General features: G+C 44.6%; 1 protein-coding gene and 1 pseudogene across 1 annotated transcript; both read left to right on the top strand.

The window, feature by feature from the left end:
• Window positions 1-8530: 8530 nt before the first annotated feature.
• Window positions 8531-40158, top strand: LOC139701376 (KN motif and ankyrin repeat domain-containing protein 4-like). Its single transcript, XM_071618605.1, is given in 14 exon segments — window positions 8531-8546; window positions 15076-15540; window positions 15543-15663; window positions 15665-16374; window positions 16377-16979; window positions 18238-18349; window positions 21322-21536; window positions 23234-23322; window positions 25584-25629; window positions 25632-25802; window positions 30802-30944; window positions 36973-37173; window positions 40055-40133; window positions 40136-40158. Coding segments are annotated over 14 exon segments (2994 nt in total).
• A 785-nt stretch (window positions 40159-40943) lies between these two features.
• On the top strand, window positions 40944-49297 carry LOC114082607 (nanos homolog 1-like; annotated as a pseudogene).
• Window positions 49298-72089: the final 22792 nt, after the last annotated feature.

A 72089-nucleotide genomic window follows, 5' to 3' on the forward strand; every position in this document is an offset into this window, starting at 1 on the left:
TCTACCTGGAGTTGAGTCAGATCCCTGAGGTTAAGGGCTCAGTGCCAAAGGCCTACAATCTGTGGGCTTCTTTGGTGTCTGATTTTTATTTTATTTTCCTATTAATTCATTTTTACTGGTACAGTGAGTTGAGTGGTGGCCTTTAAAAAGATGTGTCCACATCTTATTTCACATTCACTGTGAATGTGATCTCATTTGAAAAAGGGTCTTTGCAGATATAATAAAGGATCTCAGAATGAATGACCCTAGATTATCCAGATGAAGTTAAGTCCAATGACAAATTCATATAAAAGACTTTCAGAGGAGAGACACTTGGAGGCCACCTGAGGATAGAAGCAGAATTGGAATGAAGCACCCACAATGCAGGGGAAAGCTGTAGCCAGAAGCTAGTGGAGACAAAGACCTAGAACTATGAGAGTAAGTTGTATGGTCTTAAGCCACACAGTGTGTGGTAATTTGACATGGCTGTTCAAGAAAACTCATAAAATGGTATTGATGAAAGTGTTGGTCAGCCACACATATTGAGGGGAAGCATTTTTTTTCTTTACATATGTGGTAGTAGCAATTGAAAGGGGTGCTTCACGAATGAACTAAGTTCCCAGTCCATTTTATTTTTAATTTTGAGATGGGTTGTTGCTAAGTTGCCCAGGCTGTCCTGAAATGTGCAATTCTTCTGCCTCAGACTCCCAGGTTGCTAGGATTACAGGTTTGTACAATTATGCATGGCAGCATTTGTTCTTTATTATTTATTTATTTATTTCATGTAAAAGGAATTGAACCCATGAACACTTAATCATATCTCCGGCCCTCTTTTTTTTTGTTGTTGGTGGTGGTGCTGGGGATTGAACCCAGGGCCTTGTGCATGCAAGGTAAGTATTCTACCAACTGTTATATCCCCAGCCCCACATCCCCATCCCTTTTCATTTTTTATTTTGAGACAGGGTCTCCCTAAGTTGCTCAGGGGCTTGCTAAATTGCTGAGATTGATGATTGACTTTGAATTTGTGATCCTCCTGCCTCAGCCTCCCATGTGCTGAGAGTACAGGCATGAGCCATGGTAACTGGCTAGCATTTGTTCTAAATACAATATAAGAAGCTGTTCTCACACCCTCCTGCTAGACTGTGTGACTCATTTTCCCCTCCTCTAGGAATTTCCCGTGTGGTGTCTTCTGCCTCCTTGATGTCTCCATGCCCAGTATCTGCATGTTCCCATGTTGCTCAGGATTCTCTAGTCTTTTGAACATAGGTTCCAAAATACCTTGAAAAGTAGTCAAGTTTTAAAAGGTCATCTCCAGTGGGCATGCTGTCCCAGAAGGTCAACAGATGGCGCAGTTGAGCCCATAGCTGCTACCCCAGAGAAAGTCATGAACTGCACTAGAAAAAAGCAAAAGTGGAAAAACAAAAACCCAAAACAATTTTCCCCCTCCCCCCACCAAAATGAAAAAAAACCAACTCACCTATTTGAAGAAGTAATAAATAAATAAATAAATAAACAAACCCAGCCTGGTGACGTAGTGCACATCTGTAATACCAGAGGCTCAGGACTCTGAGGACCAAGGATCATGAGTTCAAGGTCAACCTCAACAATTTAGGGAGGACCTCAGCAACTCTGTCTCTAAATAAAATATTAAAAAGGACTGGAGATGTAGCTCAGTGGTCAAGCGCCTCTGAGTTCTATCCCCAGTACCAAACAAACAAAAAAAAACCACAATAAATTATGAACCACACTTGGTGGTAAATGCCTGTAATCCCAGCAACTCCAGAGGCTTAGGCAAGAGGATCACCACTGGAGGCCAGTCTCAACAACTGAGTGAGACCCTAAGCAATTTGGCAACATCCTGTCTCAATTTTTTTTTTTTTTAAAAGGGCTGGAGATATGCTTCATGGGTTAAGTACCTCTTGTTCAGTCAATCCCTGGTACCACAAATTAAATAAAGAAATAAATCCCCCCAAGAGTAGAAGAAAGAATGCAATAGTGTTATAGCTCAGAAGTTAATGATTAAGAAACTATGAAAATTTAATTTGTAAATATAAAATCTGCATCACTGAACAAGATGGGGATTGGTAACTAGCCTAAGAAAGAAAGGGGGAAGAAGAAAAAGGAGAGAGCAAAAACACAAAATTAGAAATAATAAAGGGAAAATTTCTCCATATGTAGAGTTAATATAAATAGACTTGAGACTGTTATGCATTATTTTAATAAATTTGAAAGCCCACGCATGCATGATCTTCTATAAACACATGTATTAATAAAATTAGTATAGAAAAAAATATAAAGCCTAAAGAATATGAAAGAAAATGTTAAAATTCTCCTCAAAAACCCTAGTCTGATGTAATTTTACAGGCAACTCTTTAAATAGTCGAAGAGTAGATATTTTGCTGCATGTTAAACTATTCCAAACAATACAGCAATAAAGGAACTATCTGAATGCATTTTACAAAATCAACATGTCACTCCTCTGGGAACCTAATAAAGACAACTACAGACCAATTTTACTTGTAATTAGATATGAAAACATTTTAAAGTAAAAAAAAAAAAAAGCTCAGTGTGGGGGAACTCACATCTGCCCTGCACACACACAGCTGCCTTCCTACCTCGGGCTCCCCCAGGCTCACTTCAGTGTGTCCTCTCTTCCTCTTCTATCTAAGGACTCTAATCATATCACTCATGACCTGATCTAAACCTAATTACCTCCCAAACCCAGCCTCCAAATATGTCAATATTAGAGCTTCAACACATGAATTTTGAGTAAACACATTCTGTTCACAACAACATATTATTAAATAACAAAATATTTTAAATTATAAATTATCCTTATAAATTCCAAAAGGCCATCTCTGGTGAGTGTGATACCCTTGAAGATCAACAGGTGGTGCAGGCTAGCCCACAGGAAATAATTCTCTAAATCCAAGGCAGGATGAATTTAATGCTAAAGTGCAGCATTTCTGATAATATCAGGTGTAAGATAATGCCTGACATTACAAATATTATTGAACATTGTTCTAGAAATTCTTCCAAGGCACTCTCGGACAGGACTGAATGAAAATTATAATTAGTAGGTGGCTGCAAAACTGTCCTTACTAGCCAGGTGTGGCAGCACAGGCCTGCATCCCAGAGACTGGACACTCAGAAGGATGGCAAGTTTGAGGCCAGCTATCGAATACTTAGTGAGATCCTGCCTCAAAATAAAAAGAACTGGAGATGTCAGTTCAGTGGTAGAGCACCCCTGAGGTTAACCCCCAAGAACAGGAAACCAACCAAACAAATCAAACCCTCTGTCATTACTTACAGACTATATAATCTTAAAACAGAAATAGCTTAATGCACTAGAAAAGAAGGAGATATTGTTTTGGGTTTTTTTTTTTTTTTTTTTTTTAATCGTTCTCCTTTTTCTTCTTGCTTGGTTTGGAAGATTGTACTTCCCTGTACTACAAAAGTTGATTGAGAAACCTCTCCAGCAAGAATTACAACATACTTAAGAAGTCTGTGGGAGGCCATCCTTGCAGGTGATTTGAGTTACCTCCCTGGCTGGGTGACAGGAGCTTAGATACAGCTGTGTTAAAAGCCTTCCCCACCCTTTCCCAGGTCCAAGGGCTTGTCCATGCAGAGGCGTGCCTGGCCACTGACCTGAAGACACAATCATCATCCTTGACCTTGGGATGCTGCCCCCCCCTTAACCTTCATTGGATGGGAATTTCTCTGGAATTTTTTTGTTCCCCAATAAAAGCTCACTCCCTGGTGTGCTCTCCTTCTCTCACTAGTCTCTTCTGTAAACCTCACCACTGCATTAGGTGGCTGGAGGCGGGAGCTAGGAGAAGCCATCTCGGAGCTGATATTAAAGGTAATGAGAGTCTGTCTCCTTAATTTAAAACTCACTAGCAATTTCTTATGAACCAAACCTTCTTTCATGAAGCCCGCGCTGGTCGCGTGGCAGAGAAGTCCATTGCCATTTGACCACAATCTATGTACCAAAAGAGGGAACCTATGCCTGGAAAAGAAATCTATTAGTGCAACCTGAAAAATATATTGAAATATATTTAAGATATTCAGATAAACAAAGGAACGCAGAAGGAAGAGGTGACTCTGCCAGCATGTCCTGGGCCAATGAGGCACACAACTTTAGCCACATACTGTGGTTGGGGGTCCCCTCCATAGCTCCAACACCCACCTACTCAATGTGACATCCCCTTTGGGATCCTTGGGTGTCAAGGCACCATAACCCACTCCTACAGCATTCCCTGAATATGAATTTCTAATAGCAGGGGTGGTGCAGGCCTCAATCCATTCCATTTGTTGAGGCAGATCCCATTCCTCCTTGTCCCTTTAGGCTGTTCTGCCACTTCATCCAGAGCTCAGTAAAGCAAGGTGTGTGGGAAAAGGTAGTGACAATGACAGATACAGAAAACATCTTCTTATTTCCTTCCTCAAGTGGCTCAGGGCCACTCCCATGGTATCCTGCTTTTCGCTTTCTTTTTTCTTTTTCTTTTAATATTTTTTTAGTTGTAGATGGACATGATACATTTCTTTCTTATATATTCATTTTTATGTGGTGCTGAGGAATGAACCCACTCTGCCACTGAGCCACAATCCCAGCCCTCCTTTTTTTTCTTTTTAAAAATTTCATCATTTTGGTGGTACTGGGGATTGAACCCAGTGGGCCTATACCACTGAACTATATCCCCATCCCATTTTTATTTTTTTATTTTGACACACATCTCTCTAAGTTGCTTAGGGCCTCTCTAATTTGCTGAGGCTGGCCTCTAACTTGCTATCTTCCTGCCTCAGCCTCCTGCATCTCTGGGATTACACAGATGCACCACTGTTCCCAGCACTTGTGTATTTCTTGTTAAATCCAACTCAGGGTCATCCCTTATATTTTGTACATGAATACAAACATCACTCAGTATGGAATGATTTGCACACATGATGAGCTAAGCTCTCTCCAAAACACCTTATATATTTAGTTTTTTTTTTTTTTTCCATGTGGGATGTAGAGAAATCAGATTGGGAATACAGGAAAGAGTTTGGACTTTCCAATTTCAAAGATCTACTTTTTTAATTGCTTGTCAAGAAAATTGAAAAAGCTCCATCCAGTATACTGCTGTCCCTAAGAGACTGTCAATCTTCCAGCCTCATCAGTATGACTCTACAATGTAGCTAATTTTTTTTTTGGCGGGGAGGGGGGGAAGTACCAGGAATTGAACTCAGGGGTACTCAGCCACTGAGCCACATCCCCAGCCCTATTTTGTATTTATTTAATGAGAGGGTCTCACTGAGTTGCTTAGAGCCTCACTTTTGCTGAGGCTGGCTTTGAACTCACGATACTCCAGTCTCAGCCTCAGAGCCACTGTGATTACAGATGTGCGCTGCCATGCCTGGCCAATGTAGCTGATTTTAAAGAGAATGAAAAGGGCTGTTTTATCTTAAACTTGGGGCCCAGAGACAACTTCCTGGTGGAGGCTACAGCTGAGAAGTGTAAAGAATTCCTAGATGAGGATGGGAAGAAGGGCTTTGCAAATGTGGGACCCAAGGAGAATCAGGTAGAGAGAAGGGCCCAGTTCACTCAGAACTGCTAGTCCAGATGGGTCAGGGGGGGATATGGAATGAAAGATGGGAGAAATTGCTTAGTGTCTTTAGAAATCTCTCTTGCCTTGCAGCACAAACCTGCAATGCCAACTACTCGGCGGAGGTTGAGGCAGGGAGATTGCAAGTCAGAACCCAGCCTGGGCAATTCAGGGAGACCTTGTCCCCAAATACAAAGGGCTGGAGATGTAGCTCAGGGCTAGAGTGCCCCTGGCTCCACTCCTTGTCTGGACTTAATTTTGAAACTTGCTTTAACTGTCTCTTGAACATATACACCTTTTAAAATTCAAATTTCCTGAATTAGAACACAAATTCTAGAATAACAGAGTATGACATTTGCTTTTCTTTCCAGAAGAGTCTATTCTTAGTCTGGAGAGACCTACTGTAGGGCAGCCATACCCAAATTTGGAATTAGATTACAAACAGATTACAATTAAAACTCACTAGTCTTCTGCCCCTGGTGCACCTGGGATGTGCTCTGAACACAGAGGCCTCCACTTTTTTTAAATTTTTTTTATATTGGGGGGTTGAACCCAGAGAGGCATAACCACTGAGCCATATCCCCAGCCCTTTTTAAAATATTTCATTTAGAAATAGGGTCTCACTGAGTTACTTAGGGCCTCACTAAACTGCTGAGGCTGGCTTTGAACTCACAATCCTCCTGCCTCAGCCTCTTAGCTGCTGGGACTACAGGCATGCACCACTGCACCCAACCCAGAGGCCTCCACTTATAAGGCTCTAGGCCTGGGGATAGAGTGTAGGAATAAAGAAGAGGATTTGTTGAGCAGACCCCAACCCCCTTCATCTTAAGGGACCTAGCACATTTTGCTGGGGGACTTAGGAGTTTTGCATCAGGTAATTGCATGTTAATTTCTCAACAATTTGCTAGCAAAGCTCAAAATGTTTCAATAGATTGCGTCCACATGTTCTCAGGGACAAGTGAATTGTGTTTCAACTTGGAGAGGTGGAGAAAGGAGCTTACTGTCAGCACCATCTAGGTCATTATCTCCCCACTGCCAATACCAACAGCTTCTGTTGACACTGGGGGGAAGGAAGGTTTCTATTGGTTTTAAGAGAGAAATCCTTACCATTCTCTGATGTCAAAAAAGTATTCAAAATTCAAAAGTGCCTGTTCTGCAGTGGTTAGGAATAATCACCCTGTGAGCAGCTACTAAATTCCAGCAAAGACAGCATCATGGATAAGATTATATTAATGCTTTTGATTTCATTCCCTCATAGCTTCCTTTGTGGTTCAGTGTTGAGTCTGTCTGTTTTACAGTTGTTTTATAAGAGTTTTAATTCCGAGGAGTGTAAATTTCCATCAAGGTTGGTAAACACTGGAGGATCGCATCAGCAGCTAGTAATCCCATCAGCAGGTCTGAGGGGTATAGATCAGTGGTAGAGTATCTACCTGCATGTATGAGGCCTGGATCTAATCCCCAGCACTGAGGCGGGGAGGGGGAGAGGGAGAGGGAGAGGGGGAGGGAGGGGGAGAGGGAGAGAGGGAGAGAGGGGGAGATAGATAGATAGATAGATAGGTATAGAGAGATCTCCACTATTCAGAAACAAAATATGTATCCCAAAGGCATGTCCTAGTGACCCATCTCCTACAGCCACACCCCACCTGCCTGCCTCCAGTTACCATGGTTAATCCCCATTAGGGGATTGATTCACTGATTGGGTTAAGGCTTTCCTAACCCAACCATTTTTCTGCTGAACCTTCTTGCGTTGTCTCACACATGAGCTTTTGGGGGACCCTCACATCCAAACTATAACAGCATTTCTCTCTTACTTGACAGGTCTGATATTTTTCTTCTCTGGTTACTTATTGGTTCCCTGTTTTCCACCCTCTTCATGGATCTCTCTTCCTCTCAGTTCTGCCAGCCTTTCCCTCATCAGTAGTCCACCTTTCTGGTCCGGATGTCATCGTTAAGCAATTTGGAATTCCTAAAACAGCCTTGCTTTCACTGCTGTGGTATCACAGAAAATTCATTATTTGATGTGTGTGGAGTTATAATCATAAAAAGCCAATTTCCTGGGTGATTTATTGTAATGGGGGCAGGGTTGAGGTTGTTTACCATTTTAAGAGACAGTCCTGGGAATGGATTAAAACTTCTGGGAGAATTTATGGCCAAACCTCAAGGGACACTAATTCAGCCAGGCGATGTTCTACTTGGATAAATACTGATATCTTCTGACCACCTGGATTGAACTTCCTCTCTTCTGCCGACAGTAAGAAATCACCCATAAGTTTCAGCCCCTTGTCAGTACTTACAATTATCTCATCTTTGTCTTGTATTTGATTGGGGTGTTGCAGGTCATCGATGGGTATTCTTATTCTAACCTTTTCACAAAATGCATTGGAAGTCTCTTACCAGGTTATGGGTAGGTAAATGTCAGCTGTTGATTTTATGGAATGAGCACTGTGCTGGTTGTGAGAAGTCTTGGGTCTGGTTCCAGCTCCTTCATTAATAGCCTGAGAGACCTTGGACAGACCTTTTTCTCCTCAGCCTCAGTTTCCTTATCTCTCAAACTAGGGGGTTGGACCAAGTGCTCCTTCACTGTCAACCATCGCTCACAATCCACAAAACACACCAGAACTGGGCTCTACGAATGTGCTCAGTCTCTTTCTTTCCTTCCTCAGGGGTCTGTGAACTCTGGGAGAAAGGCAGAGATGGGTGTTACTTTCTTTGATGCTGTGTTTCCTCAACTCTTTTATTTTTATTTTTATTTGTTTAGTTGTTGATAAATCTTTATTTATTTATACGTGGTGCTCAGAATCTAACCCAGTGCCTCACACATGCCAGGCATGTGCTCTACCACTGAACCACAGCCACAGCCCCTTCTCAACTCTTAATTTTGAAGGAACTCTCCACCCTCTACCCTTCTTTCTTTCAGACTGAGTGAATGAAGAGTGCCTGAGAGGCGGAGAGTCGCATTCCCTAAGATGGAAAAGACAGATGGTAGGCAGGGGGTTTTCTATTCCCTTGTTTAAAGGGACACTTGGGTTGGAATGGGATAGTTACCATAAATCCTGCAAACAGCCTATGGGAGGCCTGTAGGAGACGTTCCCTAACAGGCAGTGTAGGGAAGCCCAAATCATGTATTTCAGGTGTGAACTACAGAAGAATAGAGAATGAAAATGAAATCATAAAATACAAAATATTGGACCTGTGTAATTTTCAGAGCATCTTCTCATCTCATCCAAGCATCAGGAAGGGAGCAGTATACCCTCCTTCATTACCTTTGTTTTATAGATGAGGAATTTGAAGTCAAGAGGCACGTGGCAAAAGTGTCTCCATTCACAGCTTTGTGACTCTACAAGTCATTTAATGTCTCTGAGCCTCAGTCCCCTTGTAGGTGAGGTAGCTTTGCCACTTAGTAAACCACTAAAATTTTTGTGATTTAAAGCCAGTTATTGTTGCCACTTAGTAAACCACTAAAATTTTTGTGATTTAAAGCCAGTTATTGTCAAAAGATTCTTTGGGTTGGCAGGCTTGTTATCCTGATCTGAGCTGCCTAGGCCCATTCACATGGTCCTCTGGGTGGCTTGGCTGGGTTGGACAGTTTGGAATGGCCTCATTCACATGTCTGATGGTTAAACATGTCACCTGGGCTGTCAGTGATGGTTGGTGTTGGCCGGATTGCTCAACTGTTGCTCATCATCCAGGAAGCTAGCTGGGGCCCATTCACACATGGTGGCAGAAGTGTTCAAACACAACCAGAAGAGACAGATCTCAATGTACAACCAATGCTCATCTCTGCATATGCCTCATTTGCCACTGCCCTCCTGGCCAATGCCAGCCACAGGCCCACCCTGTGGTCAGGGTAGTTGTTGGGTAGTACCAAGGCTGGGGTAATATTGTGGCTGTTTCTGCAAACTGTCTACCATACCCCCTAGATAAACAGGTATGAATACTATTTCCTAGGATTGGTAAAGAACTGAATGTGCTAATGCATGTAAAGTTGTTGAATAACAACTATCAAGCACAGTGGATGTCTCCATAAATATTTCCCTCTTCCCCTCCCAAGAAACTTGCTGAAGGTCATAGTCTAGACCCTGATCTTCTGACTTCGGATGAAATTCTTTTTCCAGATCACCCGGTGTTAGAAATAGGAGAGCCTGTAATCCCCGTTGCATCACATGGCCCTTTTTGGCCCAGGACTTAGGGAGCAGACATCAGCTGCAGCCCTGCCTGTTGCCTTTTTCCAGATGCATTGCCATATATTTCAAGGGCCTACCTATCTCCCCAGAGAGCTGTCTTTGCGGTGCATCACTGGAAGTGGTCCCAGAGAGCACCAGCTAACACCTTAGTGCCTGGGGGCCTGTCATCCTGCCACCTGGCCTCATTGTTCCCTGCTCAGCATCCTCAGCATCACCATCTCCACAGGATTACCCACAGCAGCTCCCAAGAGGCACCCCTCCCTGCATGCACAGCATCTCAGAGTAAAGGCCAAGCAGGAAAGCCTCCCTGGCTGCCTTGGCCTTTTGAAGAGGCTGACTTAATTCCCGTTCTTTCTGGCTTTATTTTTAGCCATTTTTCTCTCCTGTTTCTGTTTTTCCCATTTCCTCCAGACACTGATTACAGACTTTTGAATGTTTCTTTCTCACTTTCAGTGCCTCTAATTGGTTTAGTCACCTGCTGAACTTTCTTTTGTCCCTCCAGATGATTCTGTGGTACTCCCTCCTTACCTTGTCCCTTCCCAGCCCTCTTCCTCCCATCTGTGTGTGACTCTGAGGCTGATGGCTGTGTTTTAGGTCCTTCCAAGGCATCTACTCCTTGGCTTTGCTTTCAGAAAAAGACAGTTCCTGATAGCTTCGAGCCTCCTGTATCTTACTTTTTTAATTTTCCCCAAACTCATTTTTCCTTTTTCTCCAGAATTATTTTCTTGGGCTCTCATTCCCTCCTGAGGCTGTAGTCCTCACAGAGTTAGGGAGAGAATCTTTAGCAAATCCTCTCCCACCTATTCAGAGCCAAGCCCCCCGCCATCCCTGCCACTCCACCACATTTAGGATGCTCATTGATTACCTACTCTGTGCCATGAGCCTTAATATTGCGACAATTCTAAGAATTATTATCTCCTCTTTATATATGGATAAATTGAGGCATAGAGAAATGAAATACTTTGCCTAGAGTCTCACAGGTAGGAGATGACAGCCAGAATTCAAATCCAGCCAGCCTAGCTATGCTTGGCTTATCTGATCCAATTGTCATTTTGATTACAGACAGTTCTCCTAATTAATTCTTGTCCTGGCCCCATGCCTGGAATTGTGAGCTCCTGCATACCTGTCACCAGGTAGAATTAACAGGAGTGGAGCATGTGGTGAGGCTGGGTCTCCCTGCCTATCAGCTCAAGCTCCATCATGGAGGTCCAACATTCTGCCTGCACTGGGAAAAAGAAAAGGGCTGAAGAGTGGCACATGGCAGACAGGGCAGCGTGATGGATCACGAGTGAGACTGTGTGTGTGCGTGCATGCACACGCACATGCATGCACACGCATGCATGCACATGAGGATGGGTTTAAGAAAGTGCCTATTAACCCTCTCATCCATGATAACTGCTTACTCTCTGACTCCTTTGGTTCCCCTTGCCTCCCTGTGGAAGATTCTGCCTCTGAACCTGCTGTTTCTTACTTGATGTTATTATTGCATTTGTGTTCTGAACCTGCTCCCAGAGGCCTCTGGGAAAATCAGTGCAGAGGCAATAAAGGTAAATAATGCAGACTCTCCTTTAGGAGAGGTCTTTGCTTTCTGGGTCATAAATCTGCTTTCCACTTAACTTGAGACAAATGTCTCCTCTCTGATTTGTCCTGTCCTTGTACTCCAGGAGGCTTCTGAGTGAACCAAAGGACTTAAGAATATAGCTGAGTGTAATTGGAAACATTGCTCTCATTTACTGAAGCAGCCAGCCTGCTGCTTTGGGGTGGAAGGGAGATGTAGTTGGTATAAGAAAAACTATGTGGGTGAATGGGAAGTGATAGGGAGTTTTTGGGGAATGCTAGAAGAGTGTTTGCTCCTTATCTATCTGGAGGCCAGTCACCTGCTACAAAAGTTCTAAAACCCAATAGGAACCTTGGTGTAGATCAGCAGCAACGCAATCCTGTTCCCTACCGTGCTGTGCTTGTGACATAGTTGCCCACAGGCCTGTGGCTCTGCTCAGTAATGATGGCTGGCAGGCTCTGTTGTGTCCATGTTCACGAGTTCAGTCTTCATATGTCTAGTTGGCTTTGTCTCATTTTTTGGAGGCAACTATACTTCCCTAAGCACAGAGAGCCACCTGGCCCACATGTGGCATTAGCCAGAAGAAGCAGCTATCACGCAGGCACATGGGAAGAGCTCAGTCCTAATATATCACCATCCTCATGGAAAATCAAGCCCCAGTGTGCCCCAGGTAGCACCATCATTTGCACATTTTTTCATCTTGTCCCTTTCCCTCCATTACCTTTAGTTTCTTTGATCTTGACCACATCAGCAGTCTCCCAGCTGGTCCTTAGTTTTATCCTTCTTCCAGTTCTCTGAGAGGGCTGGGGGTGTCACTCACGGGCAGAGTATTTTCCTAGCATGCACAAGGTCATAGGTTCAACTCCTAGCAGCACAGAATAATAATAATAACAGTCCTCTGCAAGATGCTCCTTTTGAAATCACACTTGACTTAGTCTCCTCCTTGTTTAATCTTTCTTGGGATGCTGGGGAATGAATCCTAGGCCTCATGCATGCTGAGCTCACACTCTACTACTGAGCTAAGTCCAGCCTCCCACTCCCTTGTTTAAAACCCTTAGTGACTCCTGTTACCTAGAGAATAAGATCAAAACTTATTGGCATGTATGTAGGTTGCTCTATGACCTGGTGCTTTCTTCCCTTTCCAATTTACTTTTTCTGCTCTTTGTTCTTCTCTTCCACACTTTAGGTTCTGGCCATATGAGCTGCATTTACAGAGCCCTGGCACACAATGCAATTCCATGTCTCATGTCTTTGCACATTCTGGTGTCTATCTAGAATATCTGTCCTGGCTATCTATTGGAGGATAACAACCACCCCCCCGCCACCTGAAACTTGGTGGTTTACCACCATAATTTAATATTGATGCAGATTCAACTGAGTCCTCCTCACTTGGGGCCCTTCCTGTAGTTGAAGTTGGATGACAGCTAGTGAATTTTATTTATGTGTGTTTATTTATTTAGCAGTACTGGGGACTGAACCCAGTCACACTTTATCACTGATATTTAGCCTCATCCCTCTTTACACTTTTATTTTGAGATGGGGTCTTGCTGAGTTGCTGAGGTTTGAACTTCCAGTCCTCCTGCCTCAGCCTCCTGAGTCACTGAGATTACAAGCCTGTGTCATCTGTGCCCAGCTGAGTTGGTGACTGTTTTTCTCCTGCCTAACCCTGGGGCGAGGATGGCTGGAATCATTGAGGGCTGGGGAGACATCACTCTTCCTTTCTCTGCAGGACCCTTCTCCCTCTGTGGGCTTCCTCACCAGACAGCAGCCTAAGGGAAGTTGGACTTACATGGCAGCCAACTTCCCACCAACTGGGCATCCTAAGAGACCCAGCATAGAATTCTCTCAGCATCATTTCTGCCATATTTTTTTGGTCAAAGCAGTCCCAGATCAGCCCAGATCCAAAGGCATGGAGAAACAGACTCCACCTCTCAATGTGGAATTTGCTTGCTTGTCTAAAGAGGGTAGGAATTGATGGTACCATCTGGAGATAACTGGTGTAATATCTTTCACCCTCCTATTCTCCTGATAAATTCCTGTTTGTTCATTTAACACCCAGTCCTATGTCACTTTTGTGATTTCTACTCTCTCTTACCAAGGCAAAATTAGCTTCCATGTTTAAGAAAATTGTTTTTAGAGAAACTGGAAAAATAAGTCAGAGAAGACTGTACCTTGAGCCTGATTTGGACCCCTTACCCTGCTGTACTGCATGTGTGGCAGTACTCCTACTGGATCACATCAATCCTTGGAGGGCAGGGCAGCTATACCTGACTCATCTTCATGCTCTTGAGACCTAGCTTAGCAACTGACCCATGGGAGCTGAATAAATTGTGGCTGAGGGAAGTGAACTGAATTACTGCTGCTTTGTTGCTATGCTGTTTTTCCACCCAGGGGCCCCCTCCCCTTAGAGCCAAGGAATCGGTCACAAAGAACTTGTAGACCCAGAATATGAAACAGTGAATCACAGGAGTTGATTTCCATCCTGGAGCCTCAGTTCTCAATATTTTTGTCTTCCACAAAGATAATCACTACTGAGCAGGTATCAGGTGTTTATTATGTGCTAGGCATTGCGCCAGGCACCTAATATTCATTATTAATTAATTAGGTCTCATAATAATGCTATATTACCTATTATTTATCCCACTTTACAGATGATGAGATGCAGCAAGGCTAGGAGCAGAGAAATAGATGGAGCTCCAGAATCTGTATTCTGAACTTCTTTTGAGCTCAGCATTTTCAGAATATGCTCAGCAGAATGTCAGAGGTATTACATGAGGAATGCTGAAAGAACCCGGTCTTCTTCTGACCAGAAGAGGATGCCTGGAGAGAAGTCCCTAGGGACTCCAACAGTTGAAGGACTGACTTGTTCTTAGAGGCCTCTGTGGGGGCCAGTAGGGCGATGCTGCAAGGAGCCCAATGGCACCTTGGTGTAAAGTTCCCCATAGCATCCCCCATAGTTCAGGGTGCCTTAAAAGCCACAGGATCCACAGGGTCCATATCTCTTGGAGAATATTGGCCTGTGTCCCTTTTGACATTTGTTGGCCTTTCTCCCTCCCTGCCTTTTTTCCAACCTATGAAAAATGTATTCCCTTACAGGGCATGGTGTTTGAAAGTGGAATTCAGCTACGCATGATCACTTGTTAAGCACTAAGCAGTTTTCAGGGGGAAAGAGCATTAGCTATGCAGGCTCACTTGTTCCAGTTCTCTCTGATCTTCTTGTAACTGGAGGCTCAGGCATGGGAGGAAGCTTCAATAATGTAGAGGGCGCAACTCCTTGATACCTCCAGTGTAGCAAGATTTACTAGTTCCCATTTGAGTAATGCAAGTTTCTTTTTTATGCTGAGTAAATTGTATATCTCATCTTTCAAAACCTTCCATATCCATAATTGCCAATTAGTCCCCCTGATGTGCCAGTTCCTGGCCACTTCATTTCAATGGTTACATGACTCCAACTGGGAAAAAAAGTATGAGATAATGTCATTTCGCTGGTCTGCAGGCAGATTCCACACCAGCATCTGAGATGACATACTGCAAATTAAAAATCATTCCCTCTACCTGTTCCCTTGCAGGCACTGGCTAAATACACATTGCTTTAATAAGATGGTTTCCCAGTACAGCCAAAAGGACTGAGCTTCTCAGCACAATTTAGAGGTTAGAACATTTGGGAGAAATCTCACGTGACATTGTCAAGTTGAAATCACAGATATTAATTTTCATCACCCTTTAAATTTTGTTAACTCCTCCTCCTCCTCTTCCTCCTCCCTCTCAGCTAAAGACCAGATCTCTCCGGGTAATGAAGAGAAAGACCCTCCAAGGAGCCACCCGTACTCTGTGGAGACCCCATATGACTTTCACTTGGACCTGGACTTCCTCAAGTATGTAGATGACATTGAGAAAGGGAACACCATCAAAAGGATTCCTATCCACAGAAGAGCCAAGCAGGCCAAGTTTAGCACGTTGCCCCGCAATTTCAGCCTTCCTGACAGTGGGGTTCGCCCCCATGTTACTATCCCCCAGCAAAACTGGTCTCCCGCAGTGCCAAGGAAGGTGTCACTCAGGACCCAGGAGCAAACCCAGTCACTGCTGCTAGGTGATCCTCCTCACGCCTCAGCCAGCGGGAGCCAGGTGAGCTATCATAGGAAGGCCCTATTGGTGGAGGCCTCCAGGCAGCTGGAGGCTGTTGCTCCAGAGGAAGCCCAGATCACTTCTGGGAGTGGAGGGCCCCAGCTTTTGAGAGCTCCAGCATGCCAGCCACGCTGCCCCAAAACAGGGCCTCGGAGGAGCCAAACCTAAGCGCAGGTCTTCCAGCACCTCCTGCCTTCCCTCCTCTGCAGGGGGACGGCAGCGTCTGGAATGGCAGGATTTGCAGGTGGAAGGATTTGCAGGTTTTCACAGCTCCAGCCCTCTAGCAACCACCCATCTGACAGCGATTTGGGAGACCTGGTGGCAGGGCTCCCAGAGTTAGTCCAGGAGGGGGCTGAGCCTGCAGTGGGGGAAGTGAAGGCTCCAAATCACATGTTTCTCCCAGGGCCTCCTCCCGCATTCCAAAATGCACTCCTAGAGGGTGCGGAAGGCGAACCCCAAACCAGAGAAGCAGGGGGGGTTCTCACACCTGGCTCCTCAACACCCAGCCCCCCACCTCTGCCATCTCCCATCCCTGAGAATGAGCTCCCTCTGGAGGAAGTCGAGCTCAACATCAGTGAGATCCCACCCCCGCCGCCCATAGAGTTGGATGTGAGAAGCATCGGCATCCGGGTAACTGAGGAAAGCCTGGGCCTTGCCCTGGTGGACCCCAACAGCATCTCCACCCTGAAGGAGCAGGTCTCAGCCCTTGAGGGTGAATTGTCTGGCAGAACCAAGGAACTGACCCAGGTCCGAGCTGCCCTTCAGCAGCAGGAAGAGGAAATCAAGACGCGGGAGGGGAGGATTCAAGAGCTGGAGTGCACTGTAGCCCAATTGGAAGAAAAGCTTAGCCAAGAGACGTCCAGAGATGCCCAGGGCCAGGCTGATGCCATGGTGAACACTGACCCTCCCCGTGGGCTCTTCCCAGGGGAGTCATGTGACAAGAGCATGGGGTCAACCTTCTGAGCATCACAGACTCTGAAAGCTGGGGGGCTGGGGGAGAGGAGAATGGCTTCCTATGGGGGCAAAATGGTCACACTCGAGTGGGTCAGAGACTGACAGAGCCTGTGCTACCGTCCCAGCTCTCACTGCCACAGGGACCTCAGAAGGTCCTTGCCTCCCCTTTACATTGCTGCCTCCCCACTGAACTCAGGATTGAAGAAGCAGGCTCTGAGCATGAGGGAGGCCTGCAGGCAGGAGGCGAGAGCCTGGCCAGGGCAGCACAAGGTTCTTCACGGAGCAGTGACAGAGAGGCTGCCCCAGGGGTCAGGGAGGAGCTCCCAGGGAAGGAGCACCCGGGAAGGCCACTAAGCTCTCCAACAGATGCCACCATTGGGCAATATGTGAAAAAGATCCAGGAGCTCCTGCAGGAGCAGTGGAGCTGCCTGGAGCATGGGTACCCGGAGCTGGCCAGCGCCATCAAGCAGCCTGCCTCCAAGCTCAGCAGCATCCAGAGCCAGCTGCTCAGCTCCCTCAACCAGCTGCTGTCTGCCTTCTCAGCCCAGGCTCCCCCACAGGAGCCTGCAGCCCCACCCTCCTCCCCTCCAACCAGTAAATACTGGTGCCCAAGGCAGGGAACCTTTTCTCCTTTATATGACAAATCCAAGGGAAAGGGGGTTTTGGTTACATGAGTAGATTTCTAAAAAGATTTTAGCACCTCCAGGAGCCTAGTGGAATAAAAACTGACCTGTGTAAGCATGGGGGCCGCACCTCTACTCTCCTTGTGTAGGTGTAAGGCTGACTGCAGGGCCACCACATATAGCTGTACAGATAGTGTCAGCCACAAAGATGCCAGCCAGGGAGGGCAAATAACAGCTGAAATCCAGCCCACGCTCCCTTTGCCAAACCATGTGCCTGCAGCACTGGGTCTACCCAGAGGGGGCACTGTTCTCATTTCATTGCACAAAGGCAAAGTCTTGGCCAAGGGTGGTCCTGCCCTGGGTGCTCCCCTCAGGCTCCCTGCTGGTTTCCTGGGCTTCAGCATTCCTGCTGGAACAGGAAAATCGCTTTCTGGCCCTCCCACATCAGAGGTTTTCTCTAGCCTGGTTTTGGATGAGCATTATATAGAGATTGGGAATTGTTCACTGAGTATTTTCTGTGTGCATGCATGGGAGCAGGGGCTCACATGGGCCAGAGCAGCTCTTCCTCTTCTGACCGATCTCACACTGTTGAGGAGAGTGGAGCCATTACCATGCTTGGCTCAGTGGGCAGCATGCAAGTCTGCTTCCTGCCACAGGTCACAGGTTGGCTGCCTTCTCATTTCGGTGCTAGTTCCCATCTTGTCCCTTGGGAAATGCCTCCCATACTACTGAGCACAGCATGAGGTTGTGCTCTTGCTCACCTGTCTCCAGTGTCATCACTACCCCCACATCACAAGTGTCAACGTGCACATGAACTAGAAAGGACTTCTGAGGTGCCCTTGAGCGGAGAAGGGTGCTGGCCCATGAGTCCACAGACCTAAGTTCTATTCCTGCTCTGCCATTCCCCAAGGAAGCCTGAGTCTCAGATTTCCTAGCCATAAGATAGGGACAACAACCACATGTGCCCATGTGGTTCCCTGCGAGAATGTTCCAGTCTCTCTAATCATCCATATAGAGAGGGGCATCATTAACAGGAACCATTCTATTGACAGTCACCAGAAAGAATAAAACCATTTTATTGAAAAAGTCCCCAAAACATTTGATTTGAATTATCTGGTTTCTGTCCCTATCCACCTTTTCACACACCTGCAACCTGTATCCCCTTAAAGGAAAAGCCCTGCTTTTGCTACTCCAAGATCTTTCTAACCTGTGATGTTGTATCTACCTAGAGAGCTCCCCGCCGACCAGCCTTAAATCCATAATGAAAAAGAAAGACTATGGCTTCCGTGCAGGAGGTAATGGGACCAAAAAGAACCTTCAGTTTGTTGGGGTTAACGGTGGGTAAGCATCGCTTGTGAAGCTCCGACTGCCTTCCCTGCTACCTCTCCTGCTGTTGTCCTCGGTGCTCTCTTTTCTAGGGGGAAGCATCTGGTTTTTGTTCTTCTGCAAGGGAATTAATCTCCAAGGTCCTTTAAAACTCCATGTCGGGTTTGCACATGTTTGGCTCTTTGCCAGATGTGCTGGTTTGTTGGAACCTCTGCTTTTAATATACTTGGCTTTGGTCTCCCCCAGGGCCAGGACTCTGGGTGGTTTCTGGGAGTTTGGGAGAACATGGACCCTTTGAGGAAGGTCTTTAACCCGAACCATGACACTGAAACTAGTACAATTGTATGTGTTTAAAATGTTTCTCCTTTAATTACTGCAAACCAAACCCAAGTTTTGGGCAATGAAAGGAAACAACCAGTCTATTGATAAAGAACATGAACCAAGCCTTCTGTAGTCTAGGGACTTAAACATTGGATTTAGAATACAGTCATGCAGCTGGGCACAGTGGCACATGCCTCTAATCCCAACAACTCATGAGGCTAAGGCATGAGGATTGCAAGTTTGAGGCCAGCCTCAGCTTCTTAGTGAGACCCTGTCTTAAAAGAAAAGATGTTTTTAAAAGACCTGGGATGTAGCTCAGTGTTAAAACGCCCTGGGGTTCATTTCCCAGTGCCAAAAGGAAAGAAAGAAAATTACAGTCACATGTCACCTAACAACCAGGGATACCTCTAAGAAATGCAGCATTAGGCAATTTTTGTCACTATGGGACACCACAAAGTACTTACAAAAGTCAAAACATCTATGATGTCACTAAGCACATGACTGTATTTTCTAAATCGCTCATTCAGCATTTATTAAATGCCAACGATATGCTAGGTGGTGGGTATTAAAAAAAAAAGTCAAATAGATCAAGGTCCCTACCTTTAGCTCTCAGATACGTCAAGAAACAAGGGAGAAATGCTGACGTGCCAAGACCAGTTGTATTAGTCAAGGAAACACAGGATGCTGTGGAAGCCCAAGGAGGCGTCTAGCCCAGCAGGCGGTGTGTCCGGGAGACTGCCCAGAAAAAGTGGGGATCCTGCAAACTTAAGTCACACAAAACACTAGTCGCGAATGGGGGTGGCATCATTGTTGTAGTTTCTGTGAAGGAAACGTCAGAAATGATGAAGCAGGTTGTCAGGTGGGCTGCTGCTCTCACTTCCTCTGGTGTGTGACCCTCTGGTCCATGAAGAACCATGTTTTGTGCTTTCACCAGTTCACATGCAAAGGAGGAGGATCAGCCTGATCTCCAAGCCTAATGCAGGTCACGCTGCTGCCCAGCTTAAATGCCCTTCACAGTCCCCCTCTGTGCCCAAACCTGGAGGAACTAGATCATGGTTCAGCCTTCTCGTTCACCTCAGCTCCTGCCTCACCTCCCTCCAACATGCTGAGCTCAGGCCCATCTCAAGGCCCTGGCATTTGCTTCCCCTGCTTAGACTGAGCCCCTCCTGGGGTGCGGGAGCATAAATAATCCTGATCCCCATCCTGAAGACTCAGGTTTAATTAGTCTGGGAGACAGTCCACCTACTGGGAATGCTAACCCCCACCCCAAGTGTTCTAATGTGCAGCTGAGGTTAAGAACCCATGTCCTAATTGAAGCAGCTCTTCCTCCCATCACTAGCCCATGGCCCTTTTTAACTTTGTGCATTATTCTTATCACTTTCTGAATATAATATTTGTTGCATGTCTGTATCTGCCTCTCCCTACTAGCATATAAGCTCCCCTAAGGCAGGGGCTTTGATATAAGCACTTAGAACACTACCTAGCACATAGTAGGTGCTCAATAAATTTCTTCCAGGTAAAAATTTTATTTGAATTTGTTTTTGTTGTGTTTTGTTTCCTTTGTGGTGCTGGGGATCAAAACCCTGGGGCCTTGCACATCCTAAGCAAGTGCTCTACCACAGAGTGACACTTCTAGCCCTAGGTGAAGTTTTTATGGAAGCAATTCTAAGATGTACTCAGCTTGGTAAACATAGTATGCCCCCCATTTCTTTATCACAAAAGAAAACGGTTATTCCAAACACAATGGAGAAGAAATATCTGAGAATTAAGCAAAATAGAATGCAGGCATACCAGGGAGCCTGCTGGGTTTGCAGATCCAGTGAGCACAGAGTTCTTATGTAGAAGCCACTGATGGAAAAAGGACCTTAGGGGGTTCAGCAGCAAGCATAGTCACTGATTCCTGTGGCTCTGTGGAGTATCCTCAAAACCCAGATCTTAATACCAGCATTCTCCATTGGGATCTCCTGTTGAATATTGGCAGGGGAATCGGTAAATCGTCCAGTACTTTGCCCCTGGTCTCTGGCAATAGGATCATTTATAGCTGAATGTAAGATTCACTGTCAGGAGCAAAGCCACAAGTCAAGTACCTGAGACCACACTTTTGCTGCTCCAAGTTGTAGTTCTAACAGGCTTCAGGTGAGAAAAGCAGGTGCGTGTTTGAGTATCTGAGTCCTGCTGGGAGCAGGTGCAGAGGAGCTCACCCCTTACCAGTCTCACCCTGGGCTGGGGAGGAGAGAGCTGCAGGAGGTCTGCCCTCCACCCAGAGATGTGAAGACTTGTCAGGCTATTCAGGGAACTCAGGGTGGAGGTGGGGATGCTAACCTTTACTTGGGCTCCTCTCTGGACCTAACATTAGGATTCCAGAAGCAAATGGCTCTGTGAGAACCTTGGATTGACTGTCTAAATCATCAAATCATCAGCCAATTCAGGGATAGGGTGTTGGTGTGTTTGCTGCAAAGAGCACAATTTAGCTTTTCTTCACAAATGGCATCCATCACCAGAGCCTATTTCTCTGACTGTAGGGTTCCTGGGAGCCTCCTCATCCTGGCCTGCAGGATGTGCTTAGTAAACTGGGGAGTGTGACCTGAGACCTGCCTTGTTCTCCTTGGTGTTGACATAGCCCTGGGCAGGTAGGACAGGACGAGTGACCTCTTCTCCTTCTCCAGCTATGAGACCACTTCCAGCGAGGAGACCAGTGGTGAGGACAGCTCTCCAGAGGACTTGTCTGACAGTGAGGCTGAGAAGAAATGTGGTGGCCCAGACCACAGGCGGGGCCAAGATGCCACCAGCTGTGAGGCTGGCCAGGATGTCCCTGAGGGCACTGACAGCACAGGCCAGGAAAGCGGGTTTGGGGAAGAAGCCCCCCATCCCAAGGCTGAGAGGTGAGTCAGATGGGTGCAGAGGGGGCCGCCATTCCTCTGGTGAGGGGCGAGGGCATGCGCTCACCCTTCCATCCGGTCATTGGGTCATTTGTCGATCCACCCGTTGGGCAGAGTTTGTTGAGTTTTCTTCCAGGCTGGGCTCTGGGCAGTGGTTGAACTAAACAGACATGACTCCTGGAATATTCTGTCATAGGTAGAGCTCTGCGGATAAAGCCAACATTCACCTAGCACTGGAAATGTGATGGATGGACAAGTATTATTTTATATAAGCCTTTTCACGATCCTGCAAGGCAGCCGTCACTATGATCCCCACTTTACAGGTGTGGAGATGGAGGCTGAGGGAGGGAAGTGATTCTGCTAGCAGAGCAGTTTGGACCTGCTGGTTCTGACCCATACACTTCTCTGCCTCTCTTGTTGGCCAGGTGACACCACCCTGTAAAGTGATGGGAGGCACGTGATGTGATGGGGGGGGAGAGAGAGAGAGAGAGAGAGAGAGAGAGAGAGAGAGAGAGAGAGAGAGAGAGAGAAGGAAGGTGGGGGAGAAGGAGAAAGGAGAGGGGGAGTCTTTCTTTTCCTGACTTGGAAAAGAAAGTGATCAGAGGCCATGCCTTTGGAGCTGACCACACCTTGATTCAAGAACTGCCTCTGCCATGGTATTCTTTGGCAAGGTCCTTAAGCTGGGGTCACTTCCCTTTCCTTATCTGAAAAAATGTGGATAATAGTGACCTCTTAGATTTGATCTGAGAATCGTGTGAGAAAAAGCACTTACGTGCCTCACACAGTTCCTGCCATGGAATGGGCTCCCGATGAGAGTAGCAATAGCTGAGTCAGGACCACCATTATCAGCATCATCGTCACCTGCAGCCTGCTGCTGGGGGAATGCTGAGCAGTAACAGAGGCTGGTTAGTGAGCAGGTGCACAGGGTGCTCTGTGTGGCAGCCTGATGAGACTGTGCCGAGCAAGCAGGCATGGTGGCGCACACCTGCAATCCCAGCTGTTTGGTAGGCTGAGGCAGGAGGATCTCAAGTTCCAGGTCAACCTGGGCAACTTAGCGAGACTCTGTCTTTCAAAAAATAAAAAGGTCTGAGGTGGCAATTTGATGGTAGAGCTCCCCTGGGTTCTATTGCCAGTACTGCAAAAAATTAAAAATAAATAAAAGTGAGTGGGCTCTCGGGGACCGGTGCCGTTAGAGCACACTGAGGCCTGTGTGCGTGTCGCTGTGGCACCCAGTGTCAGTGATTCTCATTTTATGAACTCTTAGCCCTTGTGGTTCCTTTGTGGAAGAAGGACCTGAAGAGATTTGCTGGTATGTGTTGGGCTCTTTGGATTTTTTTTTCTAGTCCACCCAGGAAGAAAAATTTCATCCAAAGTCAGAACAGCAGCCCTCCAGTCCCCAGTGAGTCAGGCATTGTGTTGAGCCCACAGCCTCTGCAACTTGGTTTATCTGTTCCAACAAGAGCAGGATGCAAAGGCTCTTCAGAGCCACATCAGCAGGGTGCTCAGATCACCCTACACTTCTGAGGAATGTTCCCTATCCTGGGGGAGTTACCCGGTTTGGGTGTTTGAGTTGCTGAGAAATGAAAGAGGAAAATGAGAGTCGTTTTTATTAATGTGGAGAATGATTACATAAATGTGCTTCTGTGTGTGTGTGTGTGTATACATATATATACACATGTGTGTGTGTTTGTTTTCTCTGGATATAAACCCTCAGAAGAATTTCTTAACGCATGCCGAGCATTGAGCCAGTATCTGCTGGAGACTGGGACCACCACTGACCAGCTCTTGGTACTCTGATTTTCCATTGTCATGTAAAGATTTCCCACCAGGGTGACTTTGGCCCCTTGCCTTATGCCATGGTGTGAATGTGCACACAGGAGTCCCTCTCCTCAGGGAATTCTGTCATTTACCCAAATGCTGCCACCCAAAATGATGGATTATGCTGAGGATGTGGAAGGATCAATCTGCATGAGAAAGTAGGTCAGGGGCTCAGAGGCATTTACCAAGGGAGATTAGGCATCACCACCTGAGTGTCTGTCACTAAAGTGTTTGTGGTTGAGGCTCAAACCTCTGCCCTGAGGTTGGGGAAACATATGGGTGGAGTGGGAAGAGCTTGTGGAATGGGAACTGTGGGTTCTGGGCCCAGAACCTCACCTGTGAGGCAGGAAGTGGGTGAGGGCAAGGCTCAGAGCCTGCCTCCTCATCAACAGAACAGTGGTAGTGAGTGGTGTGTGTCCACCCCCTGAAGCTCTGACACTTAATTCCATAGTTACTACTGCTTTTCTTAAAGTGCACCTATGGATCGAAAGACCAGAAACAAGAAAATCCATGTTTGCTCCTTTCCACCTTCGTGGCCCATGGAGATTTGAGCATGTGATGATTGGGTCCTACTTTTAATCAAGAGCTACTGACATGGGCACATTTCCCATGGCAGGAGAGAGCTGTCAGAAACACAGCAGAATAACCTGTAAGCGTTTTAAAACCTATTTTGCTCTCCTCTCCAGAAGAGCCCAAAGAGTAAAAATATCAATTCAGCAGAGTTTATTAGTTGGCCAGACCATTTTTATTATTTTATTGTGGCTGATTTGGCATATGGCAGTTCCCAGACTTAAAGAAGCAGTGTGCGATGTGGATGTGAATTGAAATTCCTGTTTCTTGTTCTTAAACAAATTATGGAACTAAGTCTTACCTCTTCATTTAAAATCCCTGCTATGCTCCTTCCTTTGAGGGTGTTTCTCCAGATTTTCTTGAAGATTTCTTGGGTGAAGCAGATAATCCTCTCTAGGATCAAAGAGAGAGAGAGAGAGAGAGAGAGAGAGAGAGAGAGAGAGAGAGAGAGATGGGGGTGGGGAGGAAGGTGGAGGGAGAAGGAGAAAGGAGGTGGGGAGAGATTCTGATATGTAAGTCTTTTGGCCACAAGTGCTTTCTCTGTTCCTGACTTTGAAAAGCAAGGGATCAGAGGCCATGTATGTGTAACCCCACAACCATACCCACATTAGGATCTGAGCATGGATGTCCCCCTGTGCTCCCTCCTTGCCCCTGCCTGAGAGACAACGCAGGCTATGCAAGAACCCCACTCTGCAGAGACTTGGAAATAAGGAACACAGCCCATTTTTCCATTCCCAGTTTGTATTAGGGACAAGTAGTATTCAAAAACATTATATACTTCCAAGGTCGCAAGCTGAAACAGGACTCAAACCTAATCACATTGATTTAGTGACTCCAAACCCAGTGCTCTTTCCAGAATGAGCATGAAATCATTCATAACAACCATACCCCAATAGCTTCCCCTCCCCTTAAGTAAATGTCATCTTAAGCCCTTAGGTCATGTTACATACAGAGTTGATGTCATTGACTTTGACACTCCTATGGTTCCAGGGGAGCCAGGTGCTACAGAGAGCAGGGGTCCTGTCATGGGTCGTTAAACTTTTCACTTTGGAGAGCCCTACAAAACTCATAGCCAAGAACAGGGCTGGAGATGTAGCTCAGTGGTAGAGTGCTTGTCTAGAATGCGCAAGGCCCTGGGTTCAAGTCCTAGCACCACAAAAAAAGGAAAAGAAAGTCAAGAATAATTCAAGCCCACCTGTTTGGGTTTTATTTCCAGCATAAATCGCGTATGATTGTCTGTATAATGTTGTGACTTTGCAGCTATGCCTAGTATAAAAAGGAAGAGCCCTCGTGCCATATGGGGTAAGTCAATGTAGACTGACCATGTGGGCATGAAAGAGAGTTTTAGTAATCCGGTGCACACAGGTTGTGACCTCAACTTACACTAGTTTCAGGCCATCATCTAGGAAAGGGAATTGTTCCTGGTTATTGCAGTGTCATCCCAGAACTCCTTGCTACCTCCCATGGAGGGTTGATCTCAGGTCCCATGTGTTCCTGCATTCCCAACCTTGCTGTCTGTCCGTCCCCTACATAAATCCCCTGCAGGGATACAGGGAGATAAGGGATGGAGGCAGAAACATTCAAAGCTGACACATCCTGGTGTCAAGTGGGACATCCCAGACCAGGGAACCTCTCAGAATTGGAATCTTTTGGGGTTTCAGAGGCAAAGCTTGAACACCATCAGTCAAGAGTGGTTCCGTATTTCAGCCTGAAGTCATCTAGCCCTGCCGTGGTGGCGGCCTACCTCGCTGGGGTCCAGCCTCACTCCCCAAATCTCCTGAAGCTGCTTGTCAACTTGGCTGATCATAAGGGGAACACAGTGCTCCACTACAGCGTGTCCCACTCCAACTTCTCCATCATGAAGCTGCTGCTGGACACAGGTCAGAAATGGCTGCATCTGTAGTCTGGATCCCATTTCTTTTTTTTTTTTTTTTTAAGAGGATCTCACTATGTTACCTGGCTGGCCTCCAATTCCTGGGCTCAAGCAATCCTCCTCTCTCAGCCTCATCTGTAATTGAGGGTCATTCATGTACCATACCTCTTTCCAGCAAGAAAATTTTCACTCTTCAGAGTTCCTTCTTTACTCCAGAAACTGGACTAGACCATGTTGCCTATATCATGTCATTCATTCTCCACAATAGACCTGTGATATTATTCTCAATTTTCAGGCTCAGAGAGTTTAAAACTTACTCAGGTCACAGTGCTGATAAATGGTAGAGCAGATTCTAGATTTGGTCTATTCAACTTCAGAGCTCTACCATACTGCCTTAGGAAAGGCCATCATTTCTTGTCTTTTTAAGATAATTTTTAACAAAGATCTTGGTTCCATTTGACCAGTTGGACTCCTTTATTATTTGCCAGATAATTATTGATGATTTATGAGGTCCATACTGGCTACAACCTGACATGCAAAAGAGCAGGGCAAGATGGCTCTGAAGAGAGATGCAGAATGTGATTTAGAGATGCAGAAGAAGTGAGATAATATTCAATGCAGGAGCAGGAAAGGTGCCCTGAAGCAGATGGGGTTCCACAGGCAGAGAAGTGTTCCAGGTGAGGGGAGCACCAGAGAAGGTAAGAAAAGAAAAGACACCTGGAGGTCAGAATGGCTCCTGGTTTGGACAAGATGTGAACAAAAGTTGGGAAGGTAAGTTGGAGCCATTGGCATGGAGGACCTTGTGTGCCAGACTGACACCTGTTTGAAAGGTGTTGGGAAGTAGTACAGATTTTTGTGTAGGGAGCTCTATCACCAGGGCAGTTCTCCAAGAAGCATAATTCGGTGGTAGGAGCAGATTAACGGAGGAAGTGTAGGAGGAGGTGGCAGGCTAGTTGGGATTCCACTGCAAGGGTCCACAGAGAGGTAGTGAGGACTAGATGATCATAGCAGGAATAGAAGAGCAAAAAGTCACTGGAGAGTTAGTGACCACCTGGCTGTGATGGGCCTGGGAAGTCAGAGCTCTCTGTCAAGCTTCGATGGCTGAGAAGATGATGGTGTTGTAAAAGCGGAAGGAGCAAGTGTGGGGAGGCAGATTTTCAGTTTCTAGTGGGTCATCCAAGCGGAAATGTCCAGAAGATATTGAGAGTTCCAAATCCAAAATCTACAGATAGTAGAGTTTCAGGAGGACCTGGCTAGAGCAAAAGCACTGGAGTCCTGGGAGAGTCTGGCTCCAGGAATTGGAGCAGAGGCTGATCTGTTCCCTTATTAAGGAAGCGTGGGGCCAGGGGATGGGGTCTGATCTCAGAAACCAACAGCTTTCCCACTTCTCAGGTCTTGTCCATCTAATTTAACTTCCTCTGACAGTTTCCATGATCTGCCCTGCAATATCCCACCTACCATAGCTGTCCCTGTGTCACCACACTCTCCTCCTGTGTTCCACCCAGCCATGCTGGCCTCAGACTCACCTAACTCCTTGCTCCTGGGATCTTTGTATTTTATTTCTATCTAGACTCTTTCTGCTGAAACTTTTTGTAGGACGGCTCCTTATCACCCAGGTCAGAGCCCAAATGTCACCTCCTTGAAGTCATTCTCGTGACTCTATTTAAAGGGGTGCTATCCCATCTGTTCTAGGGGAACACCTGTTTTTTTCTTTAGATGATTTTTTTCTGTATTTCTATCCAACAGAATGCAAACTCTGTAAAAAGGGACTCTTGTCTGTTCCTTTACGTCTGTATTCCAAGTTCCTAATCCAGTTCCTGGATGATGTTGTCTGTTAAAGGAATGAGTAATGGGTGACTCCTGGAGCTCAGTTAATCTCCAGTGTACTTCCAGTTCTCCACTGTTCTTTTAAGCAGCCTTGAGGCTCTTCTGAACAGGAAAGGTGACATATGGAAAAATAGCCTAAACTTCTATCTAATTCTCACATCATCAAGAGATTAAATTCCATTGTTTCTGGGGATATAGCTCAGTTGGTAGAGTGCTTGCTTCGGATGCACAAGATCCTGGATTCAATCCCCAGCAATTAAATTCCAGTTCTAAGTTTGAGTCAATGTTATTGATTTCAGTTATTCATGGATTCCTGGGTACCATCAAAATGGTAGCTCAGTTGAGGGAGGCACATGGTTCAGTGGAGCATGCCTCTGTATTCCACTTACCATTTCTAGTATTCTGGGCTTTCAATAGAGAACATGAAGAACAGTAGCTAGAGTCTTTTGAGTGTCTTCCCCATCCCCAAAACTGGTCTAGGTATGATATACATGTTCACATATAAAATCCTTGTGGAGATTGTGAAACAGATATTAATCGCATTTTCCAAGTGAGGAAACTGAGGCTCAGAGATGTCAATAAATGTGGTTGAGGTCACAGAACCAGTCACAAAGCCAGAATGCAAACCAAGATCTGTCACTCTCCAAATCTGGACTTTTTCTACTACCCCCAAGTAGTTCACAGGGACACTCTGAGGCTTTGAGAGCACCTAATATGTGTGTGAAGAATCCAAAGACCAGTAACATGGAGCCCTCTCTTAAGTAGCTCACAGACTTGTAGCCTATTAGGAGTTCTAGGTGAGCTAGGCCAGGACAGTGAGCAGACACCCTAAGATTTGGGTGCTATAAATTTCTGCTACTGTTGATTAGACATCCAGCTAATACTCATCAACTTTAAGGTGGTTTGGAAGCTTCCCCTTTGACATACTAGCATAGAGGGTGAAGAGGGTTTGGAGAACAGGCCCAAAATGCCATTATTTTCTCTCATCAGTAAAAAAGTGTGTTGAGAGTGACAGATCTGTCACACTCCCAAACCTGGCCTCCCTTCAGAGGCCATTGTGAAGCATCTGAAAAGCACATTACAAACTGTAAAGTGCTGTACAGAAAGTGATGACTTCTTCTTATAATAATAATAATAATTACTATTATTATTATTATTATTATTATTATTATTATTATTATTATTACTGGGGATTGAACTCAGGGACCTACAACCACTGAGCCACATCCCCAACCCTATTTTTTATTTTATTTAAAATACAGAGTCTCTGAGTTGCTTAGCACCTCACTTTTGCTGAAACTGGCTTTGAACTTGCAAGCCTCCTGCCTCCTCCAGAGCTGCTGGGATTACAGGTGTGCACCACCAGCCAGGCTGTGACTCATTGTTATTGAGAATAGAAACACAGAGTACACCTCCATAAGCTGGGTCCCTAGTGGTGCAAGCTTGTTGAGTTTGAGCATGCTTGGTGGAGAGTCTTTCAGGAGCATGTGGCATGAATGTGGATCCTCAGCCCTTTTCTGGGTCCCCGGTGAGGACCTCACTCCAGAGTGCTGCACAACATGTTTCTGAAGAGATAAGAGCACTGGTAACTTGAGGCCTATTCACACATCTTAAAGCAAACTTAAAGTAGGGGTAAAAACAAAAATTATTAACACAGCAATGTCCACCTTCACTCCTAATCAGGACAGGCTTCTGAGGCGGTGCACTGGGTTATCATTCAAGGTTCGTAACCCACTCAATCACAGCCATGGTCAGAGGGGCTCGAGAGGAAAAACTGCTAATGAGTCAGCCAAGCCAAGGTTTGCAGATCCATTGGCACTTAGGTATAACAATTGCACACTTCTGAAAAATGCTTGGGGTGGAGCAGAGGGAATATCAAACAAATGCTGGGTTCTCTCCTTGCACAGAACCTGTAAGTAGCCCTAATTGACATTGTTCCATAAATTAGATTTCTTCTAATGAATTCCTAATCTACAAGAATACTATTCTGAATGATCATTGTAAACTAAGCATTTACTTAAGAGATTTAAAGAGATTTAAATACATTAACCATAAATTCCACAATAATCCTATGAGAGGTTCTGTAGTTCACTCTTTTCCACAGAGGAGGGCAGCCTAAGAAAGACTGTCTTGATCTACTGAGATAATTTTGTTATTTTGCTCAAAAGAGCCACCTAGGCTTTTCTAATGAACAACTGCACAGGGACAATTTGGTTTTGCACACAATACTACCCTAGAGAGGTGAGATCATTTATATAAGAGACATCTGTGTCTCACAATGCCTTACCTCTCCTTTGGATAGCCCCAGGACCACAAACCAAGAATCTCTTTTCCTTTCTTCTTTACTACTTCATCTCAAAAGTATACCAGTTTTAGCTGGGTGCAGTAGCACCCACCTGTAATCCCAGTGACTGGGGAGGCAGAAACAAGAGGATCACAAGTTCAAGGTCAGCTTGGACAACTTGGCAAGATCCTGTTTCAAAAACAGAAATATATTAAAAAAAAAAAAAAAACCCAAAACAGAAAATTTAAAGTGTATGTGTTCATGTGTGAGAATTTTTTGCAGTTTTTCATTCTGTTGTGAAAGGTTTATTCTTGTTTTATTCAAAAGTTATGGTGTTTTTATCTCCCCATTTTTCAAGTGAGATGGTCATTTCCGGAAGATTTTCTATGTTTATCCTAAAGGACTTACATGCCCAGCCACCAGCTTGAGTTACATACAGACATGAGGTAGTGAGAGTGAGACCTGTAGTGCACAGCTGTGGGTACATGTGGCTGGTGACGGATGGGCTCAGGACCCAGACAGTCCTGAGCCCTGGTTCTGCTTCACCTGCACATGAATAGTTTATGCATCTTCTTAGCCTCTCAGAGTCCTCATCTGTAAAATGAGAATAATGTAATATGCTCAGGTTTAGGAAGTAAAGTCATGGTCATTGACCCTTTGGCCATCTCTGGCCTACTGTGGACCTCCTTTCCTGGGTATCCTCAGAAAACTTGTTAAAGAAAGGTAGCCACCTTTAAATGCTGCCAGAATTGTAAACTAGTGACTCCTGCTGTGGATGGCGTGGCTCTATTCCTTGGATTATTAACCAGCAAGCAGCGTCTTGTTGACCTGGCTAAAGTGGAGGCTGCCTTCTGGCCTCTTGGGGCTATTCCAGGCCCCGTTGCTTATCTTGCAGGGGTCTGCAATGTCGACCACCAGAACAAAGCTGGCTATACTGCCGTGATGATCACTCCCTTGGCTTCTGCGGAGACGGATGAAGACATGGCTGTTGTCTGGAAGCTCTTAAGAGAAGGAAATGTGAACATCCAAGCAACTCAGGTAGGTGGCGTGAAGGAGATCTCTCTCCTCTTTAATAGATATGGGAAACCTTCAAGTTTTAGTCTGCCAGTGAGGCAAGAAATTCCATACAGATTCATGGAGAATTTTTCACCCAAGAAGGCTGGGCCTCCAAAGCCTGAATATTTGCCTTTCTTTTTTTCTTTTTAATTTTTATTTGTTCTTTGTAGATAGACATGATAGTAGAGTGTATTTTCACATATTATATATACACGGAGTATAGCTTATTCTAATTAGGATCCCATACTTGAGATTGTACATGATATGGGTCACATTTGTCATGTATTCATATGTAAGTATAGGAAAGTGATGTCTGATTCATTCTTCTGTCTTTCCTATTCCCATTCCCCTCCCTTCCCTTTATTCTACTTTGTCTAATCCAGTGAACTTCCATTCTCCCTTCCACCCTTGTTGTAAGTTAGCATCCACATATCAAAGACAACATCTGACCTTTGGTTCTCTGAGATTGGCTTATTCCACTTAACATGATAGTGTCCAGATTCATCCATTTACTGGCAAAGTCATAAAGTCATCTTTTTATGGCTGAGTAGTACCCCATTGTATATATATTCCACATTTTCTTTATTCATTCATCTGTTTAAGGGTACCTAGGTTAATTTCCATAGCTTAGGTATTGTGATTTGAGCTGCTAAAAACATTGATGTGGCTGTGTCAGTGTAGTGTGCTGATTTTAAGTCCTTTGTGTATAAACCATGGAATGGGATATCTGGGTCAAATGGTGGTTCCATTCCAAGTTTTCTTAGGAATCTCCATACTGCTTTCGACAGAGGTTGCACCGATTTGCAGTTCTACCAGCAATGTATGAGTGTACATTATCTCCCACATCCTTGCCAACATTTATTGTGACTTGTATTCTTGATAATTGCCATTCTGACTGGACTGAGATGGAATCCCAGTGTAGTTTTAATTTGCATTTCTCTAATTGCTAGAGGTGGAATATTTGGTTTCTTTAAAGGTTCCTGAGACCCAGACAGCCAGGGAATGGGTCAGTGAGCTTCTAAAGTTGAGCATATTCCACCTGAACTTGGCTTTTTGAACCAAACATTTCTACCATTAGCCTTTTGAGAAATTTAAAAAAAAGCCCCATTGGCAGTCTACCTTGATCATGATCCACAGGCATCTAGCCAGTGAGGATGCTCTATGGAGGCCTAGTCCTTTAAGGAAGTTACCACCTCTGTCATTCCTCCTTTCTCCAGGGTCATCAGTTTCCAGCCTGGTGGACAGAATTGGCAAATAGCCAGGACATACAGGAACTGTTGTTGACCAGTCCCAGGAATGATAAGGATGCTCATTTCCCAGGCTTCAGCTTGGATCAAAGCATCATTATAGAGTTCTGTTGGTGAGTGAGCACTCTGCCTGGCACACTTCCACAGTCCTTGAAATAACCAGATCTCAAATACCCATGGCTGAGTGCAATGTCACACACTTGTAATTCCAGCAACTTGGACAGCTGAGGCAAGAGGATCTCAAGTTCAAGGCCAGCCTCAGCAATTTCATGAGACTCTAAGGACTTAGCAAGACCCTGTCTCAAAATAAAACATAAAAAAAGACTGGGGATGTGGCTCAGTGGTTAAGTGACCTTGAGTTCAATTCCTGGTAACAAAAAAAAAAAAAGGAAAAAAGACAATGAAAAGAAAACATCCCTGAGGGCCAGGTGCAGTGGCACACACCTGTAATCCCACCAGCTTGGGAAACTGAGGCATGAGGATTGTGAGTTCAAAGCCAGCCTCAGCAAAAGCTGAGGCCTAAGCAACTCAACGAGACTCTGTTTCTAAATACAAAAAAGAGCTGGGGATGCAGACCAGTGGTTGAGTGCCCCTGAGTTCAATCCCTGGTACCCAAAGAATAAAAAAGAAAAATAAAGAAAATTTCCCTTTCTTCCCTCTCCACCAACCAGTGTGATGACATTGTTTTGGGCATATAAATCATGTTGTGGTTCCCAGGAACAGTACTGTGGGTCAAGATGCTAAGAGTAATTTCTGCCAAGAGCCAAAAGGTCCCTACAACAAAGATAGTAGCCAAGGAGTCAGGACATTTGGGTCTACTAGGACACATGGGCCCACTAACTCACTGGGTACCTTTGCCTCTGGTAAGAACAACACTTGAAAGTCACCTCGGTGATTTCCTCCCCCTCCTTTTTTTTTTCTTAATTTGTAAAATACCAAATAGTCTCCAACTTCATATTATTATTATCATCATCATCATTACTATTATTACCAGGGATTGAACTGAGGGGCATTCACCCCTGAGCCACATCCCTAGCCCTTTATTGTATATTAGTTAGAGACAGGATCTCACCCACTTGCTTAGGGCTTAGTTAAATTGCTGAAACTGGCTTTGAACTCACATCCTCCTGTCTCAGCCTCCTGAGCTGTTGGGATTACAGATGTGTGCCAGGGGCACCCAGCCTCCAGCTTCATTATAATGCTCTCTGAGCCCATGACCTCCAATGTCAGGAACTCTATGCTCTTCTCAAGCAGCCTGTCTGTTACCCCAAACAACTCTGATAAATGTGACCCAAAATCAGTGTTCTGAACTTCCCATAGAGTGATTAGGTAGAAGTTGTTTTAGGTTCACACCAAGAGAGATCTTGTGAGCAGCAAAGGTATTCAAGGCAATCAGAGCCTTGGGGTCTGGAATCCTCTTCTGGAGAACACAGGGCAGGTGTGTGGTCTTACCTAGCAGGACTTTGAGTTGGACAAGGTACTGCATAGAATAGTGGGGATCCCTCCAGAGGTCACTTGCCATGTTGACCACCCAGGAATGAATAGTGTACATTTCACTCTCCTGTCCCCCTTTTTTAATATTTATTTTTCAGTTGTAGTTGGATACAATACCTTTGTTTTATTTATTTATTTTTATGTGGTGCTAAGGATCGAATCTAGGGACTCACACATGCTAGGCCAGCGCTCTACCACTGAGTCACAACCCCAGCCTCTTTCCTGTCCCTTTGGAGTGAACATAGATGATGGCATAACTGTCAAGAACTGTGAAGTATCTGAGATTTTATTCTTTTTTTTTATACCAGAGATTGAACACAGGGATGCTTAACCACTAAGCCACATCCCAGCCCTTTCTTTTTCTTTTTCTTTTTTTTTTTAGTTGTAGATAGACACAGTACCTTTATTTTATTTATTTGTGTGATGCTGAGGATCAACCCCAGTGCCCCACATGTGCAAGGCAAGTGCTCTACTACTGATCCACAACCCGAGCCCCTCCCCAGTCCTTTCTTATATTTTATTTTGAGACAGGATCTTGTGAAGTTGCTGAGGCTGACCTCAAATTTGAGATCCTCCTGTCTCAGCCTTTTATCTCTTATATTGGGCAATGTCTTAGAAGAAGATACCACCTCTATCTTCCAGGACTGTTTGCTATACAAACACCCTTAAAAACATCATTTAAACTGGGTGCACATGCCTGTCATCCCAGGAACTTAGGAGATTGAGTGTGGCTGGGGGATGACAATCTGAGCCAGCCTGGATAACTTGGTGAGAGGCTCAAAGTAAAATAAGGAAAAGGATTGGGATGCAGCTCAGTGGCAGAATGCTCCTGGGCTCATGGGTTCAATACCATTACCATTAAAAAAAAAAGAAAAGAAAAAGAGAGAATAAACAGATAGTATTTGAAACTAGATATGGAGAAAGGCAAGAAACCCCATGCAAAACTGACTCAGTTCCACTGTTCCACACTCCCCCAATGCAACTGCAGAGACCTAACCTGATGGCAAAGCCACTTTGGACACTTCATCCATCCAATAGCCATCCTCCTGATAGCCACACACAGATATTTGTAGATCACTTTCTGGTTTACAAAGTATTTTCACTCACCTACAACTCCTATTTCACAAGACTCCCTATAGCTATTTTCATTTTAAATAATATTTTTCCCATAAATGTGAATTTTTCTCTAACCTGGCCTCTTCTAAGAGGGATGCTCAGCAGTGATCAAGGCCAACTTATTCTTTTTTCAGAGGAAACACCTGTGCTCTAGGAGAGAAAGGGAGTTGCCCCAGCTCCCCCAACAAGGGATGGGAATTCATAGCTGCAGCTGTCCCCTTGTGGCTACTATAAGACCTCTAATTATGAGGACAGGTGGAGAGGCCAGGTAAAATGGAATGGAGTTGGGAGTCTCCTAGGAATAAGTTACTTTTTTTTCTTTGTATCTCCAGGGTCAGTGCAGAGCCTGGTGACCAATAATACTCTGTAAATGACCACTGAATTAAAGTATATTGAGCTAGACCAGAGAAACAGTGAGGGAAGAAGGAATCCTGCGTCAAGAAGAGGGGCAGATGGGAGGGCAAGCTGCAAATGCCATTTGGTTAACTGACAGTTGGGGAGAGGGGTCTGGATGGAAAATCATGGTTGGGTTCATCCATGAACAACCATTACCTTGGGGCTGAGTAAAACACACCAAAAATGTACACAGGCTTCTCTGGAAAGATGTGACTGGATTTCAGAGAAGTGGGGGACTAGGACATTTAGTAATGCACACCACGAAATGAGCAATTACCATACACCATCTCCAACCCACATGAAGACCCTGACAGCTAACATATGCCCAGGGCTCACTACAAGTCCACCAGACCAAGAATGCTGGTCATTCCTGTATTCCCTGATCAGGGAGAGATATGGAGGATACCTTGCACACATTCATGTGGGTTGTAAGTGGCAGAGCCTGAATTTTTCTGATTCTAAGCCCTCTTTCTTTTTTCAAAGTCCCAGGGTGCTGAACAGGGCAGCAGAATGCACAGGGACTGCAGATTGGAGTTGTAATCAGCCAGCACAGCAGCAAACTCGTCCTTAGCACTTTTTAGACATGGCGTTCAGAGCCACAAGGAATAGGAAAGGAAGGAAAACACAGCCTTTGCCTTATTCTTGCCATCTTACAAAGCCCAGTATCCCATCAGAGAGAAAGTGCTAACATGCCTGGAACTCAGGAGAACCACAGGGGCAAAATATAATAAATCCGTATAAGAGGACTATAGGAAAATATCGACATGTAAATAGTGTATACAAGGGAGATGGGTATGGGAAAGAGTAGAATGAATCAGACATAAGTTTCCTACATTCAAATATGAATACACAACCAGTGTAACTCCACGTCATGTACAACCACAAGAATGGGAAGTTATACACCGTATATGTATAATATGTCAAAATAAGCTCTACTGCCATGAGAAACTAAAAAGAACCAATAAAAAATTTTAAATAGTATATACAAGAAAATCTATGGGAAATAAGAATTTGTCAGTTTTTAATCAAAAAAATTACCACCACACATTACTATATTTATATCCTTTATCTTATGTGATTCCCACAAAAGTCCTGTGAGATACACACAGAAAAGCCATTCATTTGTAAACAAAGTTAGAATTCAGGGAAGGCAGCGAGGCAGCCCAGGTTCCAAGCTGGTGGCTGGCAGAGCTGGAGATGGGACTCGCTTTCAGATTCTCTTGCTTTGTCCGCCAGTGATCACAGGGATGGCAGTGACTATGGATTAGAAAAACCACAGGGTCATGAGTGCTTATTGAAACAAAGGCTTTTGGGCATCATTAATCTAAAAAGACCAGAGGCGTGGAGCAGAAGAAGGCTTCCTGGGGAAGGCTGGGCCAGGGCAGTGATAGGAAGGCAGGCCTCTGAAGCACTCAACCTTCATCTCCCCCATGGCTCCACATGTATCAGTGCTCAGTGCTAGGTACTGTGGAACAGAGACAAAGATGACAGTCCCTGCCAACAACTGTACAGTCCTTGAGAGCAGGAGATTGACAAGCTGTGATGCCCAGTATGATGAATCCCACCTGGGTGGTGGTGGTGGGTTGGAAAGCCTTTAGAGCAGATGGAATACATGACTAGCACCCTGGGGAAGTAGAATTCTGCCAGACAGAGAAGGAAAGCCATGTTGGAAGGAATGGTCATTTTCTTGAGGAGTTCCTGTTGAGCACCCTGGCACCAACAGCAGCCTCACCATATCCCCATTGCCCTGTGTGCAGGAAGGCCAGACCGCCCAGATGCTGAAGGTCATCCACGACCAGGAGGACATTGTCCAAGCGCTACTGAGCTGCCAGGCAGATGTCAACCTGCAGGACCACGATGGATTGTGGGCTCTCATGATGGCCTGTCACCATGGCAATGCCAACCTGGTGTGCCTGCTCCTGGCCCACCCGGCCTGGGACAGCAGCCTGACTGATAAGGTGAGACTTATGATCAGTTAACAAGTAGGTTAGTGTTTAACTTATGGTCCTGAAAAGTGCCTCGTAGGCCAGCAGAATCCAAGGAACCATACAGTAGTAGAAAAAAAAATCAACCTTACAAGGCTGTTGTAGATTTAATGAGGCAATACACTGCTTGGAGCCTGACGGCTGGGAAACCCATGGCTCTGGACAACTGGACGAAGGAGCAAACTTTACAGAGTCATCTCTAGTTGTGAAACTGGAAATACCTCTCTGATATTGATCCACACTGCAAACTGGCCCATTCCACCGAGCCAGCCTGTGAAGTAGCCCTGCTAGACCCAGGCTTCATAAATAAAGGTATCGGTAAGGTGAGGACATTGATGATGATAATGACAATGATGATGATGATGATGATGATGATGATGATAACTAACCTGTGCTAAAATCAATGACCTTCTGAGGTTGGTATAGCTGCCACCATTTTGCTAGAGGAAACTGAGGTCCCAAATGGTAAGGTACATGGGGTAAGGTACCCAAGATCACACAGCTGGTGGAACCCACCTCCCTTGAACTCCTGAGCCCAACGTCCAGCTCTCCCATCATCCTCATTGTTGTCCCACGGAAGCAGCATATCTCTAGGTCTCAGGTGAATCTTTGCATCTTTCAGAGAGCCTACTGCATATCAGCAAATGAATCATCAATTGAATAAGTGAACCCCAAACTTTAGAGACCACTCATCAGAAGCTACAGGAGGCACAGTTTCTGGAGTGCTCAAGGGAACTAAACCTTTCCCACGCATCATTCCTCCTCCTCTTCATGATCCAGCGAGGCAGGCACAGTGATCCTCACATTTGCTGATAGGGAAACAGGTCTAGAAATGTTCCCTCACATGCTCAAGCTACAGGGAGCCCATCCTAGAGCAGAGATCCCAGCTCCGGCCTGACTCTGGCATCCATTACTCTGGCATTCCAATCCCAGGGCTCAAGCAGACATCTTAGGCTTTAACATCCTCAATTCAAGGGGAACAAGCCTGGAGAGGGGAGCCCTGCCCAGGGATAGCACCTTTTCCTGGTCCCATCTGAACTACCCAAGATTGATCCTTCAGCTTTCAAGCCGAGTCCCCTGCATCACACCAGACAGCAGGCTCCCTGTCCAGTGTCCCCGTGTCCTGCAAACCCCAGCTGTGCCCCAAAGTCATTTCTGAAATAATTAGGAAACACAGACCCTCTTGAAATTCACACAGGAACAGAGTGGGCTGCTGAGATACAAGCCCCTTTCCCAAATATCATGAGGTCAGAAGGTCTGGGTTCCCAAGCTCCCTGCCGGGGTGCCCTGGGGATGAGGGAGGCAGCCCTTAACCTAAATCAGGGCTGTACATCATAGACCCAGAGCCCTCTCAGAAGTGACCACCACTACTGCCCAGAAGAGGGCTGAGAGGGGAGAGCTGTGGGACCGGCAGGGTGTGAGTTTTGGGAGTTCCTGGTTAGCCCAGATAATCAAGGAGGGAATGTGAGAGTTTTCCTGGGCCCCTTAACCTCTGTCACAGGTAAGAGAGATAAGTGGCCACTTTCTAGAGGTAGAAGATCCATGGGGTGGGGATGGGGGTGGGCATCTTTTGCTCTTTGGACACCTCAAGAGTGATTGTTAAAAGCACTGACTTTAAAACTCAAAGCCCAGGAGTTTGAATCTGGGTCCAGTGACTGTGCCTTGGGAAGGTCACCTACCCCTTCTGAGCCTCTGTGATGTTCATCTGTAAAATGGGTATAGCAGTATACTATGCCTAAGGCTGTAATGACTACAACCCTATACTGGACTTCTATGACGTATATTGTTGATGGTCATTGTGATGATTATGACTAATTGAATAGTGACACGAAAACCAAACAGCTGGCATATCAGTGAGTGAGAACCTCAGCATTGACAGGCAGTGTCCAGAGGGAATAGGGAGGGTGAAGGTTTGGAGTGGGGCAGGGGGTGTCACTCAGTGGAGGGAGACAGGCCTCTGAAGGAGAAGCCAGCTGGCTGCCATACTTTGTTTAGTATAGTGGTTCTCAGGTGGGGGTCATCTTGCCCCTCAGGGGATATTTGACAATGTCTGAAGCCATCTGTATGTGTCACCAGGAGTGCAGGAGTGTTCCTGGCATCTGGTGGGCAGAGGCCAGGGGTGCTCTAAACATTGACGGTGCCCAGGGACAGCAGTGAAGTAAGAGTTATCTGGCCCCAAATGTCAATAGTGCTGCTGGTGAGAACCTGGGTTGGGCGCGTACTGAAATCCAAGTGAGTTTAGACAGCCAACCCCCACCAAGTGCTGGATGGGGAGGTGCCAGGGCAGCTCTGAGGGCCAGTTCTGCTGCAGGGCAGGGCAGGGCAAGGCTCTAACCTGGAAGGAGGGACATTAGTGCCAGGTACAACATGGAGGCAGATATCTGCTTTAGCAGAGGTGGGTCAGGGTAGGAAAGCCAGACAGTGTGAGCAGCATGAAGATGGGTTCTAGACCTCACCTGGGTCCAGTCACATGGCTCAGGCTTCCCTCAGGATTCACACCTGAATTGACACCCAGGTGACTTGGGTGAGCACAGTGTCTCCATCCACAGAGTGAGACATTCCAGCTGAAGGCGCCTGGTGGGTACTGAGGCTTGTGCCTGCTGCTCTGCATTTACAGGAGAAGGCAGCCCTTCTGCTCCTGGAGTCTTTCCTGTGGGGGCTCCGAGGCCTAGCATCTCTCATCAACAGTAAACGTTTGCTCTCAACACAGTACTCCCGGCAGAGGCACAGGGCACATTCCCTGGGCTACTTGACATAGACCCCTCTGCCCCAGGCGTGCCCCCTATCCCGCTCTCTCGCTGGATTTGGAGGCAGATAGGGTACAATGTATTTCTCCTTTCTTCCTCCTCTGTAGGCTGGCCACACCGCTCTGTCCATCGTTCTGCATTCACCTTCCCATGTGGAAATTGCAGGCCTTCTGCGGGCCCATGCAGAGCGGGCAGGTCCTTGGGGCTGTAGAGGCTACAGAGGAACCAGCAGCCAGGAAGAAAAGGCTCCTTCTCTGCACTCCTCCCTGCCCTTGGAGAGGTCAGGGTCACAGCCTGAGGGTCGCCCCTCAAGAGAAGAAACTATGTCAAATATGCACATACATTCCTGTTGTGTAATTCTGCTCATTAGGATGCTTTGTAGATTACGCCTAAGGCCAAGCCCCAAGAACAACAAGGGTTTCAGAGTGGGGTGCAAGGTGCAGAGTGTGGGAGCATCAGCTTTGGCCCAAATCCCAAACATCTTCAGCCTTGAATTCCTTGTGACTCTGCCTTGGCAACATTGTGTGGCAGGCAGGCAGGAGCACATTCGCACATTAGAAAAGCAATACTTTTTACAAGGAATTTTAAAATGCATTGTCATTTTGTTTTTAATCAAATATATACATATATGTCCCACTGAATATGCATGTATAGAGAGGATGGCAAGGAATTAAATCATTCTCAAGAGGACCTTCGGAAAATCACCATGAAGTCAGGTGAAAATGAGTAAGTCCCATTTGGGGCTTGACAGAGAAATCTTGAATTCAGACAAGGTTTAAGCATATTGGCATCATTGCCAACTATAACACTCTTGACCATTTCTGAGTCATCAAGTGGCTCCAATCTGCCCCTAGAAATGGAATTAATCAGGAAGTTCAAGTCAATGATGTGCATCACAGAGTGGCAGGGTCCAGTTCTATCAGCTATTCCCAGCCCACAGAGGAAACGAATCCAAGTGAGATCCTGGAGATGGATTATTGTCATTCAGAAGCCACCATGTTCATCCATAGCTTCACAGTAATCCCCAGTGCTGTTCCTGTGAGCAAGCATCTGCTCTGAGGTGTCAGGGCTCCTAGCTGAAGAGCCCTTGAGCCATAGCTGCAGCAGGAGTGGGTGCACAGGGCAGGGTCCCCCGCACTGACCTCTCTCCACTGGACAATTCCTTCTTGAGAATTCCCTGTTCTCTAGCCCCACACACGCATGGTACATATTCAGTAGCTCACATAGATTATCTATGAATTGTTCTTTCTGAACACTTCTTATGCCAAAAAAAAAAAAAAAACCCACAAAACTCCCCTTTATATAAAAAGAAAAGAGACATCCAGGTTGGTGAGCCTCCTGCTAAAAACGCAAATCATGAGTTTTTCTTGTGGCTGGAATGCTAACTTGCATGGCACTCATTGGGTGAGTCACAAAGCTTCCTGGGACCCCGGTTTCATCATCTCTAAAAGCAGAAATCATCCTACAACCTACCTCCTGGAGGTGCTTACAACAAACTGCTGATGGAAGTTTTGGAATCCAGTTTATAACCCATAAAGGCTGTCCTCAGAAATGGTGTGGAAAACTTCTTTATGCTATTGTGATTCAAGAGATACCAAGTCTCAGAGCAAGAGCATTCATGCGTGTTGATGCTGCTCAGAGGTGAAGAGGTTGGGGCAAATAATGAGGTGGAAAATTGCTTTAAATCGATTTATTTTGACCACAAAACATGTTGTTAGAGCAAAAAGCTACAATTATACATTCTCTGTCCCCGTGCTTTGCAAATTTTAATGTGCATATAAATCCTCTGGGACCTTGTTAGAAAGAAGTAAGTCTGGGGTGGGGACTGAGAGTCTGCATTTCTGATCAGTTTCCAGAGGATGCTGCGGCTATTGGGCTACATCCACAGTTCAGGTAGCAGGGCTCTGTCCTGTCTTTACTGTTTGTATATTAAAAGTGCTGCCTCTCATTCTTCTGTCTCAAAATTTATGTGCATTTCTCTGCTATTGATTCTTGGGAACTTGCAGTGCAGGTCTATATTAGTTCATTTTTTTTTTATTTCTATAACAACATACCTGAGACAGCCTACTTATGAAGAAAAGGAGGTTTATTTTGCTTACAGTTTTGAAGGCTGTAACTCTAATCCTCATGGCCCAGGCTTTGGCAAGGGACCTATGACAGATGATAGGAGCTCATGGAAGAGGAAAATCACATCTTGAAACAGGAAGCTGGAGAGCTGGATGGTCTGAGTTCCAGCTTTTCTGACAGCCCCTCATAAAAGAACTAACCAGGGTCCCCCTAGAAATACCTCAATTCCTTTCTATGGCACATCCCCAATTGACCTAAAGACCACCCACTAGGCCCCTCTTCTTCAAAGTTCCACACCTCCTCCCGGTTCACAGGGGAGTAAGGACTGCACAGTGCTGTGGGAACTGACTGCCAGAGGGAGTCAGGAAAGCTCCCAGAGGAGGTGGCTTTGGAGGAAGCCATAAGGGTGGGTGGGTGGGAGCTAGCTAGAGCACTGGGGACAGAGCAGCAGACACTGGACTGGGCACGTGAAAAGGCGTGGCCTTGTGAGCAAGGAGAGAACTTCAGGACGACTCTAGTTGTATGGGAGAAGTACACAGAGTTGAGATTTGGGGGTGAAGTGGGGAGATGTGTCACGTGTTAATCTTAAGAATTAGGACTTGAGCCTGGAACTCCAGAAGTCTGCTTCACAGACCACTTGGAGAATGGAAGCTCTCAGAAAAATGCACATCTGTAATCCCAGTGACTCAAGTTCAAAGCCAACCTCAGCAACTTAGCAAGGCCCTAGGCAACTTAGTGAGATCCTGTCTCAAAAAAGTAAAAAGGGCTGGGAACAGGGCTCAGTGGTGAAACCTCTCTGGTTACAATTCCTGGTACAAAAAATAAAATAAAAAGGGTTGCAGGTGTAGCTTGGTGGTAGAGTAGCCTTGAGCTCAAGTCCAGTACAGGAAAAAAAAAAAAAAAAAACCAAAAAAGCAAATTGCTATGGGCAGTGGGAGCCAATGAAATTTCTGAATAGTGGGGCCATTTGGTCAGATTGACTTTTTCTGATGATCACAGGGGGAGACTGGAAGCAAAGGGATCAGTTGGAAGGTTCCTATGAGACACTGGGTATAGAGCAATTTGGGTGGGGATGAAGACAGAGCCCAGCAGGAAAGGAATCAGGAACTGGGGCATGCCAAGATGGGGTGAAATACTGAATGGTGGAGAGGCATCAGAAATGGGTGATAGGAGAATGGTGGTACCACTGTCACCATATCTATGTTCTATTCCTCCTTAGTAACACAACTCCCAAATTTTAGCTGGGCACCTAACCACCCAGGGGACAAACTCCATTTGCCAGTGCCCATTGAGTTTGGTGTGGCCAAGCAACTAAGTTCTGGCTAATGAGCTATTAGCAAGGTAAAGGGTGCAAACTTTGGCTCCTGAATTTAAAGTGAAGTGGACACATTTTCCCCCTCCCACTGGCTGGAATATGGTAACCAGAGCTTGATCCATGAAGATGAGGCCCACACCTGAGGGATGATGGAACAGCAAGTCAGAAGCAGCCTCGTCCCCATCCAATCTGCTCTGGACTACTCATTCCCTATTTGATATTTGAGCAAGGAATAATATTCTAACTTGTTTAAGACACAGTATATTTTGATCTCTGTTGAGTTGGACAAATGTCCTCAGCAACTTGTGGCAATCTGAAGGGTCTAATGTTATACCATAAGTGTACTTCATCATTGAAAAGCTTAGGAAAGCCTTTTGGAAGGAGTATCATGGCAAAGCTAGATACGGTGGATATCTCCTTCTGGTACCATCCCCTGTTCATGCCCACAGTGGAAGCACTCAGCCCAAAGACCTGTAGAAAGGGGTCACCTGGCAGATGCCTGAATACAAACTGGGTCCCCTAACGTAGCCAGTAAACCAGTGAGTTTGAAATGACTTGGTGTGGAAATCGATGCAAAGCCATTGAATTATCTGAGCTTTTTGAAAACAAAAACACGTAGAGTTTCAGGCAATAGTGGTGGATTATTGTCAGAGAGTGCAACCACAGAGTGCAAGAGACATGAGGACAGAAGCTGAATTTTCATGAGTAGAGGTCAAGACAAATTGAAGGTAGGAGCAAGAAGGAACTAGGAGTGGGCATCAGATCAAGAGCAAAGAATAAGCTTATGGAGTAGCTGCCTCCTGGACTACCTACCAAGTTCCCCTGGCCTGGAAACCTCCCTTCCTAGACCCATTCCTCATCCCAGGACTGTACCAGTAAGCTGTCACATTCCTGCAAGAGAACTAACTTGGATCTGGCCCCAAAAAGACAGGTACCACACACTACCTGTGCCAATCAAGAACTAGATTTAAAAGAGGGCTTCAGCCCCATTCTGGTGTCCAGGTTTTAACATGTGGATCTCAGAAGCTACTGGTGCCGAGGTCAGCCATGTGGACTGAGGGTCACAAGGAACTCTTCAGATGGAAAGACTGGGGCAGATGCTCAGATCAGAGCAGTGGTGAGAAACTACTTCCTGATGTGACCAGGGCAACCCTTGCTCCATGAAGACTCCAATGCATACCTCCCTTGCCTTCAGTAACTGCCCTAGGTGAGTGTCTTTCCCATGCCTCCTCTGGGTATGCAGCCTGTGGAAGCCAACCAAGGCCTGGTGTCTACTCAGATGTCTCAGTGGTTGGATCCCAGTGGGCCACTTGGCCATTCAGGTTCTTGATCTAAAAATTGGGATGGCAGTTCCTCCTCTGTTCTTGCAAGCATTTAATTAGTTAGAGCACTCAGCACAGTGCTTGGCTCAGGGCAGAGCTCCACAGAGAGCTTTCCCTTCCCCTAGACCTGGGTCTGCCAGCCCTCCACATCTGAGGGCTTCACATCTGTGGATTCAACCAACTGTGAACTGAAAGATGTATTTCATGTGTACTAAACACATACAGGCTATTTTTCTTTTCATGAGTCCCTCTACAATACAGTAAAACTACTACTTACATAGCACTTATATTGTATTAGATATAAGTAATATAGACACATTCACTCCTGGATGAAAGGCCATGAATCTACCACACCACCCCTGTTCAGCCTAACTTCCATGTGGACACTTCCCTCTGACTAGACCACAGGAAGGTCAAATGCAGCATGTCCCAAACCAACATCAACAGCTCAACAAAGGGGACCCCACTTAGAGGCCATCTGAGGATAGAGGCAGTATTGGAACGAAGCAGCCACCATGCAGGGGAAACCTGGAGCCAGAAGCTACTGGAAACAAATAACTAGAATTATGAAAGTAAACTTTGTGGCTTTAAGCCACACAATGTGTGGTAATTTGACATGGCTGTCCAAGAAAACTCATAAAAGGGTATTTATGAAAAGGTTGGTCAGCCACAAATTTTGAGGGGAAGCATTTTCTTTTTCTTTGCCTATGTGGTAGATCACAAGTTCAAGGCCAAACTTGGCAATTTAATGAGACCGTATCTCAAAATAAAAATAGCTGGGAATTGAGCTCACTGCTAAAGCATCCCTGGGTTCAATCTTCAGACCACCCCCACACATACACTCATATACACAAATTAAAATTTCATGTTTAAGCTTGATTCCCATCCCAAACACATGAGGTGTATGTTATTATTCCAAAATCTGAAAAAATCCCAAATATTTTTAATTCTAAGCATTTCAGATAAGCATCAGAATAGCCAAGCATGTCGACCTGGACACCTTTCAGTCACTTATCAAGACAGTAAAAATAATCCTGAAAACCAGAAACTGATCCTTCACACCACACAACATGGTGATGCCCTTTGAATTCATGTTCCGTCATGGGCTAGGAGACTTGTTCAAGATCTGGACAGACTTTTATCTACTAGAATCCAGCATGGTTTGTATGAGTGTTTGTTGGAGGACAAGTCACATTGGATGACACAGTGACCTTTTCCACATGCCTCCTGGTCTATGTGCAGTCTGGAAGCAAGAGGACTCTCCTGTAGCTTCCAAAGTGATTACCCAGTTGCAGACAGACAAAGTGAGCCAGGCACCCTGGAGCATGCCTGGAATCCTAGAAGCTGAGACAGGAGGATCACAAGTTCAAAACCAGCCTCAGCAATTTAGCGAGGCCTTAAGCAACTCAGTGAGACCCTGTCTCTCAATAAAATATAAAAAAGGGTTGGAAATATGGCTCAGTGAACAAGTGCCCGTGGGTTCAATCCCTGATACAAAAGAGAGAGAGAGAGAGAGAGAGAGAGAGAGAGAGAGAGAGAGAGAGACAAAGAAGAGAGCAGGCTTAGCAGAGGTAAATGCTGGTGTGCCTGGAAAGGTCAAGCCAGGCTGGAAGCACACAGCCTGGACCTGGAAGCAGACACCTGTGGCCCCAGGAGCAGACTTGATCTCCTTTCTAATCAGGAATAACCTACCTCCTAGGGTGGAACACTGAGCCTGATTTACATAGAAAGTACTTTGAGTGGAAGGTGGGTGACTAACATTTATTGAGAGCCCACGGGCATTTGTTAGACATCATTTGCATGGAAAAGTTCAACATATCCACAATCTACAATCAAATATTCCCAATATTTAGAGAGACATCTATTTATAAGAAACTTGAAGCAAGTCTCTAATATGAAGGAAATACTACTTAGTTTAGGTTTCTTCATCTAGTGGACTTTTCTTTGACAAAATTTTTTTAAAAAAGCACCAGAGGCTGGGGCTATAGCTCAGTTGATATAGTGCTTGCTTACTATGTGCAAGGCCCTGGGTTCAAGCCCCAGAACCACCAAAAAAAAAAAAAAAAAAAAAAAAAAGCACTAGTCAATATCTTCAACAAGAATGTGCTACCCAGCCAGTCAAGGAAAAGTCTGACCTCCCAACAACAGTAAGAACCCCTTCTTTCTAGAACCTACTTCCCATCAGTGCTTCCATTTTGCTCCTTAACAGGTTTGGTGCCAGAATGAGGGAGCCCTCTACTGGGAACAGTCTCTCCCATTCTCTCTTCCTCTGTTTTGTCACTCCTCCACCATGTGCAGTGCTAATGCAGTGACTTCCTGAGCTTAGTGCTGCTCTCTCCTGGGCTTCTGCCATGCTGCTCTCCCTGGCTCTCCTCCCCAGGGCTCCATCTCAGATCCTCTCTCCTCCTACCCATTGAAAAGTTTTCATTCTCTTTTCTTCTCTTAGCTCCTTTCCCTTAGGGACCCTGAGCCTCTCCAAATACTTTCATCCCAAGGACATCTGTACCTAGAACTCTTCCAAAGTGCTCCTGAGTTCCAGCACACCCTGACTTTGAGAACTGACCTGGCAGGAGTGCCCACCGCCCAGCTGTCCACTGCATCTGCTGAACCCCTCTCAGCTCATGACATCCTGCCCTCAATAGACCCACCAAAAGCTCCCCGCTGCCTACAGAAGTTCTCTGAACTCCAGCCTTGGATTCACACTCCACTGTGGTCTGGCCCAGCTTCCCCACTTCCTAACACCCACCAATCCCAAGTGGGTCACTCCCTCCTGCTAGACTGTGAGGCTCCTTTTCCCCTCCTCTAAGAATTTCCCCTGTGGTGCCTTCTGCCTCCTTGATGTCTCCAAGCCCAGTATCTGCATGTTCCCATTTTGCTCAGGATTCTCTAGTCTTTTGAACATAGGTTCCAAAATACCTTGAAAAGTAGTCAAGTTTCAAAAGGTCATCTCCAGTGGGCATGCTGTCCCAAAAGGTCAACAGATGGTGCAGTTGAGCCCATAGTTGCTACCCCAAAGAAAGTCACTAATTGGCACTAGAAAATAACAAAAGTGAAAAACAACAACAACAAAACAATCCCCACCCAAACCCACACCTCACAAAAAGAAAAGAAAATTCACCTATATGAAGAAGTTTTTTTAAAAAAAAAAAAAACGGTGGGAGGAGGTAGTGCACATCTGATATACCATCGGATCAGGAGCCTGAGGACCAAGGATCATGAGTTCAAGGTCAGCCTCAGCAATTTAGGGAGGCCCTAAGGGACCCTGTCTCTAAATAGAATATTAAAAAGGGTGGAGATATGGCTCAGTGGTGAAGCACCCTGAAGTTTTATCCCCAATACCAAAATAGAATGAAACAAACAAAAAAAACACAATACATTTTGAGCCATGCTTGTTGGGAATACCTGTAATCCCACTAACTCCAGAGGCTTAGGCACCAGGATAGCTAGTGAGGCCAGTCTCAGCAACTGAGTGAGACCCTAAGCAATTTAGCAACACACTGTCCCAAATTCTTTTTTAAAAGGGCTGGGGAAATGCTTCAGGGCTTAAGTGTCTCTGGGTTCAATCAATCCCCAGTACCACAAAATAAATAAATAATTAAATCCCCCCAATAGCAGAAGAAAGAGTGCAATAGTGTTATAGGTCAGAAGTTAATGATTAATATGAAAATTTAATTTGTAAATATAGAATGTGCATCACTGAACAAGATGAGGATTGGTAACTAGCCTAAAAAAGAAAAGGGGAAGAAGGAAAAGGAGAGAGCAAAAACACAAAATTAGAAATAATAAAGGGAGCAGCTGGCCTGAGAGCAGGCTAGGCGTGTTTCTTCCCTCAGGCCTGCGCCAGGGCGGGGAGGCGGCGTGTGGCCCGCAGCCTGCCCAAGGAGGCTTTTCCATGGGCGCCCCGCTCGCCCCGCCGTGGCCGCGCCCCCGCGCCCTTCAGCTTGTGGAACGACTACCTGGGGCTCGCTATGCTCATCACCAAGGTGGTGGACGGCGAACCACGCTAAGGCTGCGCCCGTGGTGGCGGCTCCCCGCCCTCTTCGTGGTCCTAGTCCTGTTGCTCCCCCCTCCACACGGGGGCCGGGCCCGGGGCGCTGGGGCCGCCCGACTACGACGAGGACGAGGACAGCGACGAGCCGGGGTCCCGGAGCCGCTTCCTGGGGGGCGCGCTGGAGCTATGCGCAGGCCCCGCCGAAAATGGTCTGCTGGAGGAGCGCTTCGCCTAGCTGAGCCCGTTCGCAGGTCGCGCCGCCACGGTGCTGCTGGGCTGTGCGCCCGCCGCCACCACCACCCCCGAGGTGACGCCGCGAGAGGAGCGGGCCCCGGCGTGGGCGGCCGAGCCCCGACTGCAAGCTACTTCAGGGACGGCCGCCGCCCGGCTGCTCAAACCCGAGCTGCAGGTGTGCGTGTTCTGCCGGAACAACAAGGAGGCGGTGGCTCTCTACACCACCCACATTCTGAAGGGCCCCGACGGGAGAGTGTTGTGCCCTGTGCTACGTCGCTACACGTGCCCCCGGTGCGGCGCCAGCGGCGACAATGCGCACACCATCAAGTACTGTTCGCTCTCCAAAGTGCCAGCGCCGCCCGCCGCGTGTCCACCGCCGCGCGGGGCTAGGGACAGCCTGCCAGGCAAGAAGCTGCGCTGAGGGCCCGGCGTCCAGTCTGCGGGCACCTGACGCTACCGCATTCGCTGCCTGCCCTGCGTTTTGTTCTGCGAACGATCTTTCCCTGTTTATTGGGGAGATGCGGAGCTGTCAGCACTGGCTCAACTTGGAACCTCGTGAAGTCGGCTGTGTGGAGTACTGTCAAGCAGATTGAGACTAGATGCTGATTTTTTTTTTTTTTTTTGGAGTGGGATGGATGAGGGGGACTGTGTCTCTAGTTTCTAGTTTGCACACATCCAGGACTGCGAAGAAGGCTGGATGTGTATTTCACTAACTGAATATGGCAGCCGAGAGATGCTGTTTATTTACTGTATATATCGACCTATTTTAGATGCGCGTCGGTATGAAATTATCTCTAATCTTGGGTGTTTCGTTTTATGAATGGAGGCACTTTACTAGGTCTAGTATATTTTTTTAATAGCCTCTGAACTGAGCTTAAAACTGACGATTTTATAGAATGTCAGCAAAATGACTACTTTATTGTTTGGTACACTATTTTAGTTGTCCTTAGTTATATTCTAATTCCAGGTGAAGCAATTATAAGCATTATAAGAAGTGAAATTTAGTTCTTTTCAGTATTAATTTGGGTGGGTATTCCCTCCTTGTGGCTTGTTTCGGTCCTAACTGGAGGTGTAAAATGCAGTCTGTAGCAGGTAGAATACAGCTCCTTTTATGTACCAGATCTTTTATAACTGAACTAGCAACTAGCCTTTTTCACCTTTAAAAACTGTGCCAAGTCATAATCATATTGTGTATACACTTGGAGATGGTGCTGAAAATAAAAAATAAAAAAAGACAATACACTCAAAAAAAAAAAAAAAGAAATAATAAAGGGAAACTTGCTCCAATGTTGAGAAATATAAATACACTTGAGACTGTTACGAATTACTTTAATATATTTGAAACCCAGGCATGGATGATCTTCAGTAAGCATGTGTATTCAATAAGCATATATATAAGATTAGAAAAAGACATAAAGCATAAAGATTATGAAAGAAAATTTTAGAATTCTCAAAAACCCTAGACTGATGTAATTTCACATGCAACTCTTTAAATAGTCAAAGAATAGATATTATGTGCATTTTAATCTATTCAAAACAATACAGCAATAAAGGAACCATCTTAATGGACTTTACAAAATCAACATGTCACTCATCTGGGAACCTAGTAAAGACAACTACGGACCAATTTTACTTGTAATTAGATATGAAAACATTTTAAAGTAAAAAAAGTTGGGCGTGGGGCACTCACATCTCACCTGCACACACACAGCTGCCTTCCCACCTCGGGCTCCCCTGGGCTCTCTTCAATGTGTCCTCTCTTCCTCTTCTATCTAAGGACTCTAATCACATCATGAGGGTCCACACTCATGACCTGATCTAAACCTAATTACCTCCCAAACCCAGCCTCCAAATATGACCATATAAGAGCTTCAACACATGAATTTTGACTAAACACATTCTGTTCATAACAACATATTATTAAATAACAAAATATTTTAAATGAAAAATTATCCCTATGAATTCCAAAAGGCCATCTCTGGTGAGTGTGATACCATTGAAGATCAACAGGTGGAGTGGGTGAGCCCACAGGAAATAATTCTCTAAATCCAAGGAAGGATGAGTTTAATGCTAAAGTGCAGCATTTCTGATAATATCAGGTGTAAGACAATGCCTGACATTACAAATATTATTGAACATTGTTCTAGAAGTTCTTGCCAAGGCACTCTTGGCAAGGAATGAATGAAAATTATACTTATAATTTTAATTAGTAATTAGAGCTCAGCCTGAGCAATTCAGGGAGAACTTCTCCCAAAATAAAAAGGGCTGGAGATGTAGCTCAGGGCTAGAATGCCCCTGGCTTCACTCCTTGCCTTGACTTAATTTTGAAATTTGCTTTAATTGTCTCTTGAATATATACACTTTTCACAATTCAAATTTCCTGAATTAGAATACAAATTCTAGAATAACAGAGTATGACATTTGCCTTTCTTTCCAGCAGAGTCTATTCTTAGTCTGGAGAGACCTACTGTAGGGCAGCCATACCCAAATTTGGAATTAGATTACAAACAGAGCAATTAAAACTCATTAGTCTTCTGCCCTGGTGCACCTGGGCTGTGCTCTGAACACAGAGGCCTCCACTTTTTATTTATTTATTTTTTTACACTGGGGGCTGAACCCAGAGGGGTTTAACCACTGAGCCATATCCCCAGGCCTTTTTAAAAATATTTCCTTTAGAAACAGGGTCTCACTGAGTTACTTAGGGCCTCACTAAACTGCTGAGGCTGGCTTTGAACTCACAATCCTCCTGCCTCAGCCTCTGAGTTGCTGGGACTACAGACATGCACCACTGTGCCCAACCCAGAGGCCTCCACTTATGAGCTCTTGGCCTGGGGATAGAGTGTAGGAATAAAGAAGAGGATTTGTTGAGGCAGACCCCAGCCCCCTTCATCTTAAGCGACCTAGCACATCTTGCTGGGGCTTAGGAGTTTTGCATCAGGTAATTGCATGTTAATTTCTCAACAATTTGCTAGCAAAGCTCAAAATGTTTCAATACATTGAGTCCACATGTTCTTGGGAACAACTGAATTGTGTTTCAACTTGGAGAGGTGGAGAAAGAAGCTTGCTGTCAGCACCATCTAGGTCATTGTCTCAGCACTGCCAATACCAGCAGCTTTAATAGAGAAATCCCTACTAAAATACGATCTCAAAAAAGGTAAACAAAATTTAAATGTGCCTTTTCTGCAGTGGTTAGCAATAATCACACTGTAACCAGCTATTAAATTCCAGCAAAGACAGCATTGTGGATAAGATTACATTAATGCTTTTGATTTTATTCCCTCATACCTTCCTTTGTGGTTCAGTGTTGAGTCTGTCTGTTTTATGGTTGTTTTATAAGACTTTTAAGTCCAAGGAGTCTAAATTTGCATCAAGTTTGGTAAACACTGGAGGATCCCATCAGGAGTTAGTAATTTGATCAGCAGTTCTGGGGGGTGTAGCTCAGTGGTAGAGTATCTGCCTGCAAGTATGAGGCCCAGATCTAATCCCCAGTACTGAGAGAGAGAGAGGAGGGGGGAGAGGGAGAGAAGGGTGGGAGAGAGAGAAAGAGAAGGGAGGGAGAGAGGAGAGAGGAAGGAAGGAAAAATGTTGTGGAGAGAAAATGTGATCAGCAGTGAGATTTCCCTCTTACACTGCACTATCCAAAGAAGATGCATGCAGATTACTTAGAGGCAGGTATTCAGGTCTTTTATTTGGTAGAGCAGTGGGCTTTCCAGCCAAAATGTACTTTCATATGAAACTTGCTTGCTTTTGATAGAGGTGACTTTTGGAGGCCCACTAAGTTAGCTTCCTTGGGACAGGATGAAAAAGAAGGAGGTCAAAGCAGCAGTCTCCAGATGCAGGAAGGCATGGGCCAGATACCCCAGTCCTGCTGGCCCCAACTTGTGGGGCGCACGTGAAGTCAAGGTGCAGCAGTTGTGCTGGTTGCAAATGACATGGGCAGGCCAGGTGGCCAGGCCTGGTTGCAGTCTGAGCCAGAAGCCAGAGCCTCAGGGGGCTCAAGCAGCAGCATGTGTACCTCCACGAAGGAGAAGGAAAAAATTATGTCTCAAAATCTTCTTTAAGCCAGGCATAGTGGTGCATGCCTGTAATTCCAGTGACTCTGGAGGCTGAGACAGGAAGCTCTCAAGTTGGAGGCCAGCCTGGGCAACTTAGCAAATCCTTCAGAATCTTACCAAGACCCTCTGTCAAAATAAAAACCCAGATGCAGTTGCAAATGTAAAAAAAAAAATTACAGCTACTATAGAAAATGATAAGGAAATTTCTAAACAACAACTAAAAACTGAATTATCTTATGACTCCACAACTCTACTTCTAGATATATATCCAGAACAGGACTTCAAAGGGATTTTTACACACTCATAATGATTGCAGCATTATTCACCATAGCCAAGATGTGAAAGAAAGAGAAATGCCCATCTATGGATGGATGAATGAAGATGTGGTATGTCTGTACAATGGAATATTCCACAGCCTTTTTCAAGGAGATTCTGACACCTGCTACATCACAGATGAGCCTCAGGGATATTATGGAAGTCACAAAAGAACTAATATTCTATTATTCCACTCACGTGGTATATCTAGAATAGTCTGAATAATAAAAACAGAAACTTGACATTTCTCGAGAGTGGGAGGGTAGTTGTGTTTAACAGGCAGAGTTTCAATTTGGCAAAATGAAAATTCTATGGCTCCGGACATCATGGTGCATGCCTGTAATCCCACAACTCAGGAGGCTGAGGCAGGAGGATTGCAAGTGTGAGGCCAGCTTCAGTAATGTAGCAAAGCTCTAGGCAATTTAATGAGACCCTATCTGTAAAAAAAAAAAAAAAAAAAAGCTAAGGCTGTACTAGCTCAGGGGTATAGCAATTACCTCACAAGCAGAATCTTATATTCCATCTCCAGCACCACGAAAATAAATAAAATAATAAGTACATGTAGGAATTACACAAAAATATAAGTACTGTAAATGTGGCAAGGATGGACCATTTGGAATTTTCGATCATTCATATTACTATTTACTTCTGTAAATTTGGGCAAGTAATTTGCCTGATTTTTTATTTTATAACCTATAACATGGCAGATAATGGCACAGGAGAGTTCAGTGAGGGTGAAATGATGTGTGTATAAAAAGCACCCAGTGTTTACCATGAAGGGAAGATTCAGCTGACACCACCTTCTCACTTCCTGGGTCCTCCCCAGGCTGTCTCCCATGAAGAAATAGCCCACGTGTCCAATAGTAGCAGATTGGTTTACAAATAATATGCAATGGCGTTTAAGATCATGCTTTTTCGTCTACAAGTCCAGTAATCAAAAATTATGTGTGGCTGGGCTCATGGTGCACACCTTTAATCCCAGCAGCTTGGAAGGCTGAGGCAGGAGGAACACAGGCTGGCCTCAGGGACTTAGCAAGACCCTAAGCATTTAGTGAGTGAGACTGTCTCAAAATAAAAGTAAAAAGTGTTGGGTGTCACTCAGTGGTAAAGCACCCCTAGGTTCAATTCACAGTAAGTCACCCCCCAAATAAATTATGGGTGAGAAAAGGAAAGTTTGGCTTTTATCTTATGTCCCAGGGTGGAACCATTTGCATGTGTGCAGGCTAAGTGGATGTTCTACCACTGTTACTCCCCCAGCCACTGTGTATACCTTTTTTTTTTTTTTAAAGAAGGGCTTTGTAATTAAACCCATAATTTGTTAAGCTCTGAAGGTAACAGTAAGTATGAGTCCCCACACACTTCACCCCACACCTTCACAGAGAGGTTGGGATACCCGGTTGCCTCAATGCTCAGCCTGGAGGGAAGTCAGGGTACTTGCTTATAGATCATGCTCACAGAGTAACACAAGAATCCTTCCTCGCCCTTCAGCTTTTGCTGGTTGCTGGGCATACAGGGTGTCCCTTGACTTGTGGAACTATCACTCCAAGCAACCCCACCTTGACATACTCTTGTGGATCTTTCAAGGACACCAGTGATTGGCTTAAGGACAATTAATCTAGTATGACCTCATCTCAATTAACTGAATCACACCACTTTTCAATGTCACATTGAGATTCCAAGGGACTTGGGGGTGGGAGGAAGGATGTATTTAATCTATAACCACCTACCCCTTCAGCTTTCAGAGGATGACTAGAGATGTGTGAAGGGTGGCTTTGTCAATCTTTCATCACCTCCCACAGCCTGTAGGGGCCCAAGCCATACTCTTCTTCAAAACACCCAGTGGGGAGACTGAGGCAGGAGGCTCACAAACTGAAGACAGTTTCAGCAACTTAGAAGACCTTGTCTTAAAATAACAAGTGTTGGAGGTGTAGCTCAGTGCAGAGAATCCCATAATTAAATCCTTTGTATTGGAGGGGGAGCAACCACGCCCCAATTTTGAGAACCTGGGCACACCATTGGACTTTGCAAATTTGACCAAATGGTCTTTTGGTCATGGGAAGATGATCCTGGATCATCTGCATAGGTCCTAAATGCAGTTGCAAGTATTCTTATTAGAGGGACAGAGTTACTCCCTCTGGGAAAGAATAGCCTTGGGGTGACAAGAGTGAAACAGCAGTAATGTGGCACCTGAACAAAAGCCAAGGGATTCCAGCAGCCACCAGAAGCTGAAAAAGTCCAGAAGAAAGTCTCCCTGAAACCTGTAATAGTGATTTCAGTCAAATGATAGTGACGCTGCACTTCTGGCCCCCAAACCTGATATTCAATTTCTATTTTCAATTTTATTAATTTCTTTAGGACCATAGAAACCTAAACATCTAGTTAAACAATGTCACACTCGTTATTGAAGATGTTACTATGGGAAGCAGGCTGAGTAGTATGCAGAACATTATTTTTTGCAGCTTCCTGAAAGAAGTCTTTTAAAAGTGTGTGGAAATTCTATAAAGCTGTCAAGGCAAAATTGCGAGAGTGGAAAGATAATGGGGCAACTCTGACTAAGGGGCCCATCTTCCCAACTGTCTCCCCGGACCAAATGCCTTAACCCTCTGTGGTTTCTCATTTTCTAATCTCTGCATCTGGAGTGAGGAACAACTAAAAAACAAATATAAAAAAATTCAAAATGAAAACAATTAAAAAAAAGAAAACACAGGGAAGAAAGTAATGACAAAGTATGTTGGAAAAGGTAAAACTTTTAATAGCAAAATGAGTATATTCAAATGGAAAAAGCAGATTCACTGAAACATGATAAAATTATGAAATATCCTTCCCCATACATTCAGCAGTTTCATTTTTTCTTCTCTACTTTACCCTGCCACCTTACCCCTGTACATTTCTATTACTTTCCCCATCTGTTCCATGGATAGATTCCTTCCTCCCTGCTCAGTAACACAGAATCTTCACCCTAGGCAACTACAATGACTATCATTAAATTTTTAAAATATGCCCTTTAACCTTCCTAACATCTGGGTAAGACCACTCCTTTCCCCTCATCCCCAGTTAGCTCCCACTCTTCTGGACAGACATGATGTTGTATGTCAATTTTCTAGATCTATGTTGGGGTGAGGAGAGTGTAAGTTGCAGCCACCTATGTTGTTTTCTCCAATAATTCTTTCAAAGTGGGTACACAAGAAATAAACTTCCTAAATTCTTCCATATCAAAAAATATCTTTGTTTGACCCTGGAAATCAAATGCCAATTTGGCTGCATACAGGATTCTAGGGCAAAAGCCTTTCTGTAGGTGTTTTCTTTTTTCTCTCTAGAAGCCTTTTGGATTTTCTCTTTATCACTACAATTCAAAAACTTCACCAAGATGTGTCTCAGAGTCAGTCTGTTTTTGTCAATCACACTGGGGATTCGGTGAGCCCTCACTATCCCAAGACTAGAATCCCTAAGCTCTGGAAAATCTTCAATTACTTCCTGCAGTATGTCCTCTGCTTCATTCTCTTCACTGTCTTTTTCTGGGATTCCTATCAAACGGAGGTTGGCACTTGTGAATCTGTCCTCCCTCTCCCTTAGTGTTTCTGATTGGCCACAACGAGTATGATATCCCTAGAGAATTGTGCCGTTTCGTCATCTAGATTGTAAAGTCTTTCTTCAAGGATGTCTATTCTACTCCTCAGATCATCTATTGAATTCTTAGTTTCTAAGATATCTGGAAGGCATTTTTTAATTTTTCCAATCTCTTCTCCCATCTCTCTGAGGACACCGATCACAGTTGTTCTATAGTTTGTTTCTGTTTCCTGGATTAGGTCTGCCTCATTGGATGTTTGTGTTTGAAGAGTCTTCAGCATAGAAAACCCTCCTACTTCCTCTTCCTCCTCCTTCTCAGAATTCCATACCTTACAGAACACCATAATCTCTTCATCAGCTCCCATCTTTCCCATTACACTTGTCCTTGTCGCAGGAGCAAGGCAACAGGTTGAGTCCCTTTTCTCACATAATATTGAGTCATCCTCGCCCTCCTCCTCCTCCTCTCACCAGTCTTCCTCCTCCTCCCACCACTCCTCCTCCTCCTCCTCCCACCACTCCTCCTCCTCTTCCCCAGAGGTCTCCTCTTCTTCCATCTCCTCTTGTCCCTCCTCTTCTATGGCGCAGGCCCCTTCTTCCTCTTCTGCCCTCAGCAAAACGATGTCATCTTTGTTGGTCTCTGAGTCTTCTCCTGTCACCTCAAAGGTAGGGATTCCTCTATTCTTCCACTCTGAAAACTCTTCCTCCCGAGTCTCTAAGTTCTTCACTTCTGGCATAGTGACTTTTACCTCTTTGGTGAATAAGAAATGCAGGCCATCACTTGCTGTTCCTCCAGCTTCACTTTTTGAATTTACTAGAGCGTTACCCTGAAAGTAAAAAAAAAAAAAAAAAAAAAAAAAATTTGTTGTTGTTGTAAATTGTGTGTCTCTTACAGAATTAAAAATTATCACTTCACTCTCTAAATTTAATATGACTACCATTTGACAATGAGCAAGTACTGGGAGAACTGCTTCAATAATTCTTCCTTTTTTGTGTGTGTGTGGTACTGGGGATCAAACCTGGGGCCTTGAAGTAATTACATGTTTGTGAAGGCCTAGTCCCCAAGCAAGGCAAGTGTCTCTATGATTATTCCAACACACTCATAGCTACTTTAGTAGTACTCGCAACAAACTTTCATGATGTCTTTATGCCTACCTTGGTCCTTCTACATTCCTATCCTTTGATGCTTTGTACATAACAGACTCTAAATGACTATTTTCATCACTTGTCTGTTTATTGCAATAAGTCCTTGTAACCAGGCACAGTGGTGCTTGCCTATAATCCTAGCAGCTCATGAGACTGAGGGAGGAGAATGTAAGTTCAAAACCAGCCTCAGCAAAAGCTGAGGCCTAAGAAACTCATGGAGAAGCTGCCTCTAAATAAAATACAAAAAAGGGTTAGGGATGTGGCTCAGTTGTGGGGCACTCACCTGGCAGGTGTGAGACACTGGATTTGATCCTCAGCACCACACACACACAAAAGATTTTAAAAACTTAAAGACAAAAACATGGGTGGGATGTAATTTGGTGGTAAAATACCCCTGGGCTCAATTCTCATCACCCCAAATAAGTAAATGTAAATAAAAATTGTGAAGAAATGTCGACGTAATTATTTTTAATGTCATGCTTTTTATTTAATGGAATTGTTTCATAAAAACTGATTTTCTGGGCTGGGGATACAGCTCAGTTGGTAGAGTGCTAACCTCACCTGTGCAAGGCCCTGGGTTCAGAGCCCAGCACCAAAAAAAAACAAAAACAAAAAACCCCCACAAAACTAATTTTCTCCAGAATAACTGCACCAACTACTACTTCTGCTTTGCACATAACTTGACATATTAATATACTTACCCCTTTTACGGGGAGCCCATATCCTGCTCCTAGATTTGGTTCTTCCTTCTGTCGGAGCACACAGTTCAGTAATTCTTCTAAGACAGGTTTTTGGCTGGTAAATTGTTGTAAACTTTGCAGGTCTGAAAATGTCTTCATCTCATCATCATATTTAAATGCTAATTTGACCTCACACTGAAACTCAGGGCCAAAGCCATTTTCTCTCAAAATGTTGAAGATGTCGCCCCACTGCTTACTGACTTCCAAGGTGGTTGATGCCAGAGGGTCTGCAGCCAGGGTGAGCATGGCTCCTTCATCCATCAGAGTTTCTTCTTCTCTTGATGCTTTGATGGTCTTCTCTTTATTCCTGAAGCTCAGTAACCCTAAATCTTTCGCTTCCTGCCACTCTTCCCTGCTACCACAGTGCTCTTTATCTTTTGTTTCAGATGCCTCACTTTTTACTAGCATTTCCTTTAGGTCATTTTTCAGAGTTTCCCTCATCTCAAAGAACATCAGGTCCTGCATTTGCAACAAGACCTTAAATTTCTCCACAATAGTAGTTGATATATAATGTTTGTACTTGAAATCTAACATCCGAGGTATCTCCTCATCAGTACCTCTTAGATGATTTCTTTTGACACAGGTGGATTTTTCCTGTTTCCTTGCAAATCTAGACATTTTTGACTGTACAGTTGACAGGGTTTCTATATTGTCCAGACTGTATTGTTTTCACTTTTGAAGAGTAATTTTAGTTCTTGCACACTGGCTAGGCTTCAGAAATCTAAAATCCTTAAAAAACTCTCATCTGAAATATAGAGAAATGAAAAATTATTTACCAATGAATTTCACTGAGAAACTCAGTAATATGAACTTGATGAAGTATGTGTACTCCATAAAAATTAGTAGAGGACAACTAATGAGATGGGCATATGAATACTAGAACGAGAAAAGTCAGTATTCACAATTTGTGCATGATCATTAAAACCCATTGACACGTTGTGTGTGGTGGCATATACTATAATTTCAGTTACTCAGGAAGCTGGGGAACTTGAGGCTCCTCAGGAACTTGAAGATCACAAGTTTAAGGTCAGCCTGATCCATTTCACAAGATCAGTATAAAAAGTATAGGGGATGTAGCTCAGTGGCACAGTTCATGTGTAGCATACGCAAGGCCCTGGGTTCATTCCCCAGCACAGGAAGAAAAACAGATGAGCCTGACAGCTGAAAACTAAAAATAATGGAACTAGTTGATTTCTCATAGTATTAATTTTTCAGTTTACGTTCTGCATAATGAGCATCCAACAAATTAACCAAAACTAACATTTTTTTTAACAAGGTACCATAACAACCTGGATGGAATCCTGCACAAAACCAAGGAAGAGAAGTCTTTTTAATTACAGAGATTGATAACATTAGGACCATTCCTCAAAAATCAACTGACAAACTGTATGTGGTGGTGTCAACCTCAAATCTCAGCTACTTTGGAAGCTGAGGCAGGATGCCCATAAGTTCAAGGCCATTATAAAGGGATAGGGGGTTGAGATTGTGGCTCAGTTATAGAGCACTAGATTTAGCATGTGTGAGGCACTGACTTTGATCCTCAGCACGACGAAAAAAATAAAGATATTGTGTCCACCTACCACTAAAAATTAAACGTCAAAAAGAAAAAAGGATAGTGATATGGCTGAGTGGTTCTATGCCCTGAGTTCAACCCACAGCACCAAAAAAAAAATAAAAAATAAAAAATAAAAAATAAAAAAATAAAATAAAAAAAAAATAAAATTTTCTGTCAAGTCAATGAAGAATATTATTTTTCCAGAATACAAATATTAAAATATCAATACAGAAGTAAACCACACCCCTCTTCCTTCCTCCTTCAGGACCCATCTTTGCTTAAGGAGCCTCAGTTAAATTGAATATACATATATATTCTTAGTTGTTGATAGAACTTTATTTATTTATATGTGATGCTCAGAATCAAACCAAGTGCCTCACACAGGCTAGGCAAGTGCTCTACCACTGAACCACAGCCTCAGCCTAGCGCTTGCCTAGCACTTGTGAGGCACTGGGTTTGATCCTCAGCACCACATAAAAATAAAAAAGCATTGTGTCCATCTACAACAACAACAAAAGAATGTCTTGTAGGGCCTAGTGGCATGCACCTACTACCCCAGAGTCACTAGGGTATAACAGGCTTCCAAGTACTTCCAAGTACTTCCATCCTCAGTAACTTAGTGATTAAGCACTCCTAGGTTCAATCCCCAGTACTAAAACAAAACAAAACAAAAACCCACAAACAAGGTTTTGAATACTGAGGGTGCTGTGACTAGAAAACAATGACCTCTGATAAGACAAATGTTGATCCAATGACAATGTGTACACATCATGTAATTCTCTATAATTATCTATGACACACCAATTATATAACTAAAACTTGCACATTATTTTGTATATATGTAGTTTGAGCATTCCATAATCAAAATGCTAAATCTGAGATGCTCCAAAATGCAGAGTTTATAGAGCACCAACACGAAACCAGTAAAATACTTCACATCATTACACTTTGTCATCTCATTTTATACACACACAGACACACACGCTTTATTCCAAAATCTGAAAATAAATCTGAAACACTTCTGCTCCCCTCCAAATTTTAGATAAATAATATGAAATCTCTGTGTATATATACATAGATTTACACACAAACAAATGACTATGCAAGAGGGACATGCCTGTAATCCCAGCTAAAGCTGAGGCAGGAGGGCTGAAGGTTCAAGGCCAGCCTCAGTAACTCAGGGAGACCCTCAGCACCTCAGAGAGAGAAAAAAAAGGGCTGGGGATGTAGCTTGGTGGTAAAAGGCACCTGGGTTCAATCCTCAGCTAAAAAAAAAAAAAAAAAAAAAAAAAAAGTGGCATAAAAAATATATACTGCAGTCATGTTCTTTGTAAGCATATACACAAAAGCCACAGAGCATAAATACAAAAAGATTCTCAATTTTATTATTCGGGGAATGCAAATCAAAAGTTTCCTGGAGCTGGGTGCAGGGCACCTGGCTGTCATTCTGGGGATTGAGGAATTCAAAGCCAGCCTCAGAACTTACACAGGCTGTGTCAGAGTAAAAAATACAAAGGAGTAGGTATGTGGTTCAGTGCTTAAGCACCTCTGAGTTTGGGTTCAATCTCTGGTACCAAAAAATAAGTTCCCTGGAGCCAGGGCTCAGTGGTAGAGTACTTGCCTAGCATGCCCAAGGCCCTGGGTTCAATCCCCTAAACTCCCCCAAATAACACACAAAAACCCACATCCCTGTATTTGAAAGCCCCTGCAGCCAGTAGAGGGGGAAAAACCTGCCCTTTCTGCATTTAAAGGGACCCCAGGAATTGTTAGGTCTTGGGGTAAATAACCTGGCAGAGGCCCTGTCACCCAACACTCACTTTTTAGGGTCATGTGTCCTGAAAAGCCACAGGTACCTTGAGAGAAAACTGGAAATTACCCACATACCCACTGCTGACTTGGAACAAAGACACCAAAATGTACAAACTATGGAAGAGTGCACAGCAAGGAGAAGAGATCTGTAGAGACTAAAAGGTTTTCAACCACCTGGCCTCACAATGAGAACCAAACTCCAATAGTATCAAAGGAGAAAATCATAACAAAAATATAAAGTCATTAAAAAATGACAAAGGCCCCTGACCCAAGGAAGCATACTCATTAACTAGAACTGAACCCAGCCCAGAGGCCCCAGGCCTGTGAATTGCTCAACACTCTCACTTCTTCCTAAGGATACTGCCTCCTATTGTATAGTACCAAGAAAATGAGCTTAAAAATAAAGTTCAGTTTTTCAGTTACTTAGGTCTATAATACTAACCCATGCCTCCTGCCTCAGCTTCACTTAGGTCTATAATGCTAACCAGAAATTTTGCTCAACCTGTTTTACCTTGCTTTCCTAGGGACTCTCCACCCAGAGTGCCTGTGGGATGAATTCAGAGTAGCTAGGATCTTGAGTGGGAAATTGATCACTGATCACATTTATTTTCATTAATTAAACTAGAATTTATATTTAATCATTATAAACTTGGTATCTAAACTGAGTTTTTATAGGTGGACAGAATATCTTTATGTGGTGCTAAGGTCTAAGGATTGAACTCAGTGCCTCATGAAAGCCAGGTGAGCTCTCTCCCTCTGAGACACAATCCCAGCCCCAAGCTAAACTCCTTTTATTTATTTTGGCAAGGAGGTTGGCATTGATCCTTGGGGGAGAGCTCCATAACTGAGTCACATCCTCAGTGCCCCCCTCCCAACCTTTTTTTTTTTTTTTTTTTTTGGTACCAAGGGATTGAATTCAGGGGCACTAGACAGCTGAGTGACATCCCCAGCACTATTTTGTATTTGATTTAGAGACAGGGTCTCAACCTGTTGCTTAGTGCCTCACCTTTGCTGAGGCTGGCTTTGAACTTGCCATTCTCCTGTCTCAGCTTCCCCAGATGCTGGAATTACAGGCTTGCGCCACCATGACTGGCCCCTTTTCATTTTTTGAGACAGGATCAAACTAAATGTCTGAGGCTGGCCTCAAACTTTTGATTCCCTTGCTTCAGCCTTCTAAATCACAAGGATTACAGTGTGTGCCATGGAGGTAGGCACTGAAGTTCTAATCTAGAACTCCTGAGATTGTAAAGGGTCGCTTCACCTGATTCACTCTAAGATACCCTTCCCCCACTGTGGACTCCCCCACCCTGCAGATCTGCCCGCCACTGTCCAGTCCCCAAACCATTGGCCAGGCCTCAGCTACTCACCCACTTGGGTGCCTCTGCCAGGAACAGACCAGTTTCACAGAGCAGATGTGGTCTACAGGATGTGTGCACCAGTCTCTACCTAGAAGTCAAGTCCATGATATTGAAGTCAAGATTTAAGTTTGACTGTGCAGGAAATCACCATCTTATCAACAGGGAAAAGAGCAGTTACTTGTCTACTTATGTTTCCTTAAAAAGACAGGAGCCTGGCGCGGTGTCACATGCCTTTAATCCCATAGGCATAGAAGACTGAGGCAGGAGAATGGAGAATTCAAAGCCAGCCTCAGCAATAGGGAGGTGCTAAGCAGCTCAGGGAAACCCTGTCTCTAAATAAAATATAAAACAGATTTGGGGATAGTTGGGTGCTTCTTGGTTCAATTCTCAGTGGAAAAAAAAAAAAAGAAAAGAAAAAAGAGTTCAAGTTCCCCTGTGGGCAATGGAGAAGACGGAAAACCAGGCGCCTGCTCCACAGCTCTGGCTATTACACTGCTCCTGAAAAAGACACTATTAAGTTCTCACCCACCACCGCACCAACTTTTTACAGATAGGACCTGTATAAACCTCTTCACATGCTTCATTTTCTTCTCACAGCCCTGCTGGTTTACTACCCCCACTTTGAAAATAGAGATTTTAAAATTGCTATTTCATAGCACCCCACAACCCATAGGGAACGAAGCAGGGCGAGAGGGGACAGGGCCCAACTGCTGCGGGGCCTGCTCCAGGGCCAGGCTTACCTGGGAGGAGATCGCTACCTCAGTGCTGCTCAGTGAACAAAGGTGGGAGACTGTCTCAGCCAAGGCTATTTCACTGCTCACCTCTTCCTTAGCTCCTCCCCTCCTGAGGATTTTGAGATTTTAGGTTCCACCCACTATTGACCTGCATTCCTCCCCTCCCTGGAATCCCATCCCAGCCAAGGCCCCTCCCTAGAGTCTCTCCCTAAGCCTGCCACTGAGATCTCCACCCCACCTATCCTGCCTGCAGACATGTGTCTAGGCAAAGGCACTTTTTCACCTGGCCATACACCTATAGTCCCAGGGACTCTGGAGGCCAAGGCAGGAAGATGATAAGTTTTAGGCCAGCCTAGGGATTTAGTGAGAAACTGTCAATCAATCAATCAATCAATAGGAAAGGGGATGGAGCTCAGTGGTAAAGTGCCCCTTGGGTCAATCTCTGGTTCCAATAAAATGAAAATAACTTTAAAAAAGCACCTCCCAGTGCCTAATGCTCAGCCCACTCAGGATTTCTGTCTTCTTTAATCACAGAGTTCATCCATTCCTAAATCCACTTCCATCCCTCTCCTTTGCACCAACTCTGTGCAAGCCCATCTTCCCTCTGATCACTGAAATAACCCCCAACCCCCAACTGGTCTGGCTTCCCCTCAGCCCCTCTACAAAGATTAAGGCAGCCTCTCAGCTTTAATTAGCCTGTTTATGGTGCACCTCCCATACAGCCAGCTGGCTGGGGGCTAGGCTGCCATTGGGGTGATGGCTCCTTAGAGCAGAGGTCTTCAAATTGCAGTGTGCTGTCTGTGGGACACACTGTCTCCTCCAGAAGGAAAGGACCTGAATAGCTTTGTAACAGGGGTTCACTTGGTGCTTTGACTATATCCCTTGTGGCTTTGAAACTTATTTTTTTTTCTTTTTCCCAGTCTCCATCTCCCTGATCTTCTCCTCCCTGATCTTCTTTTCCCTAAACTTCTTCCTGATGTTCTCACCCCTGATCTTCTTTTCCTTGAGCTACTCTTATCTTCTCTACCCTATTCTCTCACCTTCTTCCTGATCTCTCCTCCCTAATCACCTTTTCTCTGAATCCCCTCTGTAAAAGCCTCCTGTTCCTGCTGATGGGCAGAAGCACAGCCTTTGGGACAGCAGCCCCCTGTGTTTCTCTTTTGCTGGTAAAGCAATCAACCTTCTTTTTCCTTTTGCTCAAAACTGTGTCTTTGTTATTGGATTGGCATCAACGGGGACAAGGACTGAGCTTTTGGCAACAGTTTTTTGAATAGTTTGTCCATTGAAACCTTTGTTTTGCCAGGCACAGTGACAGAGGCTTGTAATTCCAATGGCTCAGGAGGATCAAGAGTTCTAGGCCAGCTGGGCCTGGTCTCCCACATGCCTGTAATCCTGGAGGCTAAGAAGACTGACACAGGGGCACCAAGAGTTCCAAGTCCCAGCCTCAGCAACAGCAAGGCCCTAAACAATTTAGTGAGACCCTATTTCTAAATAAAATACAAAAAAGTTCTGGAGATGGGGCTCAGTGTTTGAGTGCCCTAGGTCCAATTCCTAGAAGCAAAAACAAAACAAAACAAAAAACAGGAAATGTTTTGGTTTGGTATATATTGCATCCCTAGAAAGAGTCCAGGGTTTTCCCCTCTTATGTTTTCATTTTGCTTCTTCATGTTTCCCCTGAAATTATCAGTACAGTGAAGTCTACCTGACAGGATGGAAACTACTATTCTGTTTTTCTAGATCTTTGAGTTGCACATCAAGTCTGGAGCTTAGGACTCCCCAACTGTTTAACCTGCTTGTGAATTCACAATTTTCCCAGCTCTGAGATCATCAGTGATTTCAAATTTCTTGATCATCACAGAAACCAGGCAGCAACCTCTGATCAAGCCCAAAAAGAACCTGATGTTGGGACCTGGAGGTGCAGCTCATTGCTAGAGCACATGCTTAGTATGTGTAAGGCCTTGAATTGACCCAAGCACCAAAATGGGAATAACTAACTAACTAAGTAAATTAATTAAATAAAATTGAAAAATGATTAAAAACAGGGTGGGGGTTGTGGCTCAGTGGGAAAGTGCTTCCAATCACATGCAAGGCCCTGGGTTGGATCCTCAGCAACACATAAAAATAAATAAATAAAATAAATGTATTTTGTCCAACTACATCTAAGAAAGAAAAAAAAACCTGGTGTTTGCTTTTCATCTTTGCATCATCATTGATTTTTTTTTTTAATTTGTACTAGAGGTTGAACCCAAAGGTACTTTACTACTGAGCTATATCCTCAGTCTTTTTTATTTTTACTTTTTCTTTTGGGACAGGATCTTCCCAAATTACCCAGGCTGACCTCAAACTTAGGGCTCTCTTGCCTCAGCCTTCTGAGATCCTGATGTGATCGAACGTTTGTCCCATGTCCCCAAAGAGGATACCCTTTTGAGAAAAAGGAAAAAGAAGTTTTGTTGCTTTGGTAGCAAAAGACAAGCCCAGGGGACTCCTGTCCCAGAGGATTCTGCCCATCAAGGGGAGCAGGGGCTTTTAAAGAGGTGATTCAGGGGCTGGGGCTGGGGCTCAGTGGTAGAGTGCTCACCTAGCATGCCTGAGGTACTGGGTCCATCCTCAGCACCGCATAAGAATAAATAAATGAAATAAAGATGTTGTGTGTGTCAGGTTGGTGGCAGTGACTTAGATCAAAGTAGCAGGCTCAGGAAAGAAACAATCAGGGGACCAGGGAAACTCCTGTCAATCAGCAGGACAGCTGGCCAATCCTGGAGATCAGCCAGCTCCCTCAACCAACTCCAGTGGTTCAAGGGACAGTAAAAACACCTTTTCCTGTCCCAAGCTCTTCCCTTACTGCTGTAAATCCCATAAAAGTCCAGTCTGGTCAAGCTCCCATGCAGTTTCTCCTCATACCCTTCTCCTGTCCACTCTGTGGGTCTGATGAGTTCTGCCTGGTAGTGATATCTTGAATAAAGCCTTGTTCAGCGGCCTTTTTAAATTTGCCAACTTTAGTCACTGCCCACCTTGCCTGATGTCTCAGTGTCCATCTACAACTGAACAAAAGATTAAAAAAAGAAAAGAGGTGATTCAAAGTCTATATTCCAAGTCTTCTGACTCGAATTGTAATCCACTAAAATTTGGGAGACAGTAATTTCTGAGATCTTCTGGTGCCATCCTCAAAGTCTGGATTACTTTGTTTCTGTGGTGGGTGTGTGCTCAGGGACAGAAAACTGTCCAGGAATCCTGTTTCCCCTGAAATTAGGGAGGATGATGAGATTAGTGAGGAGCAGGAAGAGAAAGAAAACATGTATGTCCATTTAAAAATAAATCAATCAATAAAAATCAGTCACAGTGGCAGAGCAGCAAGGCTGTACCCAAATCATCAATGGACCACTGTTACATTGGGATTACAGGTGTGAGTTACACACTGGCTCATTGATACTCTTAAAACCATCAGCCTAAGCAGGGCATGTAGGTGTACACCTATCATCCCTATAAGGTTTAGGAAGCTGAGGCAGGAGGATTGCAAGTTCAAGGCCAGTCTCAGCAATTTAGCAATGCTCCAAGCCATTTAATGAGACCCTAATTCAAAATAAAAAGGACTGAGGATGTGGCTCTGTGCTTAAGCATCCCTGGGTATGGAACTCAGTGGTAAAGCACCTTGAATTCTATCCCCAGTACCACCAAAAAAAAAAGAAAAGAAAAAAAAAAAGAAAAGAAAAGACCATGAGCTGGGATATTCATGAGAACCATTATGGAGTCTTCGAAGAAGAAGAGTTGTTACTTTAAAAAAAAAAAAAATTAGTTTTCAATGGACCTTTATTTTATTTATTTATATGTGGTACTGAGAATTGATCCCAGTGCCCCACACATGCTAGGCAAGTACTCTACAATTGAGCCCCAACACCAGCCCCAACTTCTTACATTTTAATGGTAAGACAATATTTTAAAATTAACTGCATTGGAGAGCATTTCCAATATTCATGAAACTTAAATCAGAGCAATTTCATTTATAGTTTTGTTTTATATCTCAATAGGAAAGAATAAAAATTATTAAGGTCAAAATTAAAATATCAACAATATAAGACTGGACTGGTCTTGGGGCTGCACACCTATAATCCTAGTAGCTGGGGGGCTGAGGCAGTAGGATACCAAGTTAAAAGGCATCATCAGCAAAAGTGAGGCCCTAAGTCTAAATAAAATACAAAATAGGGCTAGGGATGTGGCATAGTGGTCGAGTGCCCCTGAGTTCAATCCCCAGTATCACTGGCCTCCCACAAAAAAACCCATAAGACTCTCAGGTGAGGTGGCAGAGGCTGCCTGTGGTCTCAGCTGCCTGGGGAGGCTGAGGCAGGAAGATCGTGAGTTCAAAGCCAACCTCAGCAACTTAGTAGGCCTTAAGCAACTTATTCAGATCCTGTCTCTAAAACAAAACAAAACTACCCCCTAGTTCTGATGCTCAGTAGTAAAAACCTGATGTAGCATAGGAGAAAACGCCCGTGGTTCCATCACTAGCACCCAAACAAGCAGACAAAACAACCTCAATTGCCTGTCAACATACAAACTCCAGTTATTTATCTTTTTTTTTTTTTTTTTCTGTTTTTCTTTTGTTGTACTGCTGAGCATTGAATCCAGGACCACATGGCCTGATAGACAAACACTCTGCCACTGAGCCATACCTCTAATCCTTTTAGAATTTAACTTAAAATTTTTGCAGGACTGGAAATTTAACCCTGGGCCTCATATAAGCTAGACAAGTAAGTGCTCTAGTGCTGAGTTACATCCCCAGCCCACAGCCGTATATTTGGAATAAAGATCTTTGGCTGCAAGAAATGGCATTTGATTTGCTTCACGTGTGGAAATGTCTGTTTGTTCTGGCATGGTTCTTGGCATTTCTTTAGCTATTGTTTGTAGCAGAGTTGCCTGGGATTTTATGCCTAGAGTTTCATGGAGAGGTGCCTCTCACTTTAATTTCAAGGAAAGCACATAACTGATTGCTGTAGTAATAAATACACACACAGGTAAACCATTGCTCAGGATTTTCGAGGCCAACATGTTAAACCTGAAAAATTTAGCCAAGATTTAGGATTAAAAGCCCTCAAGAGATTTATAGCATGAAGCAAACTGGGAGTTTGAGAACTGAACCATAAACCGGATGTAGTGGCCACTTCTGGCTTACATAGTATCTTCACCAAAGACAGTAGGTTTTATTTATTTTTAATACTTGTTTATTTTTAGTTGTAGTTGCACACAATACCTTTATTTAAATGTGGAGCTGAGGATGGAACCTAGGCCCTCGCACATGCTAGGCAAGCTGTCTACCATTGAGCCACAACTCCAGCCCCAAGAACAGTACATTTTATTTTATTTTGGATGTATGATTTTTGTTTATATGATTTAAATCATGTGTTAATAGAAAAAAAATAAGTTGGTAATTTCTGCACATCACCCACTGCAGAAGCCCCAATCCACGGATCCCTGCCATTTCCATCAGGTACACGGGCAAACAGGCCTCTATCCCCAGAGTGAAGCAGGTGGCATCACTATCCCAGAACTTAAACGATAGCTCAGAGCAATAGTAACAAGAACAGCATGATATTGGCACCAAAACAGACTGGTAGACCAATGGTACAGAATAGAGAACACAGAAACTACCCAACAAAACTACAATTATCTTATAGTAGACAAAGGTGCCAAGAACATACATTGGAGAAAAAGATAGGCTCTTCTACAAATGGTGCTAGGAAAACTGGAAATCCATATGCAACAAAATGACATTAAAGCTCTGTCTCTCACCATGCACAAATCTCAACTCATAATAGATTGAGAACTTAGGAATACAACCAGAAACACTATGTCTAATAGAAGAAAAAGTAGGCCCTAATCTCCTTCATGTGGGATTAGGCCCCCACTTCCTTAATAAGACTCCTGTGGCACAGGAATGAAAATCAAGAAGCAATAAATGGAATGGACAGCTGGGTTTTTGTTTTCGGGACTAAAAGGCTCAGGGGTCACTCCACATAAACTGGGCTAACTGGGCTGCACAAAATAACCACACAGGAGACACAAATACCTTTTTCTTTGGGGTCGCTGTGATGCCTCCTCTGACCTTAAGGGTCAGCAGGAAGAGAGAGAGAGAGAGAGAGAGAGAGAGAGAGAGAGAGAGAGAGAGAGAGAGAGAGCACGCACTGACCACTTTCATTGAGGAGAAGCTATTCAAATGAGGCAAGGGGCCAGGTTTCAGGAGGCTGAGTCTATCTTCTTGATGTCCATTGTCAGCAGGTTGACTGACATTTGGTAGGCCACACCCAAGGGCAAAGTAAGAGAAGGGAACACACACAAGGCACTTCCATGGAAGATTCTACCATAAACAGAGCAAGGGATTATATTACAAAGGAACAGGTGAGCCTAGCTTCATTCATGGGGCTGTAGCAAGACACATCAAGCAATAGACACTGTCCCTTGAACCCAGGAAGCGTGGGGAAAGCTTTGCCACATTTCTGTGACTGAGTGCCTCAGCACCCAGCGGGGGAGTGTGACTCAGTCATGTGCAACGTTAGTCTTCAACAATGGACTCAAACTAAAAAGTTTCTTCTCAGCAAAAGAAACAGTCTGTGAGGGGAATAGACAGCCAACATCTTGGGAGCAAATCTTTACCCCTCACACATCAGATAGAGAACTAATCACTGGGATATATAAAGAACTCAAAAAGCTAGATACCAAGAAAAAAAAAACAATCAATAAATGGACCAAGGACCAGAAGGGACACTTCTCAGAAGATGATGTTCAATCAATCAAGAAACACATGAAAAAAATGTTCATTATCATCTGCAATTAGAGAAATGCAAATCAAAACCACTCTAAGATTTCATCTGTCTCCAGTCAGAATGGCAGCTATTATGCATACAAACAATATAAGTGTTGATGAGGATGTGGGTAAAATGGTACACTCCTACACTGCTGGTGGGACTGCAAAATGGTGCAGTCAGTATGGAAATCAGCATGGAGATTCCTTGGAAAACTTGGAATGGAACCACCATATGACTCAGCTATCCTTCTCCTTGGTCTATACCCAAAAGACTTGAAAACAGCATACTATAGGGACACAGCCACATCAATGATTATAGCAGCACAATTCACAATAGCTAAATTGTAGAACCAATCTAGATGCCCTATAATAGATGAATGGATAAAAAACATGTGGCATATATAAACAATGAAGTATTACTCAGCAATAAAAGAGAATAAAATCATGGCATTTTCAGGTAAAAGGATAGAATTAGAGAAGATAATGATAAGTGAAGTCAGCCAATCTCCCAAAACTAAATACCGAATATTTTCTTTGATACAAGGAAGCTGATTCATAGTGGGATAGGGAGAGGGAACATGGGAGGGGATTCTGGATAAGAGTTTTGGGAATTCATAAGAGGGCTCTGAGCCAGGTGCAGTGGTCCACACCTATAATCCCAGCAGTTCATAAGCTTGAATTAGGAGGATTGTGAGTTCAAGGCCAGCCTCAGCAATTTAGCAATTTAGCAAAACTCTGTCTCAAAACAAAATATTAAGAAAAGGACTGGGGATATAGCTCATTGGTTAAGTGCTCCGGGGTTCAATCCCCAGTACTAAACAAACAAACAAACAAAGCAGAAAGTTCTGGGGATATAGCTCAGCTGCTTCAGTGCTTGCCTCACATGAACAAGGCCATGAGTCTGATTTATAGCAACACACACACACACACACACACATAAATAAATAAACAGAGTGTGCTAAATGTAGAGGAAAAAGGCATTTTGCACAGATATTGCTGCTGCACACCCACAAGGCCATGAGTTTGATCCATACCACCACACACACACACACACAAAAAAAAAAAAAAAACCAAACAGGGTGCAGAGTCTAGAGGAAAAAGGCATTTTGCACAGATATGGCTGCCGCACACCCACAATTAC

This window comes from Marmota flaviventris, chromosome 10 (genome assembly GCF_047511675.1).
Source record: "Marmota flaviventris isolate mMarFla1 chromosome 10, mMarFla1.hap1, whole genome shotgun sequence".
NCBI lineage: Eukaryota > Metazoa > Chordata > Mammalia > Rodentia > Sciuridae > Marmota > Marmota flaviventris.